The following is a 62,994-nucleotide window of genomic DNA, read 5'->3' as shown; positions in this document are numbered from 1 at the left end:
AATTGTTGCTGTTTTGCACTTAAGTCCAGCCGTTGTTGAGCAATGATTGACATATGATTCTTACTATGTCCTAAAAGAAAGAAAGTAAAAACATAGATAATCATCTTACAATTGTACTCTTACAATTTGTTTTCTTTTTTTAATTTCGAAAAGTAACACTATGGGTATTCATATTCCATACCTGGGTTGCTCAGTATCTGACATAATCACTTGGTACCAAAAGCGCTTGGATGAAACTGGATGTTGGCGTTTACAATGTGCACCTGAAGGCACCATTTGACTGTTGCTGAGGGATGTCGCCGAGAAAAATCTTCACAGTGAGAGCCGTAGCAGGTTCAGCTGTCAGTCAGGCTGGGATTCATGTACTTTCAGTTTGTTCTGCCTATTTATCTCATCCAGTGCCTCAACATTGCCTAAACAATACTTACAGACTAAATACCGTAGGCCTATGTCAGTGGACTATGCAGGACATAGTTCAGGTATCAGTGTAGTTTGCCCCTAACAAACAAACAAAACAAAACAAACAAACAAACAAACACAAATGTGTCAGTATGTAAATGGAAATTCAGTGCTGGCCAATTAAATAACACTTCCTCACAATATTTCATTATTCTTATCAGTCATGAACCAAAGCAAACATTGTTAGTGTTTAAATCATCTATTTAACACATTATTTTGAAACTATAGCGTAATGCCTTTGGATGTTTCCATTATAAAAGACTTTATTATCATTATCTTTGTTATCATTAAAGCGACAAGAATCACTACCCCAAGAGCCAGCTTTCATTCAATATGTCCACCATGAGCTACAATGTTAGAACTAAACATGTGATGGTAACCATATTAGCCATCAGATATATTCAATATTCTATTCAAACCACAATGGCCTGATGATTAATAGATGATCAAGCATGGGATTAACATTTAAATAATGGAACAAGAATATTTCCTTGATAATGCTTGTGTTGAATTGACTCTTGGCATTGACATCTGTTTTGACAATATGCTCTGCGCCAATGCTTTGCTGAATTATGCTCTTAATATTTACAGTCCATGCAAATACGAATCGAGCAGATGATACACAGCACTGTGAAGTCCTCGTATTATACGACACATCAGGCATTTTCTTCACTCGTCTGTTTGCACATTAGGACACATGAACGGAAGGGCATGTGCACAAATGCTTTAAATAGGCACAGGAACATTAATTATACGCTTGCAGGGGAGAGGTGCCTCTCTCTAAGCATAGAAATTATTTCACACATGGCTATTATAACAGAAGCTGCAGTCTGCAGCGTAGATCAGGACTGTCAACTCTAGAATGGAGCCCTTCATCATCACCACCAACAAAGTCAAAGCTTATCAGCATCCTGCGATTAGGGAGTGCTCCTTATCACTGTTTACCTACAATAATCTACATGAGCGGCAATTCTGAAGCATTCATTTTACAATGTGGAACAATTCAAATCAATTACTGAGAGTGAAATGTGTTTATAACGCTGAGGTAACATAAAATCAAATCTGATCTGTCGTGTGAAAATAATGGAACGTTGGATTGTAAATCTCTACTGCAAATGCCAGATTTCTAAAAAAAAAAAAAGTTTAAGAGCAATTTAGGAGCTACTTCACACTCCTGTGAAGGTCAAACCAATACAACATTTGAGTTGTACATGGAGTAAACACATTAAAGAACATAATAGCTGTCATTTAGTATTCAAAATGAATTCAACATCCACATTTTTCAGCTCAAAGTCTTAATACTCCATCCTTAAAATAGTCATGATTGGATAATTGCTCATGTTAAAGGCCTGAGTCGTTTGGTGTTTTCTCACCAAATATGTTTGGAGGAAATGTTTCTGTTTTGACTGACTGTGAGTGCCTCCTGAGTTGTGAATGAAAGCAAAAACACAGAAACACACTGACAAAGAGTTAGCCGTTTTCTCTAATTCACTAATGGTGTCAAACAGAAGAGGGTAGCCCTCCCTCTAAATTTTGATGTGCTTTGACATCATTTGAAAATCTCAGCAAAAACTGAGTGAAAGGCTTTTGCTTTGTTGAGTGATAAGACACATGTGACCCTTTGCCTTGTTTCCATGGACACATCATTAGAGAACTTCCCCAGCTGGCTCCGACTGCTTCAAGTGTCTACGGCGAATAACAAGTGAAGGATTTAGTTATAGCAGAGACCAAAACAAAACTGAATATTAATTTCCATACTCAAACAGATTCAAGTCTTATAGCTGTGACATAAATTAAAGATAGATGTCTTGCAAATTACACTTTTTGAATTAAGTCTTTTTTATTATTTCCTCAATTGATTCATTGCATTTTTTTAAAAATCCAATCCTATGAAGAATGTGAAATGACCAATTAATGTCAAGTCACTACATTTATTTCCTCAAAATCATAATGAAGCCTTCCCCTTAAAAGTCATAGGCGTGCTGTGTTAATACTGCTGCAACTTACGGAGAGTTAATGATTTATTTTATCTTCTTTTCTTCCTGTGATTGATCTCAGTATATTTCCATGAGATAATAAAATATATGGCATATCAACATTTTTCTGTTCACACAACAAAGTTTGTCGAATGGAAAAAGGATTTCAAACGTATGAAATGCATGCACAGCCACCCAGTGGTGAGTGGTGAGTATGTAGCATCAGTGTTTTTGTTTGTGTAACACATCATCACTAAGAGTTTAGTGAGGTGTAGCTCACAAATGTGATTGTAATTAATGCAATATCGTGACAATTTTCAAATCGATGCCTTAAAACAGAAACACACCTGAGCAAACCTTTCCCATCTGAGCTTCTTCATACTATGTGATGTAGGACATTACAGCACTCGTCAACACAAGACAATTGTCACTTAATGTTCTTACCTGCAGGAAATGATCTGTGTAGTTATTGACATGATGAGTCTAACATCACTTCTAAACACACTTCTTTTCACTTGAGTAATTACATGCTGATTCAGGGGCAAACATTATAGGCATATTCATAATATGTTGCATTGATGCCTGTTAGAGGAGGAATTGAGCTCATATGTAGAACTGCATACAGGTGCAGTGGAAAGATAGCATTTCTTCAGGTATTTCAACTATGTCTCGGTATTTGTGAAGCAACAGTTTCATCATGCAACAACTCTGCACAAAATTCATGTTATTAGTCACCTCACGATATTCTAACACTACAGCATCACTATGACGCCCTACCTAAAGTAGCATAAGAAATACTAAATGTCAGTGTTAAAAATACACTTTTTAACACTGGCATCATTAAAGTTCCCATCTTCTCCTCCCACTAACCTGAAAAAAGAAACTTGTGATGTTATCTGTCCACATGGATGATTCATGATTAAAATACTCACAGTGTTACTGCTCTCTCAAACTCAATTTCACTTTATTTAATCATACCTGCCTGGCCACTGAGGTAGAAATATTCTTACCATTTTGTTTCACACTAAGACCTTTGATGGCGTGGATATCCAAAGTGCATCATGACTCTTCATTCAGACACATACAAATACACATAATATCATACATACAAAAACATCATTATAGTATGACTATACCACACCCACACATGTGCAAACATACACACACCACCTGTTAGAATTATCTTATAAAGTACTCAAATAATCATACACACATGGACACATCGTCTCCTTCTCTTTCTCTTTTTCTTTCAATGCTCTTTGTGCCTCCCTCAGGCAGAGGAGGGAACTTACCAAAAGCAGTGATACAATTACTTTAATCTTACTTTTTTCTTATTTTTGTTTGTTAAATGCATTATGTTTATTTATTTATGTATTCTTATCATGGTCATCCTATGTAACACATTTGATCTTTTGTAGATTTCACTTCCTTGTACCTTATCACCTCAATTAAAACATTAATGTCTTTATAATGATATCTATAAGATGTGAATAACCCCCAGTTTCAGGAGGTTCAATCATAAAAAAGCAGAATCAATGATGATATAGATGCTGTGTCACAATGTCAACCCTTCAGATTAATAGCAGAAACAAATCTTTAAAAAGTGGGTATTGAGATGGCACAATTGGTGGTGGTGCATTTCAATAATCATTGTCTTCAATAGGTGTTGGAGTAGGAGAAATACTTATGATTAATGCCTAATGCACTGGTTTGGCATTCAGGGAGTAGCTCACACCAAACAAAGTCCATCTTACAAAAGTATTCAGAGCATAATGAGTCTAATTTTAGAATGATTTAATGGATGAGTAATGCAAATGATTGCAAATGCTTTACAATAAGTCATTAGTGCCGCTCTCAGTATTTGTGATGCCAACCTTGGATCTATATCTGAGTCTATATATGCCTGGTGAATAAATGGAAAAAATGGAAATTTACCTTTTTAAAAATTTTGTGCAGCTGATATGCATTTTTACATATGCAAATGTACAAAAACATTCCAAAACCAGCATTCAAGAATCTCGTTGTATTCACCATATTCTATGAAATGTTCTTCTGGACCATAAAATACTGTCTGTGAAAGTATTTTTTCTACAGGATTAGTCAATCGATCACTGATGGGGAATTTATGAAAGTGAATTGGTACTGTAGAGACTAATTATGTGTCAGAATATGAGCAGTATGTGAGGGTTAAAGTAATGTAGCTGCCAAAAAGAGACAATCTAATTGTTTATAACTATATAGAATTAGATTACTACAAATGTGTGCTGTTTCAATATTGTGAATTACTGAAAAGAAACAGGATCCAACTTTATTTTAAAGCCAGGCTGCTGCTGGCTGCTAACTCCAATCAGGCAGGTGGCGGTAATGCTCCTATAAACAGGCTCAACAGCTGCCAACAAAAACAAGTAGAAGAAGAAGATTAAAAAAAGGGGAGCAGAAGAAGAAGTCGAAGAAGTAGAAGGATTCTGCTTTTTGGTAGCTTAGCCCGAATGTGCCTCCAAAAATGTGAGAAATGTGAGGTTAACCACATTTCTCACACACTCTCCACTTTGAACGCCATTACGTTCATACCATGGCGGACTGTCGCTTTCTGTTGGACTTGGACATCTCAGCTGAACAGGACTGTCGCCGTTTTTGCGGCTGTTGTTGTTATTGTAGCTAGCGTTAGCATTAGCCAAACCAGCCAACACTGCTGTTTTCGTGCTCAGCCCAGCCGATGTTGATTCATTGCTGCGGGGCAGAAAACCGCAAAAACAAGGTAACTCCGGAGCAAGTTACACACATAAACGACTGACATTAGTCATTTTGATTTAGGCAAAGTTGTAACTTGTTAATTAGTGAAATTAACACATCTAAGTTTACGCTATTACCACTAAATGCTGTGAGGAGAGCCACCTCAGTTAAAATGTTGTTATTATTAGTTATTGGGAGGTTAGTTAACGCTCCTATCGCTGCCAGCAGCAGGGGTCTGCTGTCTACATGTTTTGAGATGGAGCAGCAGATTACAAGCCGCTGAGATGATTCCCACTTTACACTACACATCTCTCTGAGTTGGACGCCTGTGGAAAAAAAGGGAAATCATGTCTTGCAAAGCCGCAACCAAGGACAAGAAGTCAAGCTTCAGCAAGAAGCTGTTCAGGCGAGGCTCTGTGCGCTCAGTGGGAAGCTTCATGAGCAGAGTCCTGAGGACACTGACAGCCTTATCTCACTTTGGATCTGAAGTGCAAACCGAGGATGACAAAGATGACGGGGGATTTTCCACGTTTAAATCTGGAAATAAGGATGTGCCCATGGATGATGGGGACCTCCTGTCCGGGGAGAGAGTTCCTGGAGTGTCTGGTCTGAAAAACCACGGGAACACCTGCTTCATGAATGCGATTCTGCAGTGCCTGAGTAACACTGAACTCTTTGCTGAGTACCTCGTTTTGGAGCATTATAAGGACGATGAGCTTAATGAGGACAAACCAAAGACGAATGGTGTGCTTCTGCAGAAGAAAGGTCCCCTGGCTAAAGGAGAGGTTACAGAGCAACTGTCAGGACTTGTGCGGGCTTTATGGACATTTGAGTACACCCCCCAACATAGCAGGGATTTTAAGGTAAGAAGTGGTCTGACACTGTACTTTTATAGTCAGTATTTTTTAGATACTGCAGCACACTTGCACTTTTTGCACACCAAGTAGTTTATTATTATTTATTACACACACATATATATTTGTTTTATTAGTACAACTTTTGGGTATTTTTAGTAATACGTGTTTTAGTTTTTTGTATTGGATAGTTGGAGATGTGTTTCTGTGTGAATGTAGCTGCTGTAAACCAAGGAATTTCCTCTACCTATAGCTAATCTAATCTAAAATGTAGAAATGTATAAATTTTTTCTTATGTTCGCACTTCTCCAGATAAGCCGTTGTTATTAGTAGTAGTAGTAATACTACCATGCAAATGATGTTTAATATCTGCACAGGGCTTCAAATTATCACCAGCTGCCAGCCAAATCCTGGTAACATATGCAAGTGGCTGGTAGATTTGCTTGACTCACCAGCCACTTAGCTGGTGGACCAAAGTGTTAATTTTGAACCCCGGATCTGCAGCTAATGAAACTTACACACATTCAGGGTAATTTAAGGATGAACATTACAGAGACTTTGACCTTGCTCATATTGTAACCTTTGGGTCATGTGTTTTGTTGCAGAACGCTGTGTCAAAAAATGCCACTCAGTTTAAAGGGAATGCTCAACATGACGCTCAAGAGTTTCTTCTGTGGCTGCTGGACAGAGTACACGAGGACCTCAACACAGTCAACCCCAACAGCAGACCTGCTATAAAGGTGAATTTTAGAGGATTTGCTGGTGCCGCTTTTTATTGAAAAATTTTCAGTGTACATGGCTCATTAATAGAGACTTGGATATATGTATAACATTTAAATTGCAATAATACTATCAATATAAAAGTCTAGATGGGATATTTCCCCTATATTCCTCAGCCATACAGTCAGTGGTATCTGGAAAGCTAAATATATTTATTTCAGCTATTGCTATTTTATGTCATTGCATTGTATCCCACAGGTGCTTAAATTATTCTGCTCCCTCTCAGTGTATCTTACCAACAGACTGTATTCAGGGTCTGGCTAAGCAAGACTTGCCTCATCTTGCTTCTGTTTGATCCCCTTGAACTAATCAGTATTAACAGAGTAGAAGAAGGCTGTATGGCTTTCAGAGTGGCTCATGTATCCCGATAGACCGGTATTATGGGTGACTTACAAGTCTGACTAATTAAAACCTGCCTGTGTTTGTTCAGCCACCTATTGAGGAAGATGACCAAAGCATAGAGGGGCCGTCTCCTCCCCTCTCAGCTGGGTCGTTTGTACAAGAACTGTTTCAGGCTCAGTACAGGTAAGTGGCTTTATGTCTAATAGACTTTCTGTGCTCTGTTAGTATTGTCGCATAATTTATCTGGTACACTGAGATGCTTGTTTGTTTCTCAACAGGTCTTCTCTCACCTGCCCACATTGCCAAAAGCAGAGCAATACGTTTGACCCCTTCCTTTGCATCTCCTTACCCATCCCACTACCACACACACGGTGAGTACTAGCCTGAAACTTATACTTTATTTTGCTCTCATGATGCCAGTATAATAAATGTAAATCATAGCTTTAAAGCAGACAAAACACTGGTAGCATGGTAAACTGGGTTAAGACTGGACTTGAATTTTTAATGTGTTACCTTCTTTTTACCAGGCCCCTGTATGTAACCGTGGTCTACCAGGGGAAGTACTCTCACTGTATGAGGATTGGCGTTGCTGTGCCCCTCAACAGCACCGTCTACCGCCTCAGAGATGCTGTGTCACGTGAGACCAAGATCCCAATGGACCAGGTGCTATTTCTGTCTCATAGCAGCTCAGGGTCTGCCACAGTGAGACTATATTACAGTCACACAATGTTAGCTCATCACTCTTTAAGCCAGTTATACCTCTGAGCAGTAGTGTTGTTATGAACACAGTTTGATTGAATGTGAGACACGGTTAGAGAGTCACACATTTATAAACACATTTGTCCTCAGGGCTGCAACAACTGGGTGTTAACATTAATGAACAATGGCAGGATGATAATGCCATGAGAGTGTGTGTAAATGATGGCTAAGGGGGAATTAAGAGCGATATTGTGATGTTTGTGTTGTTATTGGAATAAAATATAAAATGACTTGAACACATTGGACACTATTAGTGATGCACATTATTAAATGTACTCTCTTATTTCCTATTTCAGTTTGTTTTGACTGAAATGTACTATGACGGCTTTCATCGGTCATTTTGCGATGATGATGACGATCTTGACATCATTCAAGAGAGCGATTCCATCTTTGCCTTTGAGACACCAGAGACTTTTAAACTGGAAAACATACGCACAAAAAGAGGTAACTCATATTAAATATGTTTTGTAATATTATACATTCCTTTACGCATTAATGAATACAAGGGAAATATCAAAACCTTTCTGTCTACCTATTCCAGGAAGTCTTCTGGCAAACCTAAATCATAACAACTTGAAGTATGGGACAGAAATCAGCAGGACTCCATCTTTCATGCAGGGAGCCATGACTCCTGTATCTGCATCACCCAATAAAAACCTGGGACCAGAGAAAGTTATCCTTTTGGTGTGTAACAGAGCTTGTTCTGGCCACCAAGGAAAGAGGTACAGCAGCTTTACTTCAATATATTTTATTAATAATAAATTGTCCATCCTGAGATGCTGCCATGTCTTCTGTCCTATGACTTTTTTTTGTGGTCATGTCAATACGAAATATTAGAATGTCATTGTGACACAATATTATTATGTCATTATAATATTATCTGTGTAGTTCAAACCCTACTTGACAAAAGGACAACAGCTAATGGAGGCTATGTTATTTTAGGTTTGGCCTTCCTTTTGTACTGTACATGGAGCGCACTGTGACCTGGGATGCTCTTCAGAAAGAGATCCTGGAGAAAATGCGTCATCTTTTGAGGCCTGGGGTCTACATTCAGGTAGGAAGATTTCAAATGTGAAATCATTTAAATTATTTCTAGTGATATTATACAGCAACAGAAACCCTGCCATTGTTTAGATTATATTTGTTTGTAAAGCAGTCTCATAGAAATATCAATTGTGGTGGGTTTATGTTACAATGTTTCTGGGTGCAGGTGGGACCTTTCAGTCTTCGAGTGGTTGGTGTTGTTGGCATCACCTACCTCCTTCCCCAAGACGAACGACCACTGTGTCACCCAACTGTTGAAAGGTCAGCGCTGTTTTTTATATATGTTAACTGTAATTGTGGCTATGTGTTATGACTCAATATTTCTAATATGTATGGCCCGACCAATCCTGGATAGTTGGGGCCGATACCGATATTAGAAAGTTTTTAAAAAAATCGTATTTCAATGTATTGGCCAATATATTACAGAATATGGTAAATTGGGTGAGGTCAAGATTATATTGTTGTTCACATTAAATTTTATTTCTACACACATGCTGCATTAGTTCTGCTCCTTCTCAGGCCTGGATAGATGACATGCCCCAACATGATTTTGACTATTTGTTTAAATGCCAGTTTATCATGTTTGTTTTACAGCCTACATGAGCTCATAGCAATAAAACATGTCACAACAGTGTCCATAAAGATGCATGACTCTAAGAGTAATCAAACTTGTTTTTCCTCACTGCTGTGATTGATCAGTGAGTCCTTGAATATATACTTGTCTGTTATGCACATATTTCTATAACCTGCAGAAATATTACGTTAACTTATGTCTGCTTTGCAAGAGTAACCAAATATTTTTTGTTATTTTGGATACACATATGCTACACTTTGACTTTGTCTTAAAATTGCACATAATTGCATATGTAGCACACAGCTTTAACCCTACACTAACTTCTCACACTTGCCTACAATTACACGAGTTAAAGGCTATAATCTAATTTAAATTTAACCTGCTTAACTACGTCATGTGTTTACTACCTTCACTACTTCCACTGCAGAGCGTACAAATCCTGTGGACAGGGGGGGCCACCACATGTGAAGATCGTGGTAGAGTGGGACAAAGAGACCAAGGACTAGTGAGTGAAAAAGATGAATATTTGCTGGAGTTCTTTGCTCTGTCCGTTTTGTTTAGTCTTTGCTCTGCACAAACTAAACACAAGCCAGGTTTTGACATTTGTTTGCAGTAATCTTTATTGGGAACAACACTGAATATCAAACAGTGACACTGTTTGTTGCAAAACTGTCTGGGAGACACATATGCGCTAAATGACACTTGATTTAAACAGTGAAACTGGTCCAACCACTGATTTGAATAACTTGTCAGTTGCTTTGTAGACATGGCATTTAATGTGTAAATTACAGGGATTTAATTGGAGGCATTTATTTGCCTTGTAAGTAATTATGTAAAAACTGTGCAAATGACTCATAAAAACTAAAATTTATGATAAATGATGCCTGAACATTGCAGCTGTATGAGTCAGCCATGACAGAGTAAAGAAGTTGCCTAGAGTAAACAATATGATGGACTGAATCAAACTACTGTTGGACCCCATCTGAGAGCCAAAGGTTTGACATTTCATTGCTAAATCTTAGTTTCACAACCTGACATGCCTGCCTGCTTTTTTTGCCAACAACTTGCCAGTCACAAAAATATACGCTCACACATCTACACCTTCATCTCTCAGTTAAGAACACAATTCTACAGAAGAGGGCGTGGTAACATTTCCGTGTAATTGAATGTGACAATCATTGTACTGTGCAGGGCTTCTGAAAAGACTTAACTGTCATGTTCAGTAGCACTTTAGACTTAACTTGGGCTATTATACAGGACTCACCCTCTCTTGAGGCCCTTCAGTGTGGATCCCTCCCAATGTCTTCCCTAACTGCTATTTTCCACACTATTTGCTTTTGAAAAACAAACTTTAATCTACAAACAAATGTTTTTAATCTGAAACAGTTGTGGTTTTAATCAAGTTAAGCCTACAAAATCAATGACATGTCCACTTAGTTTCCTCATTTAATCGAATTACTATGTTGTACGGTTAAGACACATACAGCCTTTGGTATTGAAATGGAAGCCACATCTTGATCAGAAGCCATGTGCTGATGATAAGTTGTATTGTTAATCAATTTTCCAAGTTGGCACCAAAGTGACAGGCTTTGGCAAGCATGCACAGGCAATTCTCTGCAAGGTATCAAATGAATTCATGTTTGTGAAGCTGTTCTCAACCTTTTTTCTGTACAGTGTTTTATTATCAAAAGACAGACTGTGTTAAACAATGACATCAACTTCTGTCACATTTGGGGGAACATTTTAGTTCGATATATAGGAGACAGTTTGACCAAAATCTCAAAGCAGACCCTGTGATCCTCACATGACCGCGCTGGTGAATGAATGGACGATTGTGCTTTATTTTCCCACAGTTTGTTTGGACACACTGAGGAGGAATACATTCCTGACGCTGAGAGTGTGTATCTGCACAGGGAACAACATCATCAGCCACAGGCATGCACCCTGGCTCAGTGCTTTCAGCTCTACACAAAGGAGGAGCAGGTAACATTGTGATCACACACAAAAACACAAAACACAACAATCACGGTTGATTACTGCTCTGTCAGTAGATTTGCCTTGGCACATGTCAGTAGTGTGTATATTTTGAAGAATAGCCTCACATTTGTCTCCTCCCCACGGCTTTATTATTCTTGCTCTGAAGTTCAAAAAGCCTCTCACTCACCAGGGTTTTACTGTGTATTTGACTGCTAATGCTATGTTTGAAATAAACGAGAAATTCTAAGCAAAGACATTGTGGTTTGACTTGCCTGCGACTGCTCTAGAGGAGAATAGGGGGGAGCGAGAGGGAAAAACTCGGGGCCTCATCCTGTATGAGGCCTATTTTATAAGCATTGTGGTCGGAGCTTGTCCTTCACGGCCGCTGCTGCTTGTGCTGTGTGTGTTTCAGCTGGCCCCAGACGATGCCTGGCGCTGTCCCCACTGCAAGCAGCTGCAGCAGGGCCGCATTAAGCTCAGCCTGTGGACGCTGCCGGATGTGCTGATACTGCATCTCAAGAGGTTCAGACAGGTATTTTAGCTCATTTCAACACAGTACAGAATAAATCACTGTTTAAATGCTCTCTGATTTGTTTTTTTCTCTTTATTTGTTTTTAACAAAATAAGCAATTCTGAAGTTTAGGGCTGGGTATCACACCTCAGTGCTTTTTCACTACAGACTGAATAGTTTCCATTATGCTGAATATCTAAAACTGGCAAGCATTAAAAGTTGGCATAAAAAATGTGTGATCGTTTCCTCATTATTTGATCTTATTAGAGCTGCAATGATTAGTTGATGAATCAATTAGGCGATCTAATTCATTGTTTTTTCATAATTTTTATCCTGGACAAATGCTCAGTTAGATTCAAGGATGAACTGGTAAGAATCAGGAAGAGTGGTCGAAGGTCACTGTGACCTCACAAATCATGTTTTTTGTGTCATAACTCAATAATTCATACATCAATTATGACAAATTTTCATGCAAATTTCTAATGGGATAAAATGAGAAAGTGATTCCAGTTTATATCCAATAGGTAAAAGTTCAACTTCGCTGTGCCATCATAACATTCTGCAAATAACACTTTTCTGGCTGTTATTCAACGCCATAACTCACGAACAGAAGGGGAGATTGTGACCATATTTCACATTTGGCTGTGTATGGAATTGATGACACTAATCTGGGGTGCTCACCTTGAAGCTGTGGTGATTGTTTAGATCTTCTGTACTGCCAGGTTAAAGATGTGTGTGAAGTATCCAGATTTTTACCATTTGTAGCTTCTTTACATCTGTATCTGAAACACTGTCTGCTGTCATGACTACAACTTTGTGCTCTGTCAGAATCAGCTTTATTGGCCAAGCATGTGAACACATACAAGAAGAATACACTTAATACCTTTTTATTAAATTCCTTCAAAGTCTTCACTAAAATATTATGAGTCTGGAAGGACAGGGATATAAACTGCAACTTGACTGATTGGCGGATGCCGGTCCGTTTATTTATTCATTTGTTAATATGTTTACTTCTCAATTTCGTAAAGGTATTTAGTAGTAGTTTACATACCACTTGATGTGTTTATTAAGACATATTTTCTGATGCTTACATCATTTCTATATTTTAAATGTCAGGAGAACTTAATGATGTTCCCAATTTCCAATCAAGCAGTTATATGTCCTCAGTTTATGGTTTTAGCTTCTTTGCTCTTTTCATGTAACTCCCAAATGTTTACTGATGCAACTACTAAATTTGCTGCACTTATTCCTTAATTGCTAATTTGCATGTATTTCTCTCTCTCTCTCTCAGGAGGGAGACCGGAGGGTGAAGATGCAGAACATGGTGAAGTTCCCACTGATGGGCATGGACATGGCACCTCATGTGGTTAAGAGAAGCCAGAGCAGCTGGAGTTTACCTTCCCACTGGTCACCATGGAGACGGCCATATGGCCTGGGAAGAAACCCTGACGACTACCTGTATGACCTGTACGCTGTGTGCAACCATCATGGGAATATGCACGGAGGCCACTACACAGGTAAAACACACACACGCACACACACACGGAGCAGTTAAAGGCTGTATGTAAATATGAGCAGGATGTAGGAGAATTAGACTGTGTAGTCATGTGTTCGTCATCCATTTCAACTAATTCTTCCCTTTGCTTTTTGCTTACAGCTTACTGTAAGAACTCCATTGATGGCCAGTGGTACTGCTTTGATGACAGTGAGGTGTCACCAGTACCTGATGATGACGTATGTCAGCAGACGGCCTACATACTGTTTTACCAGCGCAGGACTGCTATTCCCTCCTGGTCAGCCAATAGCTCTGTTGCAGGTCAGTGTAACGTATGTCTACCTGTTGTATTTAGAAATGTAAATTAAATTCAGACCGGCTTGCAACAACACACATGCATATTTGTAAATCCAGCTGCAACATCCAAAATCTTCTTTATTCATAATAAATGAATGTGTTTACACTGTTTATTGGCACGTAGATCTCTGGAGCCAGAACCATTTCAGAATCTCTTTTCCCTGTGGACAGACTCCCACTACAGATATCAGTTACACCAAAATAAGTCCACCGCCTACTCAGAATGTCTTCCTGAGGGTTTATCAGTTTTATCTATATCAGATCACAACCCAAAATAGGTCCAGAAAAAAACCCTCAACCCCCTATGGTGGAGCCTCATTTACTAACCAACCACTGACACCAGCTTTTAATTTAATTTAAATCTATTTCAGACAACACATCGAGTTAAACCATTTTTAGCTCACTTGATTCCTTTTTTTCCCTGCATGTTTAGATATCAGATGTTCAAAACCAATTTGCAGAAAATACACACAGTTTCTTTAAGATCTCATCAAACACAGCCATGGCAATGCAAATGAAATAAATTTGCACCAGAGGTGCCGCAGTGAGGAACTTTTCCCATCAGTGAACAAACTCGTGACAACACCAGTGCTACGAGTTACACCGAACATCTGTGTACATCTGGGCTGCGGCATGAACCAGTGGATGACTGCTGCTTAGAACCAGAACCAGAGCAGCCCACCTGCCATCTGGAGAGAGACACACCAAGAGCAGAGCAGGCTGAGCAGGCAGAGAGTGGGAGAGTTTCTGCCGAAAACGAGCACAGAGACTCGGAGAGAAATGAGAGCAGCTGCTCACTAACAGCTACATGTGTTTACAGCTGAGAGCAGGAGGGAGGACAGACGTCTCCCTCCACCACTCTGTGCTGTGCCTCTGTTACTGCGGCTGGTCACGAAGCAGAGACATTTTGTCGAGGATTATAGCATCCGTCCTTCAAGTATTGATAACATGTTTAGTATTTTACAAATTAGAGTTTTTTTATTTGTTGAACTGGGTATTGATGGTAGGGGCGGTGGGCAGTACTGTGATTGGTGTATGCCAAAACACGGTGTAATGCTGATAACACCAACTACCACAGCAAGCCTATTATGCACTTACCAGTCTGAGTTCTGTTGAAATCCTGTTTTGTGATGTCAGTTTGTTATGGAAAAGTCTTTGAGCAAAAATATCAAGAAAACCGTTGATGTTTCAAAGCAAAGTAGTTTATTGATTCTTGATCGATTTTAAGGAGAGACTTGGGGTACAATCTAAGTGCACAGTCCTGACCGTGTGAATGCTAACTAAAAGTCTGAAAGAGAGCCGTGAGCAACGTCTATCAAACCTCAGATAGGGATTTGTTTAGCAGACAGCCTTGGCTTGAGTCATAACATCATTTACTTTAGTGCAAGATCCCATTAGAATGAACTGATATAGAAGTCGTCCTGACCTGAAGAAAGACAGACAACTGGATATATGGAAAAAGTCCTTCACAGCAACTGGACCAGGCCTTTTTGGGTTTTTTTCTGACCATATTATTTGCATAAAAAAACAACACAATATGCTTTATGATGGCTTTTAAAGTTTATAGAAACTGAATATTTTATTTTCTTTAACATAGGTTCCACCAGCTCATCCCTGTGTGACCACTGGATCAACAGGCTGCCTGGTAGTAGGCCTGCTAGCTTGGCCTCTGGAGCCTCATCAAGACGCACTTCTCTGGCTTCACTGGCTGAATCAGTAGAGTTTCCCGGGGAACGTAGCGAAGATGATGGTGAGACGATGTTCATATTTTTATGCTTTTAATTAATGCAGTTTTCCTCTGTCAGCTTGTAGTTCTTTGTTGTTCTTCCTTTATGTCTTTTTTCCATTATATGCAGCAAATCTTCACACTCATATTTTAAATTTCAGGTCAAAGATATTGCAAAAGCTCAAAATTTAGAATTAGATTATGGTTTTATACTTTCTTTCTGAATATTCACACGCAAGATGAAACTAAACCTTTTGTCAGGTGACCAATAATACAATATACACATATCGGATGATAAAATATGGACTAAACAGCCCCAAAAAGACAGCTCTTAGTGTATTCTACGTAAACTGAGCAACACAAACTTTTATATCAAGAGTATAATACTATAAAACATATAAATGCCAGTTTCAAAGATCCATAATTCCATTTTTAAATAAATGAGAGCAGATCCAGTATTACTTAGAAAAGACAGAAAGTAACACGACATGTGTCACAACTCAACTGAGATTACAAGACAATATGTTGGTAGATGTCTTTACTGTGGGAAACGTCACACACTGGGTGAATATTAAGTGAGACAGATGTTTGCTTGGGTTGCTGTTTTGTGGTTTGTATCAATGTAGGGTCTTTTGTTACTCTCCAGAGTGCAGGGTCAGCAACGCTCCAAACAATGTGGCCAGCAAAACTAGTACTTGAATCTGGTTTCGAAAGATCTGACTATGGATAATGTGATGAAATTATGTGATGAAATGTTTCAGTGTTTCAGTGTTCAGACCATGAAATTGGAGCACCAGGTCTCGTTATAATAGTAAAGCTGTAGGAATGTTGTAGAAGGTTTACACAATATACACAAATTTAAAGGGTCACCTCCTCCAGAAAATTGTTTAGCCGAGGTGGTCAGTTGCTCACATCCAGATGCAATTTCAGTTTGTGATCGATTTAGTTAGATCATAGTCTAAAAACTTGTCTTCCACACAGTAAGCTGAATTTACTGTGTGGAAGTAGCACCTCTCTCTAAAGGTTAATGTTTAATATCATAAAAGTGCTTACATTTTTTATATTAGCAGAGGTGGTCTTTTATTTCAGGTAAAGGTTCACCTCGGTTATAAAAACGCTGATGCTATGTCACTGTGGAGGAGCATCAGCCCAAGAATTAATTAAAGCTATTCATATAGCCCCAGGTACTTCATAAAAATATGTCAACCCATAGGCCAAAATGGTGAATAGAAGGAAATTAAGTAAACTGAAATTATGGCTCAAATAATTTAGAACAGCAGACATTTAGGTGTAAATTGTTGTTGATACTGACACTGATTAAGCAAAGCTGTGTCTAATTCATTCAATACAACATTGAAATATTAATGCCTATATAAAAGCAAAATATGAGTTGTTCATTATGATTGAAATAATATTATATAATCTGCAAAAACTAATTTATTGGGGGGGCAGTTTGTCCTCTTTTGTGCCTTTTTGTTATGATGGATTACATGAGTTTATTTTTTAGCAGCTCAGGGTTTTCCACAGCACTTCCTTAACAAGAATTAAATCTCTTACTAAAATGTTTCCTTTTTTAAGGAGGATTCTCCGTCCGCCCTTTTGTGAGGAGCATTCAGCGTCAGAGCTTGTCCTCCAGGTCGTCCATTGCTAGCCCTTTAGCCGGCAGCGATAGTGGGATGAAACCCTCTTGGTCGCTGTCTGCGAAGCTGCACATGAGATCCAACTCACCCTCACGTTTCTCTCTGGACTCTCGATGTTCACCTCCTCTGGAGAGGATAGGTGAGGCCTGTGATGACAAAGTCTCAACATCCTGTTTTGGCAGCTACAGTAGACATGAACGCTACTTTGGCAGCAGGACTCCCTTGTCCATGATGGAGAGCAACTTGTGTGAACAGGACAACAATAAAAGGTTTCTAGACATGATATACTGTAGGGCTCCCACTCCAGTGGAAAAGAAGACCACCAAGAATGAGCCAACTGAAAACAACAACCAGATTACAGCTATAGACCAAAACATTCTCCCCACCCAAGCTACTCCCTCAAAAGAGCAGAAACGCAAGAGCAGTATCGGAGGATTTGCCTCAAAGGCAGAAAGCACAGGCTCCAGCAAGACATCCAAGGTGGAGCAAGAGAAAACCTCGAAGAAACGTTTGTGCTCAACCCATAAGGCCTCCACTTCTGAGACGTCTTCCAGTACTCCTGTGAAAGGCAAAAAGGCGAGCACTACAAAAGAAAAGAGTGCCAGTTCCAAGAAAAGCACTTTGACACCCAGTGGGACTCCCTCCAAAACAAAGGAGTCGACTCAACTTCTAGAGGCAACACCACAACATAAGCCATGTGTGCGCTCCACACCTCAGTCCTCAGCTTCTCCTTCTCCAACTGCAAAGAAGACCTCCAGTGTCACTGAGAAAAACTCCACGAGTAGTCGGAAAAGACTGGTAGAAAGAAGCTTCAGCAGAGATTCTATGCACACTAGCCCTCTGGTCGACAGTCTCAGAGGAAGCTCTATAGCCCGATCTACCCCATCTAAGACTGGAGACAGCATCCGGCCTGAGAGGAGATCTGTTAGGAGCTCAAGCAGCAGCTCTTCTGTCACAAGCCTGCGCTCACCCAGCATATCCACGAGAGACCTGCAGCGTGGCAGTAAATCTGAGGAAAAAGGGTTGTCTTTCTTTAAGAGCGCCCTACGACAAAGGGAAAGCCGCCGGTCGGCTGATTTAGGAAAAAGCACCTTGCTTGCCAAAAAGGCATCAGAGAGGACATGCAAGCAGAATGGACAAACCAAGGACAACAGTGGTGATAACGGAAAGACAGGAGACGCTGCATCTTCACAGACATCTAAAGAGACTCATGGAGGTGAGACAAAGTCCGAGACAAAGGAGTCTTCCAAGCCACCCAGCTCTCTCAGTCGCACTCTGTTACATGTAGGCAAGTCCAAGTCTTCCACTTCTGAAGTAAGTCTTAAGTCTCCCTCAAATGGGAAGAAGCCTCTTGAAAGGATAGCATCTTCCCGAAAGCTGTCATCAAGCATGCAATCTCCTGCACGTTCAACACAGAGGCCTCAATGATATATCCATAGTAATTATATTAAACTTACATAATGCAGCTATTTTCTTTGTGCCTAAGTTTCAGTGAGCACTACATGTATTTGTACAGGGACTTATTTTTTGATGTTATGGTAGCACATTGGCATCAGATGCATACGGTGCCTTTTGAGATTTGAATATAGGCAGCCAGCTTTGAGTGCTTTTAGCTGTACAGGATAAAAAGCAAAGTACTGTTAGTCATTTGGATATTTTGGGTGCCAAACAATTCCCTTGGTATGCTGCTGATTTCATATTATCCATGTGTTATGTGTTGTTGCCAATTACAGATTTTAGCATAAGCAAGTTTGGTACGAGAAAATTGAGTGCAGGGAAATAAACAGTTTTCTGGCATTAAGTAAACAGGAATGTGGCATGTGCATTGATCTGTACACCACAACCTGTGTGCTCGTCTGTACTGAGGTTGAAGTCTTCCAAGGAATCTTGCAGCCTAATTACATTTCTAACAAACAAGGGGATTCTTTGAGCCTTTTCATATGTTGCAAATATTACGAGTTTGCTAAACATTCAAATGAAATTCAGCAGCTGAAATATTTTAGATGGATATTGCAAAAATTAAGTGGGAAGAAGCATTTTGAGTTTGCACTATAAATGTACAATTTGTTGACCTGGTTATAAAAGCTGGTTGTTGCTGTTTGAACGTCTCTACAATCGTTAAAGCATTTTAAACAGTGGAGCATATGGAGCCTTAACATCAAAAATAGTCCCTGGACAAATACGTAAACTCAGTTGAGATATACTCACACGCACACATACTGTATACACACAAAAGAGTTTCATTCCGAAATAATTGTGGCAAAGAATTCATAGTTCTCATAGATTGATTTGAGCTGATCAAATTGACCACTGATATATAAAAGCCAATCTGTTTCCTCATACATCTTATTCATCGGTTAATTGGGCCCCATATGAGCACTTTTTGTAAAAAGCTACGGAGGAAAAGTCATTTGTAGATTCCATTTTTCATGTTTTCATTGTATCTTGGATTATTAGGGAGATGAAAAGACAGATGAGGTTTATTTTAAACTTCTTAATTATGACCATTAAAAAGAAAATAAATACAAAGGCGATGGCAGGCCCTGGACCAAAACAGAAAAAGATTTGCTATGAGAAAAAAAAATTGAATTGGTACATAAACTGAGACTGAGTTTTTGGATACTTTAAAACTTTATTTTTGTTTTAAATACTAGTAGTTTTACGATAGATATGTATTTTATTAAAAGCTTACTGAAATTAAGTACTTTTTTCTGGAAAGGTTGGTGTGTTTTGGAATGAAACCCTTTAAATAGAAGTATATAAATATGTATACATAAATATAGATGTGTCTGTACCATAGACTGTACAAAGATAGATGACATGACAGCTCCCCCAAAGTGAAGCCAAAACTTCTTGACTGCCCCCTGGTGGTGGGATGCAGTATATGTCATAATTCCCGCCCTGTCCATGTTAGCTGATTGGACATGAGTCAAACTAAACAAATGAGTGCACATAAAAGTAAATATTTCCCAAAGATGTTTTCTGTCTCTTTAGGTTGTTGTTTTTTATTATGCTGATGTTTTTTTCAAGTGCTCATTTTTCCAATAAGTTTGTTTTTAATTATGACATAAGAAGGGGGTGTGATGACTCTGGTTGCAAATGACATCACACAAGCAAAATGGCAGCTCTTGGAAATGAGATATTTTGGCTTCACTTTTGCATAGTGGCAGGAAGTACAGTCTATGGTCTGTACAGAAAGTATAGTATATACTCATATTTTCGTTTCCATAAGCAAGATGAAAATGATCTTAAGCGCCTTTAAATAGAGATGTGAAGTCCCTCTCCTTCCACTGTCCCGCATGGGACCCTTTTTTTTTGCAAAAATAGCTATGGTAGTCAATGACGAGAAACAACATTATGATCCCAACAGTTCCATGAGTTACATGGTTTGTCAACTTATATCACCACAAAAAGTTACGTTTTAAAAATGTAAGCGTAGAAATAGTAAAGGACTATTTAGTTGTGTGTCAACCTGCTCAGTGAACTACATCTATTGTGTTGCATGATATACGTCACCAACATGATTCAGGAACTTTATCGTCATTGTGCAAGCGCAACAAATTTGCACATGCGTCTATCTCTAATGGTGCATTAGTATTTAAGACTCTGTGGAGACTCACAGGCCACACATTTCTTAGTTCTCTTAGTTGCGGCTAACCCCCTTCACTTTTCCAGACTTTTCCTGGTCTTGAGAAGCTGCAGCATTTATTAACTGACATACTGTAGACTGTACTGTACATTTACTGCCAGATGGCAACTTACTGCAAAACTTTTCCTCTGCTCCACTCACATTCACATACCTGGGTCAACCACACACTCGCTACACACACACATTACACACTGCCCTAGTTCTTAAAAGGAACTACACTACCAAGAATTTCCCAGGCAACAACATAGAGATTGTTCCAGGTTTTGATGCACAGAGAGGCCCCCAAACACCTATTGATTTTGGAATTATTGGATATTTCACATTATTTTTGGCATTTAAAAAACAATTATACAGTGTATAATTACAGGGGAAGCACTGCCATACTTTTTTTTCCGAAATATGGTCCCGTGGTGGTCCAGCAGAAGGGGAGGGACTTTTCCGCTCTATGCTGTACATGGAAACAAATAATTGCCTTTGGCAACATAGTAGTCCACTACTGTATGCATCACTGAGTAGGAATGTTGTATTGTTCGCACTTTGTATAGATAAAGTACCAATAAAGTAGGTTTCTTTTCCCAGAATAGTGATATATATATACACACACACTAACTTAACAATGCCATTATCTTATTTTTAATAAGTTGTCTGTACATGATTTCAAGACATATCGTAAAGTAGTATCAACAGGCCTTAGACTTGAATGGTAAAAGGGTACATTCATCTCAATATTTCAGGGGTCATTAGAAGAAATCACCCCTTTACTACACCTGGTGCTGTAACAAGCCACTGCTCCTCTGGCACTGATATTTCTTAAATGAGCATATTTTCACATGATGATGTTCAGAACTGTGACCATACACTTCAGTGAACTAGGAACCTGTTGGCAGCGTTTATCATAACCTGTGGTACCTCATTGGAGAAGACAATACTTTGACATTTTTCTCTTTATCAGACTGAAACAGAATATTGATATTGAGCCATTTAATTCATTATATAACTACATTAGCTTGAGTTTTCTCAGCTATCAAGACACTGCATGGCGTATTTGTTTTGCAGTAAAATGATAAAAACAAAAGGTACATGCACTATATTGTCACTGCAGTTGCCATGATGCTTGCTGGACACATTTTGAACAATCAGCTGTATCGTTGTAGAAATACCTAACTTACAATTGCAATACTTTGCAATATTCATACATTAGATACCAGCATAGTGTATGTTTTTATGAATGAATGTGGTTATGCCATTAAAACCCTACCATTATTAAGTAGTTTTTACTTTAAATATAAACATTGAGCTATACAATATTTCTCTCAACTGTTTCTCTGTGTAGCACCTAGCAAGTTTACATTGGTTCTCAGATGGTTTTAAAGGAGGTACCACTCAATTTAAAGATTTAAGTATGTTATTTGATTGGCCTGTAAAAGCTTAAGCAAGTCATCAAACTTGTTGTTCCTGGATTCAAATAGGCACGTTACTTTAAAGTAACTGGTCAAATAAGATTTTCATGACATACAAATAAGCTGTAAGGCAACACAATCATGTCGCAAAGTTTGAATGCTACAGCTTGTTTTACTAACCAGATGGTATTATTTGTTTCTCAAAGACAGGGGTGTTTTATTTCAATGAACACTCACCTGATAAGAATACTAATTAGGCCACGGAAACAACAAAACACAAACCTAAATTATCTTTAAACTGTTTGGGATCGTAGAACAATAACATCCTTAATTGTTTAAATGAGGTGGTATTCCTGTAGCTGCTCTTTTCTATGTAACATTATAATCTGTCAGGAACTTGTAATTGCAGCCATGTGGCACTTTGGAACAAAGCAGGACAATTTTATGTAATTTTGGCTTTCACCGTCTTGTTTGCCTGTTTTTTAAAGTCTGTAATTAAGTTGTAGTGGTCTGTGTGCACTACATGCCATTACACTTACTTGTTGTCCATTTATTCATTTGCTAGAAAGCAATGTATTGGATTAGTAATCCATTCACATAGATACAAGCCTGTACATTATCATCTGATGCCCCTTCACTTTTTATATTTGGTAGTTATTTTTGTTAATTTTATTTTGGGAATTATATGGTGTGGGTCATTCTGTTTATTACTTGTATGATTTTTTTTTAGTCACCTCCAACAACTGTGTCAGTAGTCACAACATTTCCCACTAAATATGGCCCGTGTTGCTGTATCTTTTTCAATATAAGATGAGATGTGATGGTGCAGCAGTTATCATTTGAGATCCTCGTAGCTCATTCAGTAGCAGACATATGGTCTGTAGGGGTTTTCAGAGCTGCTATAGAGCCTGGATCCTGTATTATAAGACAGGTAACTGCTGCCATTCACAAACATTAAACTTAGCTTAAGTTGGACTTTTTTTTGGTTTTATTTTGCCTTGACCAACATACTAGTGGTAAAGCAATAACTTCATAATCTCGTAGTTAGCTGTTTATCAATCAGGCTAAAGAGTCTGAAGTTTGAATAAGCAAAAAGTGTGACACGGCTGACCTCTGTGAGTTCAAAAGGCCATTGAAAACCAGTCGAGTGCTGTCGTCCATATGTGAGAAATAGATCTAACCATTTAATCCATATGTTGAAACAGGATGTCTAAATCAATGTAAATGTAATAGAAAATGAATCCACATCTTTATATGATTGATTTTCCTCTCTAGCTTTCTTCACTGCAGTTTTTTTTTTACTTTATGTTGTCAGTGTACAGAATTGAGAATGATTAAGGAATGCAGTATTGCATGAAAACGCTAATGCATGTATTTCATTAACTATGCAAGAGTCTGCTGCTGTGTAAAGTAGAAAGCAGAGCATGGCTGGTATATTCCATAGCTTCATTTGCACACCATTCCAATACTTAGAAATTGTAAACTACAGAATATTTCATCTGTACAGAGAAAAGAATTAGACACACAAAGTCTTGCCTATGTTATAATCTATTTTATGCTGTCATTGTTTTTACATGTAATGTTCTTTTTTTTTCTTTTACTTTCATCTGGTTTTTATTTGAATTCTGCTGATCTGTCTGTCTGGGTGCTCCTACCAAATTGGTGGGTTTGTTTTGTTAGTTTATTTTCTTGACGAGATGTTAAAGATTTACTGTGTTACACCAGCAGAGACAACACTATGGATGCGATAATTTTACTAAATAGCATCATGTATGTATGTATGTACGTATTGTGAAAAAGCCTTCTATTGATTCACGTCCGAGTAATAATAGTTTTTGACCAACATGTTAAAATGTTCTCAGCCGCATCAAAGATGTGGCCAATCCCTAATATAAAGGCAACTCATATGAATATATAGATCAAATGCAAAGAAAAGTAATACATTTATAGTTTTATATTACAATATGTAATGAATAATGACATTAAAATGTAAATGTTCAGTTAATACTATTTGTAGTATTTATGCCATCACTCCTGTCAGTCATAATGTGATTTTTTTTTTTCTTAAATTCAAAACAGAGTTTATCAGCAAACAAGCAGCAACTTCCAAACATGCTTTAAAGCAGTGTGACTCTGTTCTGGTGACTGCTGAAGTGCTTATAAAACATTAATCAGTCCAGTTACCAAAATGCATTTAGGTTTCCTAGCAGAAGTTAATTAAGATTAGAGAATCCTGCTTCCAGTTAATGTGATGCAGCTGTTTTGTTTTTGTAGTTGTTAACTGAGTCACAAAAAAGTTTTTGCAAGGTGAAACACATCAATTTATTATATGAACTGCAACAGTTGTGTAGGAGTTTTACCACTGAATCAAAGTTGCAATAACCACTTAAACTGAAATGACTAAATCTTACATTTGAGCCACAGCCTTAAGATTCTGCAGATACTGCACAGCTGCGTTAAACAATATTCAAGACTCAAAATGAAAACAAATGATATTTAAACTTTTCAGAAGCCTTAAACAAAACAAATTGTATTGGATAGTTTGTATCTTTGGATGACAGAAACCAAGGGGCTGCGTAATGAATGAATGTCATTTCCACCCATCTGGAGTAGGAATCTAATGGTAATGTACATTTTTTTTAAAACATTAAACACTACAGTGCTACAGTGTCTGCCATTTGATCTTTTTGTTTTTTACTTGTCTTTATAAAAATGATCAGTCCTGACGTTTGTAAAATATGGTATGTTGCAATTGTTCATTTTTTTCACCTGTTAAGGCTATTTTACTGTATTCCTGATTGTATAAGGGTTCATGAGGTTGCTATTGACATCTGCATTTTTCTGTACTGGCCAACTTTTTTATTTTAATTTTAAAGAAAACACATTACATTAGGGCCTCTGCTTCAGCATTTGCCTGTTTAGTTTTTCTTTGATTTTCTTTAAAAAAATATTTTTTAAGCATTGAGAAAACTGTTTTGACATTTGGTAATTTCAAGCTACATTAGACTGTGTCCAAGTCTTCTATGTTAATTTATTTCTCTTTTTTGTTATCATGTATGCACTTTTTTTTGTATTTCTCCAAAAGGACAAATGTGTATATACTTTGTTGTTTGTTGGTTTACCCATGCAAGTAAAAAATGAAAAATCTGATTAAAAATATTCAAAGAGGTACAGTGCTGTCTTATTGTAATGTGTGTAATACAACGATTCTCTATTCTTCCACTAGAGGGAGCTTTTCTCTAACAAATGGACCCTCAGCATGCCTCCATACAACATGTAGCTCAACTCATTGATTCAGCATAAAACATTAAAAGTTATTGAGATCTGTATGTTTCACAGCTTCACACTGATTAATGTCCAAAAAGCCTGCGATCTGACCATGAGCCAATAATGAGTGCAACCACTCAATGGTGTGATGTGTGCAAGGCTGTTCGCAGTCCGCCTCAACAAAAGTGTTTGTGTTCTTGCAGCTGTCACAAGTTGTATTGTAGCAGCATGAGACACATTTTAAAGCCATTTTTATTTTAATGTTCAAATGCCCCCCTTCCACCACCCTTATCCACTTTAGATCCAGTAGGGGTTGGGCGAGTGAGTGAACACACAAATCTACTGCTCACTGTCTCGTTGCTGCAGAGACTGTGTTTTATCTGAGACCTCAAGGCTGTGCAATACATGAGCGGCTCTAAATTTCTGGACAGGATTATTATTTCAAGCCTTTACTGGCTGCACAATATAGAGGTGCTAGGAGCTGAGATGTGCAGAGGCATGTCTGAGTTCAGTTTTTATTCGGGGAGGGTCTTCCACATGTCGTTATACTTGAACACTGTCCAGTTGAAAACCAAATATTTGATTGGTTTTGTCTTAATAAGCAATAAGAATTTCATTTCATGTTTTTGGCTTAAAACTAGAGATCATTTTATGTCAATATTTTTGTAACATATCAGATTTGAGATTTCTTTCAACCAGGCAGGATGTAAAGTGATGAGCTGCCTTCTGTAAACAGGATGCTTATTCTGTCTCTAACAGCCATTATTGTTTTATCTATTGTCATTGATTGGTTTCATCTTTATGCTCATTATACAAAAAATGCAAATGATCAGTGCCACCAGTAATGTCTTTATGTTTGTCATGTTGTAGCTGCAATCAATTAAGTAAAAATAGCAATACTACAATGTAAAAATAGTTTTTTCAAAATGTTACTTAAGTGACAGTTTGTTAGTATTAGCAGCAACATATATGTAAAGCCTATCAAGTTCAACTACAGTACACTATACATATATATATTCATGTGGTATATAGTATATAAAGTAGCATAACATGGAAATACTCAAGTACAACAAAATGATACAGTACCCGAGTTAATGTACTCAGCTACTTTGCACTAATGATCAATAATTCACTGTTGATTGGTCACTCAACTAATCATTCCAATACTATGTGATGAATTCCATAAAAATGCTTTTAGATGCCAGTATAACTACTTCTTCATCCAGTATCGCAGCCTTCTGGGTTTTTATTTAGTTTTCTTACAGACCCAGATCTCCTGTTGAAGATATTTGGTGTCCATAAGAGGAGAGGGCTGAATATTGTAGCATCTGTCATCATATCACACCACTTTGCTGATTTTGAGTCAATGGATCATTTTAAATCAGCTCTTAAACCACGGTTGTTTCTGTGCAAGTGTGAAGTAATTTGGCCCCCCCAACCACCACCACCATGCCTATTTGGTTGCCATCATATTAGATTGTGCCATAAAACAGTCGACTCTTGGCTGAGATCCAGCGCATGAATCATGTGAAATTTCCTGGTGAGCAGAGGATGCCATTTACTCTTATTCTCCAGTGCTTTTAAATGGAGTCAAAACCAGCATCTGACTCCTCTCTCACAATAATGTCAGTCCCCCACGGTACAGTGGAGCTACTTTAGCAATTCGCCTGTGGTTTTATCTCCTTTGTCCCCTCTTTTGACTCCACCCCAAAGAGTGCAGAAAAATCAATAATAATTGATTTTAGGAGGCAGGAAAAGGAGGTTGGAATTCAAGGGAAGGACCAGGCGGAGACAGAGACAGAGAGGTTCTAGGAAAGAAGTGTAAGACCCTAAGCATAATATGCACATGTTGGCACAGCTAAAGGTCACTAACATGAACCTGTCTGTAACAGCAGATTATAAAGTGTCTTGGCCTCACAATAACTGAGGTCTCACATATAAAAAAGAGAATAATGGCAGCTGTGAAGAGGTAGTGATGATGCCTCTTATCTTTAAGTGCTTATTTTAATCCATAAAGAGGAAAGTGGGTTGTATTCACCTTCACTCATAGTCGAGATAATTTTGCATAATTTTCTTGAAGACCCAAAGCAGCGTAGTTGTTGATGATAAAGCACTTCAAAATGGAAAGATTTTATACTTTTAACCTTTATTTAAAAATTGGAAATAATGCACCAAATACCTTATCTGATGTAAAATCCACTGCCCGACTATTAACATTAATTTGTCATGTTCCTCCTTGTAGCAGTCAATTAGGTGCATGTTTTCTACTATCTGCTGCTGAGCTTCATCTCACATTCACTTTCACGCTGCTTGTTTGTTTCCCTTTTTCCCCAAGACCACTCAATCAACCTTCACAGGCTAATGTTCAAAGCAGGACAAGACAGCAACAGACTTTCACTACAGAGAGGAAGGGCTATTTGATTTCTATTGCAGGATTCGTCAGGGGTCCCGCGGTTCAGTGTGGCTGACAGCTTGGAGATTGATAGTTGAGATCTTTCCCAGGCGGAACAGTGTTGGACAACATGAGCAGTGATCCAAGACACCAGTGGAGTTGGGTGGAGGTGGGATGGCTGCAGATGTGGTGTATCCCTCAGTGGAACTTGTGTGTGTAGATGTATGTGTTTGTGTGGTCTTTTGGCTGGAGGCCAAGGTCCCCCTTGTCATCAGGACTGCTGAATGATACTCAGTACCAGTAGACTTAGGTCTAAGCACCTGGGGACCCATCAGTGGTTCAAGATGAGTGAAATTTCAAAGAAAATGGAAATCTGTTTTTTATTCTTTGTTTTCTTTATTGAATGTTTATTATTCCCTGCTGTCATTTCCTTTCCCTCTTTATCTAGTGCTTTCAGACAAAGCAAATACACCAAGATTAGCACCCAGAGAAATCGTCACTCTTCCTGATTTTGATCAGAGCCATCCGAACGGTGAGTTGATTTTAATATAGATGCGCGCACACATGGACATCCAATCACAATGGTGTTACAGTGTTGTTGTTTTTACTCTTATGAAAATAGCACCCTTAAAAAACTATTTATAATACATATTTCTTTGATAGGGTTAACCTCCAATTTAGGGTGTGTTTTTAGATGAAGATGCTCATGGCTGGATTTAGACAGATGCATCTGTTACCACCTAAAGCCTCATAGAAACTGTGTTTGCCCCCCAACCACTTAAATTAATGAAATCAAAAGTAAACAGAAGAGAAGTTCTACATAAAGATCTAATAAAAATACACCACTGCAATAATACCACAAAATAGGGGAATTAAATGTTAAACATTAGATTTGTCATCTAAAGCTGTGTTAGGAAATGAATGTAATCTCAGATTATCATATTGATTTATTTTGTTTTACTGAAAACTGGCCGTGTCATGAAGAATATGTTAAGCATAAATGAATCCACTCCCCCCCACAGTCATATTAATTCTCACATTCCTCCTGGCCTAGGAGGTGGAGTTGCACTCATTTTCTACTCAAGTCCATTAGCCTATTAATCAACCCTGGACACAAAAGTCTTGTTCTTACTCTATCACACCCAACCGGGAAAACTTCTATTTGTTATAGTGCACCGCCCTCTTGGCCTGTACTCTGATTTTTTTATCAGCATTCTCAAACTTAGTCCTTAGTACTGATAAAGTAATTATAGTATTCATGTGGGTGCCCAATCACTGTCATAACCACACTCTTGATCTTATTCTGACATATGGCATTGAAATTGAACATTTAATAATCTTTCAACAAATTCCTATTTTATTAGACCATTACTTGACTTTGTGATTCCTATTATTGGACTACACACCATTAGACACAAATGTACAGTACGGTCTAGACCTGCTCTATGTGAAAAGTGCCTTGAAATAACTTTTTCTCCAGATAATCACATAAACAAATCACATAAACAACATGTCCTCACAGCAGGTGGACTATGTAATCATTAGCACATATCCATATCCATATCACAATATTCAAGTATGACTATATCACAGTATCTTGTATCTTGTAACTCGTGTTGGCGTTCAATTTTTTAAGATCAGCAGCATGGGCCAATGTGTTAGCATGGCTGGGAATTCCCTTTCCACCACTGCCAACAATTTTTCATTTTAATAACATGCTATATGTAAATATTCCATTCTCTTGTTGTTGTGGTTGTATGACCAGAATCAGACATGTAGTGACCCTTTGCAGAGTGCTGCTCAGCAGATTTCTCCTTTCACTTACTTCAATGACAGGTGCCTGTGTCATCAAGGGATCAAAATGCCTGAACCTATCAGTGAGCAGGTCAGAACTTCATTTGTGTAAGTACATATTTTAGGAATGACATGAGGTTTATGTTTGAGAACACTTCTTGTCATTTTTGTGGTTTACCTTGCCAGTTTTGGTTGTAGCTTTTGTACCCATGGGATTACGTGAAGAGTGGTATCGATACTGAGTGGGATATCCCGGTGAAATAAAGTACCTATAATCTTCAAAAAAGAAATGTGACCACATTTATGAGATCCTGCTACAAAATATACACATTTCTTTTCAGAGATATGGTCATGTCTGAGAGCAACAAGTATCACTGCTGGATTCAGGAGGCAGCAGAAATCTCGAAATGGGCCAAATGGAACACAAACTGGGATAATTGGCCTATGCACTATTCTACAGCTGGTATACTGTCCTAAAGAGATGACCAGACATTACCAGGAAGTCACTGTCTTTCCATTTCCAGCCATAAAAGCCACCACCTACTGCGCAGTTTATGCGGAGGATGGCACAGCCCAAAACTGTCAAGGTAACAAACAAGCATGTACACAAGCCTATATGAAATTTTTCCAAACTGTATATTAGATTAACGTTTTCCAACATGACGATTGTGTTATGTATACGGATATATGTATGTATTTTTATACGTATACACACAGAACTCTTATGTAGGATGTTATCTCATTTTTGCAATAAAAACATGATTGGACATGCAATAGAAATGAAAGCACTGCATCTTTGGGTGTTATGCTTCTCTGTAGAAACAAAAGGCTTGAAAAGGAACCATATTTTAGAGAGGCTCAGCACTCATGAATCCTCTTTATCATGATACATGGTTTCATGAGCACAGCAGCTAATAAGAATATAAAGCCAGATGCCTCCATAAGCTGTTCCAACATTATTTATTTAAGAATGAATATTCTCCAACTGCACTAATATGTCCCTGGGCTTAGGAGGATGGTCTAATGTATTTGTTAAGCTTGGTCTGGGATTCTTTATTATCTGTCAAATCTCTAAAAGTAACACTTTATCATATGGTTTTATTCTCTTCACCTGGCAGTTAGTGACAGTTGAGGACAGACTGAGATCCACATTAATGGTATTGTTATTATTACCTACAGCATTATAAAAACTGAAATGAAAATTTGATGATACTTGTGCTCAAATGTTATTTATTGCATCATAGGTATGGGGTGGTATGTAATATTTTCAGTATCGAGAAACCCGGCGCTCCTTCAATCATATTGTAGCTCTGCATTTTTTAATGATGCTGATGTAAATGCTGCGTCTCCACTCACACATTTACATCATAAACATAACATAGAGCGCTGGAGGGAAGTGAATTGGTACCTTAATAGAGTTTGACAGGCATTAATCATTACTTTGCAGTAGCACTCTTTTTGTACACTTGGAGGCTGATAGAAAGGTACATTTTTACTTTACATAACAATCTCTGGAGAATTGTGTTTGTTGGTTATAAGTGGATCATCACGTATGAATCCAGCAAGGAAGATGTGCTTGTTTATTCTGCTATGAGGTGTCTATGTGTCCTTTAAACTCCTCACTGAAACAAATCCATCAATACACACCAGGACAGTGGACAAGGATTGAAACATTTGAATCATGCACGAGATTCCTCTTCTCTGTCTGCCTTGTTGCCGCTTTCTTTTTGTACCTTTATGTATAATTTCCATGATACACTGGTGAAAGATAGATTTCAAAGATGAGAAGTGAACCTCAGATTGTATTTTGGCGCTATTGCAATAAGTCAAATTTCCCAGTCACCTAATGGCCTTGTGTCATGTTCATGACAAGTAAAAAAAATGGCATCCTCTCTGCTCTGCTAATTAACAGTAAGAAGAGGCACTATCACATTCCCCAGACTCTCCTTTTCACCAGTGAGAATAACAATGAACCGAGCAGAATGAATTATGGATCATCCTACTCTGAAGAATAATATGAGCGCTTTAGTACACAGTAAATTTTTGGGGGACCATTTAAGGCACTTTTAAGCTGTTTCCATTGCCCACACAAACTGACTAATGAGTCTACTCACGGTGCTGTAATGAGTCAGCCAAGCGTTGGCTTTAACCAGAGCAGCACCCTAAACCATAGCCCTTCTGCTGTTACTGCTGCTTTGTGTGTTGTGTATCAAGCTTTCCCCTTCAATTCCCACCAGTCTCTGGCTGGCCTTCCAAACAGCCTTTCTTCAGCGATAAGAAATGCCTTTGCTTTTTAATTTTGGCATTTAAAATGCAAATAACAGCACCAACCTCACCTTTGTTATAACTGGAAAATCTTGAGACATACTAGATCCTAAGATGAAAATGCATAATTGAGCAATACATGGTTCTCCTTAAAACAAACATTTTAAGATTCTCAATGGATGACATGAAACAGAATTTCAAATTGGAGATTTTCTTTTAATTTAAGATGTGGAAGATTTTCATCTCTGGTGATAAGTAATGTATTATCTCTTATTCTCCACATTTCTGACCTCAATATGACAGCTTTTATCTTCTGTACCATGCCAGAGTGTCGTGAAGAGTTCATTTAGTGGTGCGGTTAAAAATGAGATGAAGCCCCCAAGAGCTGGAGAGCATTCACTGCAGTTAGCTCCTCATAAAGCAAGAAATGTCAGCCGTGACTTTGAGGCAAGCTGTCTAAGTCTACCTCTATAATTATGATGTAAGAAAACACATTAATGAATAAAATATCAAATGGGCCTTGAGTATGTAAACTTGAAAACCCCATGGCAACTCATGAGGATCTTAAAAGTCTTATTTTCATGCATTTTTAATTAGTGGTAAAATAAAGGGAAGACGAAGGAAAACAGACCAAAATGAACTCCACAAAAAGTCTTTACATGTAATGCAGAGGCAATTTACAGCAATTTAGTTTGGCTGGAATCCAGCTGCCTCCTCGGGCGCCTCTTTTATTTTCATAGAAGATCCAGTGACAGTAATGAATCATAGTTAAGACCATACTGCAGTGTAAGCTTGCAGTTTATTAAACAGTCAGCAGCTCATTGCTTTTGATCCTTGGGAACGTCATTGTAATAGATTACAGTCCACCGTGTTGATAGTTCTCCGACCGATCTCTCTCTGGCTTTCCTTCCCCTTCACATTTCAGACATCATATTTCTTTACAGCGAGCTCAGAGGAAAAACAACAACAACAAGCAAACAAACCTGAGGAACATCTTTGGAATGTGAATGCAGTGACCTTGGTGGGTGTTATACTGTTGAGTGTTGAGTTTCAGTGGCTGAAGGCAGGAATTTAATCACTGCATTCTTTTGTCACTGAAAGAGGTTCACTCTGACATTCTGGTGAAGGACAAGATATGTTTAGAGAGAGTTATCAGGTCTTACACAGAAGTAGGACCCTTTCAGTTTCCCTCCACTGCGTCGTTTTTTATCAGATGATTGATACTTACATCAGGCGCTGACATGGGCCTATTATTCCTAATTTTACTCAACATCCACCATTAAAACCAGAGTGGTGAGTCAGGATGGGGTTATGTTGTTGTACTGTTAGTATTGGTGATATGTGTGACATTGACAGTGTATGTTGAATGTGGATCAGATATGTTGATGGTGATGGATACTAATATCACTCTTAGGAAGACAGTATATTATTGAATTTATCTCACTTTTGTAAAAGTTAGGTGAGTTATTACCAAAAATCAGAAATTTAGAAGCTAGTGAGCATTAACTGACAAAGTTTGATAGAGTAAGGGTTATGATGAGTATGTTTAATAATGCAACATTATCTATCTGTTGCTATCAAGAGAGCTGGATTTGTGTATGGAGAGGTGGATGATGAAGTTTAGCCATGTTTTCTGTCTTTTCAAATGACAGATGCTACACTAATGCTAATGTGCTATGTATCACAACATCGTGACTTTGTGCTAAGTTGTCAATGTCTCAAAGAACTTCAGTAGAAAGTCAAGAGGTTGTGATACGTAGCACAACAAGCTAGCAAAGCTCTGTAAATAAAATGAACTACTCTCTGGATATTGAAAACATGTTGACTGACATAAATCAAATCATTGTTGGTTTGGCTCTGTACATAAGACATTAATCATAACCTTTCTGACCTCGCCCTTAATTTCATTGCACTATTGGGCCATTTGTTTGTATTATTCACAATCAGCTAGGCATGGTCCTTATGGTGTGACCACAGATCTCACACCATCTGACACTCTGCTAGTAAACATTTATATTTAGGACAAGAATCTTTTACACAATGTCAGTTGAGCAGCACATTGAAATGTCCCGTGGCTTCATTCACAGTAGCAACTTCTATTGTGGTGCAGCTGCTGATTTGACACTTTTCTTTGGTTATTGTGACTTTTTCATTTGACTGTTATCCTTTCATTGTAATTTATGACATGCAAAGTACTTGTAAAATAACCTTTTTTGGCAGTTAGATGAGGTTTTAACTTATGAGTTTCATTTAACTTTTAATTTCAGTTTTCACAACTATAACAACAAAGGAGTGGAAGCTCAAATAATACTGATGATTCTCGGAGCAAAATATTGATTAAAAAATCATTGTTCTGTTATGCAATGTTAGAAGTTAGTTTGCCTCTCCTAATGATAATAATAATACTACACTGTTATAAAAATGAGTGCCTGGTGGGTAAAAACCTACATTATTTATTAGAGGCCCCCGATACCAAAATTATGTTAAACGTTCCTTGGTTGGAAAGATGAAATGTAAAAATTCAATAGTTGAAGTGAGAATACTGAACAAATTCTTCAAAACAACAACCTTACGCTATAATCAAATACTTGATTGCAGTTGCATGACTGCTGATGAAAACACTCATTTGCACTGTGCTTAGTTATGAGTCCCTTCCCTAAGTGTATAAATACAGGGCTGCAATTTATCTCCCATACTGTAGACGCTGTAGACCACTCTTTTTTAACTACAGTGTGCAGATGACACAGCCTTGATGGGGTTAAAGCCTGGCAACTCATCCTTACACTCATTGAAAAAGTTAATACTTCCAAATATTTAGGAATAGAGAATGATGACCAACTGAAGTTCAATAAATGTGTGAAGGTCAAAAAACTGCAACAACCAATTTTCATCTCATGGACTTCCTACAGAGCATCTTGTCCTATAGTCTGATCTGTTTGCACAATTCAAGACAAAGATAAGTTGCAGTGCATGATCAAGATGGAGAGTGGGGTCATAGGGTGTAACCAGATGTCAGTTGCCCAGTTGTGTAAAAATGTCATTTGGAGTAAGGTTGAGCGCATCCTCAGTGAACCTACTCACCCTCTATGTAGCAGGTTCCAACTAAGCAATCAGGACAAAGGAAAGATCCTGCAAAGGAAAATAAGAACAACCAGGTTCATCAAGTCTTGGATTTGATGGTATTTTGCCAAGGGCTATGTGCAATGGTGATCCTTGTGCAACACTTGCATGGTGCAATACATTTTATATTTTATTAGTTGATTTTAATGCTGATGCTGTGTTTGTTTTTTCAGGGATTATGTAGACCACTGTATATGAAGTATTTATTTGCCTCTACATTACTGTGTGTGTCAGCGTATGCTAGAGCGAGGGTGCTTGGAAATGCTCTGTGTGTGTATGTGTTTCTGTGTCTGTGTGTGTGTGTGTGTGTGTGTGAGTGAATGCGTGTGTATCCACTGTTTTAAAGAATTCTCTTTCACAATGTGAGTCTATGGAAAGAAGTTTTTCGGGTCAATGTGCATCACGTGACGTTGTAATTACCTGTTTTGGCTGCTATGTTCAATTTGTTTCAAAGCCTTGTGCTGTTCCTGTGTTCAATTCTCTTTTTACATCCATAGTCATACCTTATTGGTCTTTAGTTATTTTATTAAAGGATGTCACTTTCACAGTCAATCGTCCAAACAGAAAATCAAATAACCACCCATGAACTTTCAACATCCTCAGGGTCAATACAAACATGGGACATGAGACCAAGCTTTCAGTCTCTCTAGACCGTCATCTTTGACATGAAGGAATCCAAACCCTACAATAGTTGTGTAAGGTTCTGGACAGAGAGATTTTGAGACAGAAGGCTTGGTCTAATTTTAAATGGTTGCATTGTGCACAGGTTTCTTCGCTTCAAATCAGAATTCATTAATATCATTTCAGATTCTGGCATGTGTGAAACAGATCATTGGGGAATTGTTAAGAAGCATGTTACAGCCACCAGCTGCCCATCACTGTTTCCATCCTTGGTTCAGTCCAGGACATAATGCCTCACAGATTGCAAAGCACAACACAGGAAGCAGCATGGAACAATGAGGTCCTTACATTACATAACATACCAGGTGCTACTCCTTTCCCCTTGTTCTCCTTTGGCTCTCTCAGCATGAATTCTCCTTTGGTGATGTTCACAGCGTGAGATCATATGGCTGAGCTGGTCCATGCTGGTCAAAACTTTCCCTCTAATACATGGAGGGCCTTTGATGCTGCTACTGTAATGGCTCCAAATAGAAATAGTCAGTCAGTAGTTATGTGTGCAGCTGTGAGGGCACATAAAATACAGAAAAACGTCCTACTCTGGTGCAATTCTAATGCAGTATTACTTTTTTTTGGTAATTAATCAGTAGCATTGGTTCTATTTATTTTTTCTGTTTATTGGGCGTATTGTTGGTGTATTTTTTAGCTGAGTGTATAATCTTATCTTATTTTAAAATATATTTTAAAATATGAATAGCAGTATGGATGCTTCTGGAGATATATTCTTGGTGATGGAGTGATAATGAGCCTTTGTCTTATCATACTGTACCTTATCTTACTTTACCTTATTGTATTATATTGTATCATTGCGTATTGTATTGTATTGTATCTTATCTTATTGCATGGCATCACATCGTATCTAATCGTATCGTATCGTATCGTATCGTATCGTATCGTATCGTATCGTATCGTATCGTATCGTATTGCATCATATCATATTGTATGCTGTGCAATGGGAATATTCTAATAAAGTAACCTAAATAATAGTATAAAAGTATAAAGTGAAATTATGTTGACATGGGCTTTTATTTTTCCTCTTGCAAAACTGCTGTGTAAAAGAAAAACCTTGACAAAACACTTCCATTCACCTGAGCTCATTGTTAGCTGACATGATGGTGCCTCATTCCATATGTGTATTTCTCAGTGTAAATATACACATTCAGGTGATTTATTAGACTCCAACATACAATTTTAAATGCTGTCAGTTATATCTACACATATCGCATTGTAGAAGTCGATATTGTCTCACTGTCTCACATATCACCTGATGTGAAAGATAAGAGGAATTCAACCCCACCTGACATGCAATAAAAGTGGCTTTAATCAGTGTCATCATATCCTCTCTTCTGCCAGGTATTATCAAGCCCACAAAATATAGAGAGACAGTCAATCCCACACCTGCTGTGCTCAGCATAAGGATATGTGAGTGCAATCTAAAAGCTGTTCCACTAACTGAGACAGAGCATCTATAAAGCCCCATTCCTGGGAGCATATAATTTCCCATTTCAGCATATAGGCCTGTTCTGTAATTAATCTTAATTTAGGGGCAGGAAGTGGCAGGGGAGCGTGTTATATGGAGGCTTCAGAGATTGGTCTGCTGTCATGTTGGACCTGTACTCTGGTCTTTTAATAAAGAAGAAAAGAGAGAATTGAACACAATCAGTTGTCATCAAGGAAAACTGAAGAGCCTGTAAGAATAATTTACTGTATCTTTTGTAATCCTGGTGTATTCAAAGTATAGGAATATGGTAATTTAAGATATTATACTCACAGGCTGTTCTGATAGACCATCTAACTCCACAGGCAATGATTATAAAACCTCATTTAGTGTTTTTCAGTGTAGTTTATTGTGTAATAAATCACAGATAGTTTTATTATGTTGTTTATCCAAAGAAAACACAGAGAAATATATTTGAAACAAGGGTGTACACTCATCTTTTTTTATGATTATCACGACAGCAAAGGCACCCATAGCAATATGTTCATTATTGTATAACCACAAAGATCGATGTTGAGATTAAGGAGAAATGTTTCTGCAGTGTTTCTTTCCACAATCAGGTTTTGTATTCTTTATCAGAAAAACAGAGGTTTGTGTCAGTTTTGTCTTCTTATTATATAATTGAATACCTTATTATGCTATTAATATCAGAGCCAACAACCATATATATTTGAAATATAACCCTGTAACTGAGATGAGACAAAGCGCATGGAGGTCAGTGTGTGCTGCTGAGAACAATATGTCTGCACATGGTAATATGGTATCTATTTTCTGCTCACACAAGAGCCAAATAGATGAGTGTAGCATGAAATATGGCTCAGAGCTCAGGACTGAAGTCGAACTGGTGTTTATGTTTAATTGCAGCAATTTATTTATTTAAATGCATTAAAGAACACAATGTGCTCTAGGATTTACCGTCAGGTATTTTAATGACCCACAGCTTAAGGAGTGCAAAGGAATGCTAATGAGGACAGGACACTAAATACACTGAAATCACTGAGCTGTTCTCTCAACACTTTTCATATATTAGGAAAGACTGCAGGGACTCTTTTTTCATTTGACTTGGGAATCAGCTCCTGACTAAGTAAGCCCATTTTAGGCCACATCCTCCTGCTACACTATGCAGAATAATGAATACGTTTAATATTACAAAGATTATTAGGCTGATCCTCTCACAAGATGGCAGCTGGTTATTCTCAGATCACAGTCTCAGGCTAAAGCTGAGAAATCCCTGTGACATGTTTAAAATATCAAATAGTTCAGCACATGCAGTAATTGTGCATATTGGCATTGATTGGCTCACTTTTATTTCATATGGATGACGTGCAGGATACGCAGTATGGGAGATATTAACTTCTCACTTCACTCTATCTCTTTCTGTCTCTGCTCCAGTCCTCCCTCTCTATCTTTCCCTCCTCCTTTCATCTCTCATCTGCAGTTCTCTGCTGATCTGCCACCACCTTTAAAGTCGCTCTGGATCTATGAGAATATTCCTCGCTTAGCAGTTATAGAGGAACTGATCCTCACACTATGCTGCCATATAGGGGACAGGTAAGCATGTAAGATACCTACTCTCTCTCAGTATATGATGGATTCATATACTACAGGTCAATGCCGAAAAGGCTGATCAAATAATAATAAAACCCCCCCAAAAAGCAGCCATTTCCCCTTGTAAGCATGAAAATATAACCCTATATTCAGCAATGCCGAAAAGGCTGATCAAACAAATAATTTTAAAAAAGACAGCGTGGAGTTCTACACAAGCAAACCTTTGTTTTTCTGTAACAGGTAAAGCAGAGATAGTTTATTTCAGCTACTACTAACTGAAGCTCAACATATCTGGTTTTATTTGTCCAAACACTGGTAACACAGAGGCCCAAATACGCTCAAAGATCTGCTGTAAGGCAATCCAAACAAGAACGGCCCTTTCGTCTAATCAGAGTCTTGATTGTTATTGATCTTCTCTCCATTCTGCAAACAGCGGTTCAGGAGTATTTTTATCATTTCACAGTGAAACAGCTTCTGTCCTCTGTCTGACTATTTTGGCTCAGCAGAAATGATTTGATTATTTTCTGTAGGCAGAGATCTGTCCTTTGATTGGTTTGTATGGACAAGAACCAGGAATAGATACAAGTATACAAGGCTGCAGATTTATTAAAGAGATGAATATAATCATACTCAATAATGAATAAGGAAAGCAACCAGTGTTGGTCAGGTTGTGGAGTGAATTATCTTTTTATCTGCTAAACTGGAAGGAATTTGCTGTACAGTACCATAAATAAAGTTTTACAACCCATTGATAATTCATGATTCGGCCTATTGTTTATAATAAAATGTAAAGGATGTGTTAATCTGTCTGTGTGTGGGCTTGTTACTTGCATGAGCACTTTTAGTAAGATCCAGCAGCAGTAAAGTCAGAATGCGCTTCTTAACTATTTTCAGGATTGATGCCTTATATTGAAATATGACAAATTTTTCACACAAAAGTTGACTGATGTTGGCCTGCTGTGCATACTTCATGTCTCCAGCTTTGTAAAAATGCACATCATTAGAGGTAATGGTCATAAAAGTATCAATTGCCAGATACAGTAATTAGCACACTGTATTCAATCATGCACATACTCCACTTATTATTCAGCAATTAGCCAGTCTTGCTGTGTTTTACAAGAACATACGATGTCCCTCTGCAAGCTATTTTGAACATCAAACAAGCCGGTTCATACCTCTAATAAATTATATAAGACATGATCCTGCTCCTCTTGGACACATCAGTTCAAAGGAATCATCCGTACAATACCCTCTACTCATCTATTCAATAATAAGACATGAACTCTTGATGAAAAATCTATGAGAAGGCAACCTAAGTCTACCTAAAATAATTTATATAAGACTGTTGTTGCCTCCGTTTTGTGGTTCATGTTTGTTTTCAGTTTCAATCTGACAGGGGCCAGGGTGAGATATGCTTGGTGTGTCTGAGGGCAGTGGCCCGTCCGCCTTCGCTCCAGTTCCCTGCCACAAACAGCGTGTCACTTGGACATGTTATTTACCAGACTGTTGCTGTTTTTTAACGCAACACTAGAGCGAGACGTCCCATAGAGCAAAGAGGTGTTTTCTCATTGTCTGCGCTTCTAAAAAGAGACGTAACAGTGAGGGGTAAACTGTGGTGCCTGCCAAGTATTTGCAGAATTGTACAGAATACATATCTTCTGCTCATGTCTCTGTTGCAGCCTTTAATTTTAGGTAATGAGGTTTTACTGTGGAACCACTCACACTGCCTGCAGCCACATAGGTTAATCGGTATTAAAATTACTGTAAGTGGATATCAAAGCACAACAATACATGCATAATCAGAACTGTAATAATGATTTTTATGGCATGCAGGCAGTGTCTGTACTACCTCTGAGGGGGAAAGGTCTTTCCACATCTGCCTGAAACAGGAAAAAAAACACTTTTATTAGTTTCAGCAAGGGTTCTGCACCCAGGGATGACTGGGAGGAAAGATCTAAATATATTTTAAATACACTCTGTTTCTGCATGCCCCCATTGATTTTCCCACTTATCCTTTAATTATTTTAATCCTTTGGTGAAATGAGAATATATTCCAGAGTATTTATCATATTATGAATAAAAATATTGCATGAAATGTTTACTCATAAACGCCTATCTTTGTTATTTGACTGTAGCTAGAGTGAAAAATGTATCTACTAATGACAATAAAACAGTTTCAAGGCCCATTTGCTATAAACTAATTTGTAAAAGAATGAATGAGTGGGAGGTTAATTGGGGACTTTAAAATCTCACTTGAATTAGATGCTACTATGGAAGTGGAAATGCTTCAGTGTTGCTCATTTTGCCAGTCGATTAAGCTCAATCATGACCATTAGTCTCTGGAAATCGTAAATTTGTATAACGATGAATGTAGTTTGAAAGCAGGCATAAGGGTTGCAATGAAGAAATATTCATCATCATTACTAGTTCTACAGATTTTGTCTTCACTGGTGTAAAAACAAGCTCAGATTTCACTTAGTTGACTAGAAACTGACCTTAGATCAAAAGAGTAGACGGTAGATGTTTGAGGTTTGACCACCATCACTTGTATGGAGATGAGTATCCAAGATTGTCATTATCAGTGCCACTTTTTTTGCTTAATGACCCAAGTTGGACCACACCGCACATAACAGCCTGTGCACTTGACTCACATTGTCTCAGCACTCTCTGTCGTCCCAGCCACTGGATACCTCCCTGTTGTGGTCAGCAGCACTTCCTCCTCCCTGCAGGAAAGATGTCAGTGATTTTGGTGAGGCTACACTAGCTGAAAAAACCCTAACACATAAATTCATCATGCACACTGCAAGTCACGCCACTTGTGCAATCAGAAGTGTGAAGCAAGTGCAAATGAGAAGCTTGTGTGTGACTGGTGTACAGTCAGGGAGCTGCTATCTGATTCTTACAGCAGAGCTTTATGATTGTTCCTCCAGACCAGTATGTGTGACACCTAAATATTCAATTACCCTCAGATTAACATCATTTTCACTGGATATGCATCTACCAGACATTTTGTTTTTAACCAAAGACCAGTCCATTCTTTATGGACAAATAGACTCATTACTGCTTGTTGTATTTATGAAGTATGGTTGCTTTTGTGTTTGGACAGCTGTCCAAAATCCAGCATAATTTCTCCAATGTTCATATATCATTCAATTCAATAATTGAGCTCCGAGGCGATGTACAGTATTCCTGAGTGGTTTGGTTCAGATGTTCGCCCCCTCATTAGAGATGTTTTAATTTACATCAAACCAGAGCAGAATGTAGATTGGATTTACAAATCCATCGGGCTGTCCTAACATGTTGAACAGCACTGATAAAGCTGTCACAGCTTACCAGAGGCTGTTTGGCCCTGTTTACACCTTGCATTAACATGTGTCTTGGGTGATCTGATCACAGGTGGACAGCTGAGAAACATTGCCTTTCACATCTGTCTCTATCATGCATCTTGAGCTGTCCACGTGTGCTTTCGTTGCCGCCTGTGTCACTTCTGCTAGAAGGTCAAAAGGCTACACTCACTGTTACCACGTCAGACAAGCACCAGATATGTTTTTAGTGCAAGATAAAGAGCTAAGAACTGATATATATGTACAGGCTATTCCAATTGTTCAGATTACTCCAACCACATCTGTACAGTTTTACAATGTCACATAAGTGAAAATTAAGCTACAGTACATCTGACAACATAGTCAATAATAGGTTTTGTCAGGGTTAGGAATATCTATCTGAAACACTTCTTGTCTGACTGGCATTTCCTTTTACACAGTATACTTAACTCACAAACCAAACTAAAATTGCTTTCACACAATTTGGTGTGACAGTGATTTACTGAATTAAGTCTTTCTCTCTTCCTGCCATTAATATACTTAAATTAAAGTGGAGAAGAAGCTCTGAGGAGGCATATCTTACACAGGTAGATGTTGTTGTGCATTCATTCTCTCTGCAGCATGAACAAATTAGGTTGTTTAAATGCAGGTTTTAACAAGAAGAAACACTTTGACGATGTGTAACACCTGCAAGACATTACTTAAATAGAGACAAAGTCCAGGATCACTGTGTATGTATGACAACATTTAAAAAAAGTATTCCACCAATTTAGAGGTGCACTTCTGTGCTATTGTAAGATTCACAGAAAGGACACTTAAATCTTGCACCTATATTATCCAAAATGCAACTTGACCACAGACAGTGCAGTCGCAGATTTGTGTATGTTATGCCAGGAGCGTCTTTGGAAAACCGTGTTACTATCAACCCAACCCAACCCAAACTTAAGCTGACTGATAGAAATCAATTTATATAAAGTATATTGCTAAGTTTCCAAAGAAAGTATTAAATCTGTCCATTGAGGGGTTTATAAAAGCAAATTGTTCCAGAAGCTTGCATCCTCTGAAAATGCATAGATTTCAGTGTCACAGACCTGCAAGATTTTACATACAAATAAAGCTGCCACCTTTACTGTCTTTTAGCACTAACAGTTCCTGCCAGTGATGTCAAGTGTCCATCCTCAAACTGTCTGATTGCATCTGTACAGCAGATGGCTTAGTAATCGTTGGAAAACAGACAAATCCCAGTGGATACAGTACTGTACAATCAGGGAGGGGCTGAGTTATTTGCATCCTTCTTGGCATTGATATTACAATCACACACTTCATGGCAGGTTGTTTGAAATCTTTCTTAGGAAAGCCTGCAGCATAAATATTCTTTGAACACTAAAGATCAATTGTCTCCAATGATCAAAAACTACAGTGCTGCGCTGATTCCCTTTGAAGTTTGAGGCAGTTCTGCTGAAGGCTCCTGATTTCAAACATTGCTGATTCAGTGACATTTCATAACCCCCGCAGTGCATTATCGTGGCCTAATCTATTTTGAATAACACTAAGAACTAATAATACAAAGAAGTATGGCATCTTACAGCCACAGCACTCTTCATTCTTGTATGCAATGGTAAGATTTTAATGCCAGCGATAAGAACATGCTATATGTGGACTGATCCATCTAAAGTGTATGTGTGATGTATTTGTGAATATGCAACACTGTTCTAATGTTGTAAGGTAGACAACTTCTTTCCACCCTGCCTTGTATATGACTTTCACCAGTATGGTGTAGCTATGTCTCATTAAAAGTTTATCCTAAGTAGCTGAAATTTAATGTATGACTTTCAAATTTCCTTCAGCAAGAACCATGCCACAACTAAAATCTGGAGGACAGGTGAATGGATGTTGATGAAAATGTTGTCTATTAAGCCGTGTTCACACCAAGAGCGTTGGACGCGATTTTGTCGCGCGACAAATGAAAATCTGTCGCGCTGTCGCTCAAGTTTTGAAGCGTGACCATTTTGTGTACATTCGCGTCATCGCGCCATCGCTCCATCGCGACTCCGCCCATTCTCACAGCACAACAACATTGCTTTCTTTTCTCTTCAACCATGGTCGAGATCAGCGGCGGATCTCTATCTCGACTCGAGATAACAACATTTGCTACCACCGCTGCCCTGTCCATCTGTCTCCGGTGAGTAGCTGTGTATTGTTGTGTTAAAATCAATAAATATTCACTGACAGGGAGATTTAGCTGCTGCTGCTTTGCTGAGAAATGTTGCTTCACAGCCGGTGTTTCGGTTTAACTGGTTACCGTGTTAATAGGTGACTCTCATAACTCTCTTAAAAAAGCCATTGATTGTAGTTTAATCCTTTAAAAATACACAATAATATGTGTAATAACTAATCATTTATGTAAGTTTGGTTTTGTTCAGATAACTCATTGACTTCTCGTAACGTAATGTAATGTGAGAAAGTCACCAGTTAACACGGTCACCAGTTAAACCGAAACACCGGGCATAACTTCAGCAGTGAGCCTCGTTGTTGCCGTTTTTTGGAAAACAGGACCAGATCGCCTTTCACCAATACTGATCTTTATTTGTATAGCACTTTTCATACATGAAGTGCAGCTCAAAGTGCTTTACAACAAAGACATTACATGCATTTATTGCTTGAGCACTTTCACATATGACATATCATATGTGATCATTTATTTGTGTCTTTGTGGTTGTTTTGTATTTTGAGTCTTGAGTATGGATTTGATGCATGCTGTAGGCCTATGTATTTGTGTATTTTCTGATCTAAATAAAATATAAACTGCCACATAAAGTATCACTGCATGCTACAACTCAGCTTAATTTAATGTTTTCTATGATGCAGATACCTGGCCACTGGTGACTCCTACAGGACCATCGCCAACAGCTTCCGTGTTGGGGTCTCCACTGTGTCCATGGTCGTGGCTGATGTGGTGTCTGCTATCTGGGACTTTAATAAAGCTTTAATTTGGCATGTCTGCAACAATACAATAAACATAAAATGTGCACGACATGATAAATATGCTAACTATCATATCAATGGTGCCATCTGATATTATTCTGGTATTGTTTTGTCCTGTAAATGATTAGTCAGTGTCCCACATAATGCTGTGGCTACCTCCCAACCTCTGACCCGTCCCGTAGATGGAACAGTGTGTTTTAAGAGGTTAAAATAAGTTGTTTAGTTTATGTGAATAACCTCTGCACAGCTTGAATCAAAGTTTACAGTACACAATGTGGGTGTGCAACAAATATCTGAAGTCTGGTGAGAATGTTCACTGTAGGTGAGAGTAGACGAAAGACAGCTGAGATTTTTATATTTTATTTCTGAAAATTGTCATAAAAAAAATATATCTATATATATATATACATACATACAAAAACAACAATAAAAAAATAAATAACATATGGAAGAGCCTCAGGGACACATATGAACAAAATGAATGATTCCTCAAAAGTCTGATACGTTCCCTGCAGTGATTGCTGCCCCATTGCTAAATAGCTACTCGGCAGGTTCCAAATTGAGCACAACAGTGCTAGCTTCATAAATAAGTTTATGAATTTGAAATTTTACAAATGCCTTCCTTTGGGGTGACAACCTCTCCAGGGAAGGAACCAGGCTTTTGAGGAATAGTTCATCCTCTGAGGGGGGAGGCTGGGGAGCAGGTTGAGCTCGCTGCTTCAGGCCGTTCAGGTTGTCCAGGACGAGAGTCTCCAACTCCGCCCGTCTGTTGGTGGAGTCGGCGGAGTTTTCCTCCTCCCTGGCTCTCTTCCTGGCCCTCTTCGTCGCTGTATGAAATAGAAAAAACATTTTATGAAACTACTACCGTCCAAAAAATGCAATAGTTAGAAGTAACTCAATATCCAAATTAATATTTGTTTAAATATCTTAAATTAATTATCTATTAAACTATCTTAAATATGTCTTGTACATACCTCTTGGCACTGAAGCAGCAGGGGAAGCAGCAGAGACAGCAGTGGGAGAGACAACTGGATCATCATCAGGGGGAGCACCAGCAGACTGGCTCAATGTCAGAATCTGCTTGGGCTGTAGTAGTGACAAACATGTCTTAGTTTTTTTGTTCATACAGTATATTAATTGACTAGGTTATTCTAACAATTACAGCACATAAAGCATTTTACAGATGCAGTCATTTAATACATCATACTGTTCTAGCCATAGCAATATCTATCCTCCACAACACTTTAAAGCAAATGATGTTTTAGTGCCCTTCATTCTTCACATTTTAACTTGTAGGTTTGGTATAGGTGAGAGTACAGATTAGTTATTGACATTTTTTTAGTGTGGGCTGTGAAAAAAATGTCTGTACTGACACATCAATACAAGTCAGTTATCATTTTATACAAAAACTAGTTTCCATGTCGTTTCTGTGTGTGTGTTCATTCATCAACAAACCTCCGATGGTAATCCCTGATGGGCCTGCTGTCTCTCCCTCGTCCTCCATGGACCCTACACTGTACTCCATGGCCCCATCTTCCTCGACCCCTGCCCTCATGTTCCCGCTTGTTTCACGGGGGGCTACAAAGGGGTCGAGGAAAGACAGGACCGCGAAGTACTTCCACTTCTTCGCTGTCCCTGCTGCTGCCCCACTCCTTGACTCTGTCCCCTTCCTCCTCTCCCTCATATATCTGTCCCTGAGGCTCTTCCATCTCCTGCGACACACATCAACTGGCAAGAACACACGTAAATTAACTGTTGAATCTAGTAAACCAGTAACTTTATGACGGGAAAGCCAGCTACGCTAACTGGGGCTATGCTAATGCTAACCAATAGCTGCAAACACGCAACAAATACATATTTACAGAACTTACCAGGTAATCCAGCCACCTCGCTTACTTTATTCCACGCCTGCTCCTTTTTATACCGATCCCGGTAAAGGCGACAGGACGTGTCATAAAGCACGGGGTGAGCTGTCACGGCAACGATGAGTTTGTCCTCCATCTTGCAGAAGAGTGATCCAGGACAGCGACGTCAGGAGAATCTCAACGCTGATAGGCTGCTGCGGAATGGCGTCACGCGATGTCGCTGCAAAAGTTCAATATTTTCAACTCGAGCGTTGACGCGATTTTCGCAGCATCGCGTCCATCGCGTCGCTTGTGACGCTGTATCGCGCCGCAAAGCAGTCAATCGCGTGTTTGCATTGACTTTACATGTAATCTCGACGCAAAATCGCGTCCAACGCTCTTGGTGTGAACACGGCTTTAGGCTTGTCTGAGAGGACGTACTGAAGCCCGGGCAGAGGGAGACTAAGTGTGCTGGTTCTGCTCAGGCATGTTTTGCTTAAGCTGCTTACCGGCCCCAAGACGGTACCTGGAATAAGAAGATGAATAGATGAAGGAAAAGGTTAGGGGAGGGTGATTCGAGAATCTGAGACAAACAGGGTAGGATGGGTTGACCAGGTATATGTTGGATTGACAGGTGATTAGAGGTGTGGTTAAGGTGAGGCTCTGCTCCCGAACCCAAGTTAACTAGTCAACTTAATTTATATCATTTACTTTTTCCAGCTATTTTTTGTCGCCTCCTCTGCCCATCTTCCTTGTTACTGCGGTGTCTCTTCTTTCAGATGGTGTGATGTTGGAGAATATGGCGAAATGTCTCTACATCAATGTGCACATGTTAGCACCAGCTGTAGGAAGAAATGTTGATGGATGTGCTTCAGTAGGAGACAGTTCTACATTACATTCTTCATTATCTGGTATGCATATTATAAAAAGTTATTCTGACATTTGAGAAATCTTAACAACAGCAACAAAAATCTCTTCCCAGACATGAAAACATTTTTAGTTATTTGAGGACCACAAAGCAACTGCTGTTTGCTCTTTTGTGTTGAGGTGACAGCAGCAGATCTCTCAACTGGAGAAACTGAGCTATGTGGGTGATTAGACACAGTAGCACTCCAGTTAGCTATGTTAAGTGTGGTTTTTTATATTTTGACTGAGATGATCCTTCAAATGAAGCCTTGTGATGTAGCTTTTTTTCATACTTTGTGTGACTTCAAGCTGAAGAATGACAATGTCAGCATTTCAGTTAGTGACTATACTGAATTTAAATTTGGTGTGTTATCTGTGACTGAGTCGGCAAGCTAGCTGAAGGTCACTAAATTGGGAAATTACACACGTAGCCTTTTTAACAGTACGATAAAAAGGAACATTACCATGTGAAAGATGTCAGATTTTAAGACTGAGAGGTATTTTGTAATAATCTATACCAAGCTGAAGCTCTGTGTGTTAAATTGCTGGCCCTGTAGTCTTAATATGGTCTCTCTCTTTGGATGCTCATCAGGCCCTCTGTGCAGCAATATATGTGACCTTTACATGATGAACCATGCAGGGCCAGAGTTCTGACATATCGTTTTGTCTTGGGAGTCTTTGGCAAAGATGCTCAACTCTCCTCAGTGCAAGAATGCATGACAGAGTCTTTGGGTATTTGAAAGGCCACTATCCATTTTCAGAACATTTAACAAGCAGCTAGGACACACTGTACTTTCTTGGCCCCATGAATCATATCTGTTCACTCATATTATCTCCCTTTATTTGCTTTAATATGTTCTTAGCTTGGGGAAAAGGAAACATCTTTTATATGACCCTCAGCTTGGCTCTATTTTCTTTTGTCAACAGTTATTTTTTCTTTCCAGGGTCTGCCAGGGTACTATGAACTTCACCTTTTCTTTGGCTACTATTAATTGCTTGTAATGTTAGTAAAGTGCTCGGGACTAAGGGGTCAATGTGTTGATGCACGAACTAGTTGGTCTGGGTCAGGGCATCTAAGTAATGTATAGAACTAAAAGGTCTTTTTCTAAGTGAAAGAAAAAAATAACTGCTATTTATTTATTTATTTATTACATGTTTTAGCTTAAAAAAACACCAGCATCATAAAGAAAGTACTGTATTTAAATGACTTTTTTGTTTGTATTAATTATACACATGAATGCAAAATTGTCCAGCTACTGATGTCTAAATTGTAAAAGCTGTAATTTTCAATGAGCACTTGAACCTAGCATCACTGCAGGCTTTGTAAACAATCCAGATTTTAATTTGCATTATCATGATAAAATATGAAATATAACTTTAATAAAAAGGTAAAACAAGATTTATTTAATCTTAACTTAGCATTTGGGAAATTATTGACAGTGATGTTAAGTTGATTGACTTTGTGACTTAATGACTTAAAACAGGCAAAAGAAAAATCACAAAACATAACAAAACAAAACAAAAATCCCTCCAGCGTCGTCCTTAAATCTGGAATGCTATCAGAATAATCCTGATCTCTTTTGATTCTTACTTGCTGGATTCAACTGACAAGTCATTTATTATAAGTGAGAGAAAAACACATTCTGAAACCTTCAGCTTCAGCTCCTTGAAGATGTTTGGAAGCGTTGGCACGTCTCAAAAGACAAAGATATTCTCCCTAAAGTCAAGCGATGATCTTGGTCTATGTCAAAGCACCAGCATGAATTAGAAAAAAGAGAGAGAGAAAAAAAAACAACCTCAGTAGCAAACAGAATTGCACATACTTGTTCTCAACACTCTGTGGTAAGTCATCACTCGGCACTTACTGATAACACAGAGAGTGAAAACTGATTCAAAATCCACACAAGTATGATGGTAACATTATAAAAAATGTGTTTCTCAGACTCAGCAAAATCCAATGCAAAAGCTCTGCAGGATGTTTTCTGTCTCTTTCTGTACAACATTTATTTGAGCATCAGGGTTCAGAAAGGTCTCTGTAATTGCTTGGCTATTCACTGCAACTGCTCATGTCCTCAAATGAATGATTACAGTCTGAACTGTGTTCCCCGGAGTCATTTCATCACCTCGTTTGAAGATAAAAAATGTACCAGTAGCAAAATCTTAAAGCGCTTGATATATGATATTTTCTGTGTATAAAGTAATGTTTTTCACTTGAATTGCTTCAGACTGAATATTGTTGATAGACCAGTTTTAATAATTCAGTAGTCAAACAACTTTGATGCTGTAGGACACAAAGGCTGACAATTCCAGTGGAGCTCACTGTAAGTCCCAGTTATGTCAGCAAACATTAATAATCCTCTTACATTTGAACCCGAGTAGTGCAACTTGTCATGCATTTCAGATTGATTCTTTTGTTGCCTTCATATTGCTTTAGAGTGTCTCTGCCAACCACAAGCCATTAAGCTGTGCCCATTTTATAGGCCGACAGAACAGATGAGCCTTGTTACCCCCCCAGCCCCCCCCCCCCCCCCCGCCCCCCCCAGATTGCGAGGCTACGTGTGAAGTCATTCAGATGTAAATTACTGTACTTCCACAAGAAAAGAACAGTTTAAATCGGAGGTAAATATTCAGTGAGTGATTTTCTCTAATTTAGCAAGAATATGGCAGGCATTAACACACCATTTTCAGCTAGTTGCGAAAGATGCTAAAATGAGGCGTGTGTCGAAGGTGACACATTGCGCATCTTTTTCTGACAGTAAATCACATATGATATGGCAAAGAGTGAAATTTATCCCATCAAATCTGTTGTTGTGTTGTGACCAGGATATGCGACACAGCTAGAGATCTGATGCAGGACATTATTGAAATATGTTGACTGAACACTGAATTTATGTTATTCCTTCTATGGAAGCTGATGCAGTATTATTATTGTTACAGATCAAAATTATACAACATAAAATGTAATATACGTGTTTCATTCTTTAAATTGTCTCTTGTTAAAACAGGTGCTGTATAACCAACTTCCTGATGATCTTAAAAGAGTCTCAACTCCTTCCTCTTTTACATCTAAATGAAAAACTCTCCCTCTATGTTTCATTGATTAATTTTATCCTCTGCTCTACACTCCTTTATTAAAATTGGAACTATTTATTACTGCACTCAGACTTCACTCACTGCCCGTCTTCTGTCTACTTTTATTACATTTCAGTGAAGTTTTTATGTTGTTTTAATACTTATTTGTATCTTACATAAAGCACACTGAAATGCCACAACCTGAAAGTTGCTATACTCATGATTCTTTCTGTCTTATCACATGTTTCAGGCATTAACATGTGTCTCAGGTGATCTGATCACGACTGGACAGCCAAGACACACTGATGATGTATTTTCCTGTTTCGACAACAGATGTTAGGTCTACAATGAGGTATAATTTCAGTTAAATGAGACCTATTGACCATAATTTCCAAAAATATGTGTAAAACCTGTGGTAATAAGTTGGCATGAAGTTGGTCTTGTGCAATTTTGGGTGATAATTTATGCCTTATTGTTCAGAAACAGTCAAACCAGATTGCATCAATTTTAACCACATGCAGGAGGACAAAATTTGCATGGTCGACGGAAAGACATTAGGAGGGTTAACACCTCAAAGAATCAGTCAGAAATTGTGTTTTCTCTTTATACAGATCAGATTTCTCTATATTCATTCTAATTTTGCTCTCAAAATCTGTGGAGAAACAGCAGACATGCAGAGTCTCCTTCACATAAATACACGTAGACTCAAACAGTAAAAGTTATAAGTAAGTTTCTGTAAGGAGGTGTAATCAGAGAACAGAGCCGGCTGGAGTGAGCCGCCAATATCTTAAAATACATTATTTAATATGTGGGTTGGGGGTTGAGAGACGCTGTAAGGGGGGATGTGAAAGACAAGAGCAAGAATTGGACTGATACTGACTGAATGAGCCCATTTTCTCTGAGAGCATGAAAGTAATGACACAATGGAAATGCTTTGATAAGTCACATTACACTAAACCAGAACCAGCGTGATTGCAAAGAGCTTCGCTACAATCTATGATAATTCCCCCTGGAGAATCTATCCCAGGCAGGCAGAAGCAATCTCAGTGGCTTTGCATTTGGTCTGATTATTGTCTCCAAAGTAAGGCCATTAGTTCCACAATTACACAGACTTATATTCCACAGTGATTCCCCATTTTTTCCCTAAATGCCTTCACATTAAAGGTCACATATTATGAAAAACTCACAACTGGGTCTCTGATGTGCCTACTAACACACAAATTGTGAAATTAGACAACCCTGTCAGTTTTTGTGGGCTGCCAGGTTCAGAAAAGATGTCATTCAACAAGCCACTGAGATCTGCCTCGATGTCAGTGAGGCATTATATCAGCAGACCACGTACTCCATCCATGTTTATGACACCGATGGCATTTTATTCACACCCTGAAATCAATCACGACAGCTTTATGGTTCCATTGCATTAGAGATGCCATCATAAATCTCAACCTTACATTATTAATTACATCTGAATAAGCGACACAAATGTGCAGTATTGATCGGGAAGCAGTATGCAACTGTAATATAAATACAAGAATGGTTCATGTGTCCAAGCCTTTTATTGTCTTAGCATGTTGTTCAATTCAACAATATTGTTTTTTTTGATGTTTCATATCTACAGCTCAAATGTGCACAGATTTTAGGCCTTTGAGAATCTGGAAAATCATCAATATAAGAGCTAAAATCCTGATTTAAGACATGTCATTTAAGTAGATTTTTGTCACCTGTATCATATAAAAGGTATGACATAAACAGGAGATGGCTGCACCTATATGTCTTACAGATTTGGCAGTAATAGCATTCACATTACCTTTCTTCTTTTTACCAATAAGAAGTTAAGCTAACTTTCAGTGTTGCTCAGAGCAAAGTGCTATTCATTTTCATCACCTGCTCGGATTTTAAAAGTTTCAGAATATGTAAAGCTTGAGCTGCTTATAGCTGAGGCTGGCAGGCTCTGGGATTTGGCAAGAATGGGTAAGTGGTGGTCATTTGGCAGAGCTCCTTATTGTGTTCCGCTCTCCTGAACTTGCCATCAGGCAGATTCCCTCAGCTGAATAAGGACTTAATTATCTAAGTTACAGGCTCAGGCTGACTGCATTTATCAGGCGTAGTGGAGAGGGTGTCTGTTATCACTGCATACTCCTTCTTTTCCTCTGGGGCTCTCTTTGGCACAGTCCTGTACACTGAATTGACTTCTTCTGTGATTCCACATTTAAATGGAAGGCAGTGGGTAGAGCATATAGTCCTCCGCAAATGCAGAAAAATTCTCTAAACTGCAAAGCTGCTGCTAACAGTTTGTTGATTATTTGTCTTTCAGTTTGATTTTCCCACAAAATAGCATTTGGATATAATGCTGTTTAACAGATGACTTGAAACTTCAGATATTAAAGCACAGAAATGCTCATATGGAAACCTCATGAGACACCAGCTGGCAAAATGACAAGGCATTATGCTGTAAATGCAGTATACTTCCATCAATGACACTACTTGCATACATTAAGTAAAATCAAGACTGACCCTGGTATTAGATTTCTTTCCTGCCTTAATGTAAAGTTCTTTTATATTTTGCATGAGAACGATGTAATTTAAATCCCTACCTTGCTTGCATGTGAAACAATATGTTAGTTACCTCTGAGGATGGCTAGCACTGCGTATCCCAGGAGCTGGTACGCATCTTCCACCACCACTGCTTAATTAGTTGGCTGTGTGTCTGGAGACTCGCTCTGCACTTGACCTTTCTGAATGTAAGGCAACCAGCACATGTTCAACAGACCAGAGGAAATGAGGTGAGGGGAAAGGTTTTAACAGTTAGCGCTGTGTTTGTGGGCACATACATTAGGTGTGCATTTCTGCCTGCATGGAGCTATTATTCCTTCCTTTCAAAGAATGCATGGCTCCTTTAATGGGAAACTTTTTTTTTTCATTAGCGTGACAGAGAACTCGTCAGTTGTATTACATCAAACAGCAGCATTGCAGATGTCGACACACCCTGAGAAAACAACAACAAGCATCTGCAGAGGAAATAAATGAAATAAATCCTTTTTTTTTTTTTTACAGCTTTTAATTTAGAGAAACAGCTTGAAGTACAACAGTGATAGAACATGTTCCTGGGAGAACCTTGGGAAATGATGACATATTCAAAAGGTGCACTGATGCAGGTAGAGGTTAGCTCACATGCCATTTTAGTATTTAATGAGATTTCCTCTGGAGGGGTTTCTTGCTGCCAAGTTTCAAATCATCTAAAAGGAAGTCTGCTCTTCTCATTGTCCAATGGAGAAAAGGAACATCCTCATTATCGTCCATGGCTTTGGCTCATTAGGTTGGACAAGGAGATGTCTCGATATAAATACTTCAACACTGTCCCCCAAATGAAAGAAGAGATATGTGCTTCTACAACTCATTACATGTGTGAATTTCAAATGACACCAGAAAACAAACGGCAGAAAACTTGGTATATTATATTTAAGAGATACAAGCTATTTAATATAAAATGTTCTAAACTTTTGGAGCATCTTTCTTTCATTTCTTTGTCATTGAGCCATTTTATGAAATAGGCTATTTGTCTGTCTGACAACAGTTTTCCTTTAGATGTGGAGATTACATACACAAACTTGTAAATTGTGTTGAGTTTCAGGGTTGGAGCCTTATCAGAATTTCAATAGACTTTCATGGTTATGACAGACGTCTAAAGCTTTTGAGTCCTTATGAGGCCACAGCAAAACACATAGCTTAATGCGGCCTCATTAAATGGACTCCACAATAATTGATTTTATTGTGTACTGTTAGATATCATGCAGCAGAGGTGTATGTTACCTCAGAGTCTTTCAAAGTTCATGACATTTACAACAGCTTCTTTGGTATTTACTTAGAAGGTTAGAATGCTCAGTCAGACAGTTTTTAGTTACCCAGTGAATGATTTGTTCTTGGATAAAGGGGAGTTGGTACATTATATACATCAATGAACAGTGTGTTTTTAACCAGACACAACTGCACATGTGACATTGCAGGTGTATGGTGTCTTTTTTATATTACATATGCATATTGCAAAAAACAAAAAGATGGAGGAGCACAAGCATTTCAAGATGTACAGATGTACAATTTTTCTGTTTGCAACATGTCACGCATGTAAAAGAGGTATGAATATTCCCAAAAAACCTTATGTTGTTCAACATAAGTCACACAGAAAGGGGTCATATGCAGGGCTGATATTACATCAGAGTATTCACTGATTTTATACAGTGGCAGCGGTGTGCAAGTTTTCCTCAGTGCCGTGTCATTAAGCCTTAAGCAGTCTTGGAAAAAAAAAGTTATAATTAACTGAACTGAGATAAAGTCAAGCTTATTGCTAAACTGACGTGTTTGCTGATGGCTCACTAAGTAGCAGGCAGCGGCTGCAGACAGCATTGGCAGGTTAATCAAAAATTAATGTGGAAAATCACAAATGACAATTTAAATACTGCTGTTGGCCAACGGACATGTGCAAGAGCACAAGTGCACAGTTGGAATGAAGGTGAATATCTAATTTCCTTAATATGGAAGGTCACATTGTCACATTTGCACATTAGCCCAAGTGTGGCTAGAGAGGACTGCTCAATTCAAAGCCCTGCAGCAGGGGGTTTAAACAATGAAAATGAAACACCTACGGAGGAAGTCGAAGACATTCTTCATACCCAACATATGCAACAACTTTACTCTTTCATGATTACCACATTATCTTTGCTTTTTTGGCCAGGATGCTTTTTTGGGATTATCATTTTGCCTTAGCAGATATTTTCATTTAAGCACCTTTTAACAGTTTGTAATGTGTTCATAAAATATCTTAAAAGACTTCAGAAACTGCCTTGACATTTTCAATATTAAGCATTACATTTTACTGAATTGTCCAATTTGAAACACTTTCTGTTAAAATGATGATAATTATGTGTATTCCTTCCTTGGCAGAATTGTATTTGCAATGCTTTTGTGAGTATGATGTGAAAAAATACTCTAGTTCAGATTTTCCCATTAAAAATGCATTTGTTTTTTTATTTTATTATTTTATTATCATGTCTAGTTGATTTCACGTGGCCTGGTTTTATTTTTTGTTTTACAATGTTTTACAATGTTTTTGTCCATAAAATGTTGTTGTTTGTTATTGCAAACAAATGGATTTGCTGTAAACCAAATACACAAACAAATAACAGTTCAGAAAGCAAGGAGGCAAGGAGAAGACTATCATATCAGACCATTGAGGCTTGTTTATTTAACTTCAAACAGGCCTATGCTAGCAGTTTTAGCAGTGTTAGAAGGTCATATAGTTAGCTGACAAGGAAAGTTAAATCTAAAGCTGTATTCACACGGGATAGATTATTAACTAGGGACTTCATGTTGTTTGAAATAATTGCAGACGTCATTTGTTTTCTTAATCCTGTGCTTATCTCCCATAGCCTACCAGTAATCTGCACAGTAAAAACACAACTGTAATTTTGCTGCAAGTTTTCACAGAACACAGAAGTTATCCTAAAATATTAGTGCAGCCAAATTTGCATATAAGTAATTTGGGCTTTTGTTATTGTGTCAATTCTTAGGATTCTTTGGTTTCTGAACTTTTCCTCCTCTTTTGTTTCGGAGAATTGAAGGCTTCAGTAGAAATGATTACTCTGACTGGCTTTAGGGTGCACATTCAGGAGGTTAATCAAGCTGCTTAGCATGAAGACCCATTCAGAGAAGGAGCACAATCAGATCCATTGAAAGAGGAATATTGCAAGATAATAAGATCAATGACATGCATGACAGCATTTGGTAAGCGTCACTTTTCCTCTCAAAGGAAACAATACAGCTGTGAGATGTGGTCAGTGAGTGAATGTCACGCTCACATATGGAGGTAAGTTCTGTTGGTAAGAAAAGATTTATAAATACAGTGTTATAGCTGGAGTAAGTTATGAGTTCTAATTTTGACATAGTTGTCTGTTTTCTTCCTTTGTTACACATAGACTAGAACCAGGTTGGATTAGAATGTTATATTATGTCAAAAATACACCACACATGTAGGGAATACACATTATGCAGAAACCATAAAAAGAAAACTGCAATTTTTTCCCCTTATTTTGGTGACAAGAAAAACAGAAAGTATCTCAAATACTTGAATGTGAGATTTTAGCCTTTTATTTATGTAATCACAACAGAAATACTAACACAGATAGAGCTGAGATCAACAAACTGCAAACCTTTACCAGTTTTTTTTTTTTTTTTTTTACATTTGCAGTTCATTTATTTAGTTAATTTGCCACTGTTGCCCATGATCTTTTGTCAACAATAAGGAGATACATTTCATTGCAGGATAACTGACAGGCTGATTTTAATATTCATTTGCCATTATGCTGTGACTTTATGTTGAGAGCTCATTTTAGCAGTAAAGCCAGTAGTTCAATTTGAGTGGAAATGATGAAAAAAATAAACAATCTAGCCAATGAATATTTAAGCAGTGTCATTAATGAAGGTCTGGTGTGGTTAAATGACAGGGAGGTATTGTGTGGGCTGATGAATTGGTTAATGGATTAATGCTGGTTGCCTGATGATAATAATTCATCTGGCATATCATGGATGTACTGTATGTGGTTGAGAAACTGTGTTTTTGTATAGTGTATATTTTCATATATTTTTCATATATTTTAAATACATGGAACTTATCATGACCTGAATGGCCTAACCCAAGACCCAGCAACATGATGTGAAACCATTTATATTACTATATATTTTCTGAGTTGTATAATATTTTATATTTATTTTCTCATTGTATAGATAGCTTAATAAACTTGTCCTTTAAACATTTTGGTAAACCCTCAGAGGAAGCCATTTTTAAAACAGCCTGTTTCTGTATGATGCTCTCATTCCCACTTGAAGTCCTGCCCCACTGTTTCAAAGAATTTGATATTAAATGGCTTATAAAACTCCTGAAGCTGCTCTATGACCTCCTCTTCGATTTGTACGTGAGTCCTGCCCTTGGACTTGCCGAGGCAGCGTGGCTGGCTGCTGCTTTCCGGCTTCTTCAGACAGGGGAAGCCTTTGGTTCTATTAAAGTAGAAGTGCTTGTCCGTGATTATTCGTTTCAGTCCCAAAAAGTCCTGGACACGGCCCATTTCCCCTGCTGGATCTGTGATCAGCCGCTCCCCACTCACAAAGTGCATCTGCGACAGACGAAAGTACTGCAGCCAGTTCTCCAGATGCAGAATATACATCCCGATCCGTATGGCATTCCAGGAAGTGTCGACTAGTCCTAAACTTCTGTTCTTAAAGGCCAGCTCTTCAAACGTAGGGATGTCAGGCTTCTTGGAAAGTGTCTGAGTGTAGTCGGAGATGGCTCTTGTGACTGGGTTGCGCACCACAACAATCAGCTTGGTCTCATGGGACATACTGGAGATGCGTCTGGGTGCATCTCTGGTGACAAAGTAGCTCGGAGTCTTCTCTAACGTGATCTGGCTGTCTAGTGTTCGTGGCATCAGTCCCCTTGAGAGAGAAACAAAGAATAAAACAAACATAGATGAGTCAGCAAGAGTTATTATTTTCCCATCCCGGGGCATTTCTACATTTCTTTGCTTTTCTGTTTCACATGTGACAGATATAAATATATAACTCAAAGGTACATTTCATATTCAGAATGTAAACAATAATACCCACAACTGTCTAAATACTGTGTCATTATTATTGGAGAGTTGGGATAAATGCATAGTTAGGTGTTAAAGAAAAGGAAAAAATGCAGGAAGCAGAAAAAGGAAGCTGCAGGTATGTCTTATACTGCCAGTCTTTTACATTAGCATGTCCAGTTAAGACAAACAAACAAATAAACTCAGTATAAATGTATTTGGTAGATATTCATTGGTGACAGGACAGCTTGCACAACCAGAACATGCATCATCATTATCATCATCATGCTGTCAAGATAATGGCTCTGCAAACTACAGGCAAATGTTTTCTATTTGTCACATTTGTCATCTGAGTTTTCCTTCAGAGTGTAATACGTCATTCTGCTTTGGCACTTCGGTTCAATAAAAGTTGATTAATAAGCATCTGGTGTTGGCTGGTGAGAATGCCTTGCCCACAATTCAGAGACAATCCATACTTTTCCTCCTGTTTCCTCTAAAAAGAAAAGTGACTTTGCCATAGTGTCAGCACAATCACTTGGCAGTTTGAGAAGAATACCTACAAAATAGTAATATTAAATCAGTCTTTTACTTTTAGGATTGCAGAAAATATAGTGTCTGAATTTCTCGTTTTCACAGAAATGTGACTCAATCTGGATTTCAGGTGTGCTACCACACAGTTCTGATGATTTAATGCCACATTATTGTCTTTATTATTACTGGGGGAAAGCTTCGATTAAAATCTAACCTTTCTCAGAGCTTACTCTCTCAAGGTAGGGGTAGCCATAGGTTACTTTTAAAGTCTTGAAAATATCGATCCATTTAGCCTTATTTATGAATCCTGAGTTGTTGGCTTTAGTGCCTCAGGGCCACTAGGCAACTATTAATTTTTCATGAGAACAGCACCTTTTCAAGCAAACACCTTCGCTACACACTAAAAAAACAAATAAACAAAAAAACATTAAACAAAAAAACATAAAACAAAAAAAGGTGCAGCCATTTTCCATGAGATGCAGAATCTACACAGATCTGTGGTTGTGTTCTGAGGGGACTGCCTTGTCCGTTTCAAAAGATTTTCACCATCTTAAGATATGAAGATTGTGTAGTTGAAAGGACCCTGCGCTGTGTGTGCTTGTTCAGAGTTGCAACTTGTCGTACTGCAAAATTGGGCTGACAATGTGAACATACAGAGTGAAAGGTCACAGATGGTTCTGCTTAAAATAGCAAATAAGCAGCTGCCTGGTGTCGACTACAGCTGTAAGACTACACAGCACTGTACTGCACTATAAACCATCAACCAATTAAGTCTGTGTTGATAACATTATTTTGCTAATATTAGGAGAGGATTTAGCAATGGTTGATTATTTTTGTTTGGACTCAAAAACCCATGTGAGCCTGTCCACCAGAGAAAGTTACAGCATGCACTAACTTACCTTGAGTTATTGATTTTTACAGCTGTTACGTCTGTTTACTCCCACTGAGTCTCAGCACTGGGTAAATTACATGACAGTCATACAACACTGAAGGGACTACTATAGAGAGGACGGAAATAGAGATGTAAAATAAATACTGATGCATTTGAAGGTGGGAACCAAGTGGCACCATTGGGATCAATTACCATGAAAGTGTTACGAAGGATTGATATAATATTGAGGTATGTTGTGAAATACTATACACTTTGATTTGACATGAGTCTGTCCAATGTCCCTTCATTCCACAGTTTTTTGTTTGAAATCAAATCTACATTTAAATGTCTAAAAATGACTAGACCGTTGCTATATAATTTGTTCAGGACTGACTGGCAGCAATTTGAAATGTAACGAAGCCCACCCTTGTCAGATAACCCCAAACAGGAGTTGAACATGCCACAACACCATTTCCTTAGCCCTAACCTGCCTTTGCACTTAACTGCATCAAATATTGTCCCATGGTTGATGAATCAATTGATGAAAAGGATTCTGTTCACACAAGATTACATGAAAACCGAAATATTAACACATTCCTCTGCTGTGCATTATCTAACCATGACTCTAATCTGGCACTGTTGCTCATTAAACTGATACCTGCAGCACCCGTCCTCTGAGCTTTGGGTGTCTGATCTTTTACCTGCAGTTGTCAGTTGTCTATTCAAAGGATCGTTTAACTAGCGATAAATGCAGCCAGGGAGAACAAGGTGCAATCCAATGATCAAAGGATTTTAGTCTTTATTTTTTATCAAAATCAGGGTTATTTATAATGGATGCTTTCATGTCAGTGGGAGCAGCCTGGACCAATAAAATCCAAGTCGCTTGTCTTGGAGTGACGTTAATGAGCAACACTGTGGGGTGTCTGTGATATCTACAAACATTTTTTGATCTAACATTTTGTAGTTGGGGCTTATGTTCATTCTCATTTGTGTGGTTATCACAAAATTAGCATCCACATGTGAGTCAGCTCTAGCACAACACATTTTAATGGTCACAAATTAACCTTTAATGGCCACGTGTGCTTTTAAAGTGATGTAAGAAACAGACTGCGAAGACTGTGAAGGGCAGAGATGTATTATTACTAATAAATCATTTTCTTTTCTTATTTATTTATTTTCTTAACACATGACAGCAGTGGCCTCATTTATGTATTTCTTTGTTATTAAGATAGTGGGAATCAGGCCAGAAGGAGAACATGCGATACCTGAGGCAGGTCTCTGAACCAACTACTAGAAATTTGTTTTCAAGGATATATGTTTTTCTCGCTATGACCCCAAGAAAGTTTCAGCACTGCACACAATATCAGAAATTAAAACATAAAATCAAAAGTTTTTACTGCATCAACATGCTTTTTTATGTTGTCATAGGTCACTTTTGTGGACATTATGTAGACTTCCACTCATTTCCTGGAGACTTACCCTAACCATGACCATACAGTAACCACTTGATCTAACCCTAACCTTAACCTGTACCTTAACATTAACCACTGACCTGAAAATCAGCTTTTTCCAATTTGAGGACACAGCTTTTGTCTCTAATTGGACAAGCTGTCCCCGAATTAACTGGTCAAAAGTCTGAACGTTGTCCCAGAAATTAGCCTATGGCAGCCCACACATCAGATCACTTTTGGGGATAAGAGTCACATTAATTTCCTGGAGATAACCACTACTTGCCTAACATTAACTTTCACGACAAAACCAAACATTGGTCTTTTCCAAATTGGGGACATGGCTTTTGTTCTCAGTTTGAAAGCTATCCCTTTGGCTTTGGTCCCCAATTGGATTCTGCCATCCCTTTAAAATAGCCTATAACAGACCACACACACACACACACACACACACACACACACACACACACACACACACACACACACACACACACCTTGATGAACTGACATTTGAGTGAAGTGCTCTGATTGATTACTGCCTTCTCCCTCGGAGTCAACATTAAATTCGTTGGGGTAATTTACAGTGCAATGTGGAGTCTTTACCATTCTTGGTGAAACTTTAAGTCAGGATGCATTACAGGCTTTGCTGTGACATTTTAATCACTGTGGGAAAATGAACTCAGGTGTGGAAGATCTGCTCAGTACTGTAAATGAGACCCGTTCCCAGTCAAATAAGAGAACATAGTTGGAAGCTAGTTTGTTCTGAATGCAAAAATAGCAAATTTTATTTTATTCATTGGTTAAATTTAATTATGAATGGTTTGTGATATTCTAAATTCACAGTTCCAAGAAAGAAAGTTATAATGTAGTCCTCTAGTCTCTGTTTTGCTTTTGTAGTGATGAGCATAATGGCATGATATAACCCTAAAGGGGATGGCTTGTTATAGAAAGACAGTAAACAGAGTTGTTTTTTTAACTGAGCCATCTAACAGTGAAAATCAGCTCAATCTGTTTAAACACATCACTGGGTGTCACTGAAAATGGGTGTCATGCAGGTGCTAATGGGAATTCACATGGAGTTCATTTTTCTTGTGAAGTTTTGGATTTGGCTCCCTTCACAACAGGGAGATTTAACAGTATATTAAGGGTGTAGCACTGGTTCACTTTAATGTACTGCAAAATAAATGAAAACAGTTGAAGCAATCACTAAAGGCAAACAGACTTATTTATACGTTTCTTTATAGATTCTTCACATCTATTCATTATAAAATATGGCATTTTTAACTAGAATTTGGGCTATGAAGTGAAACATTAAATCAATTTTAAATAGACTTTATACTATTCTAACATCTCTGGTCTATAATGATTTGATAACATGTTTTCTGTTAGCTTTAATTCTCAGAAAAGAGAGCAAGAAAAAAAAGAACATCCTTCTGCATCTCTTATCTACAGGTAGTTAGGGTCAACAGTGGAACGCAAGGCAGTCATTGCCACTCATTAATGAGCTGCAGTGCAGTGAAAGCTTGTCTGGATGTTGTAGTGACCCTGAAAGAGCCT

The 62,994-nt window shown here is 38.2% G+C and overlaps 2 protein-coding genes across 2 annotated transcripts in view; one reads left to right on the top strand and one right to left on the bottom strand.

Annotated features, from left to right (window-relative positions):
* Positions 1-5,515: 5,515 nt before the first annotated feature.
* Positions 5,516-18,911, top strand: usp31 (ubiquitin specific peptidase 31). Its single transcript, XM_053338341.1, has 16 exons — positions 5,516-6,031; positions 6,628-6,762; positions 7,233-7,327; positions 7,423-7,515; positions 7,672-7,807; positions 8,200-8,347; positions 8,445-8,625; positions 8,846-8,957; positions 9,114-9,208; positions 9,949-10,026; positions 11,375-11,504; positions 11,911-12,030; positions 13,301-13,526; positions 13,667-13,825; positions 15,459-15,611; positions 17,166-18,911. Exons 1-16 carry the CDS (start codon positions 5,516-5,518, stop codon positions 18,653-18,655), a joined length of 3,867 nt encoding a protein of 1,288 aa, XP_053194316.1. The 3' UTR covers positions 18,656-18,911.
* Positions 18,912-57,831: 38,920 nt separating this feature from the next.
* hs3st2 (heparan sulfate (glucosamine) 3-O-sulfotransferase 2) overlaps positions 57,832-62,994 on the bottom strand; it is a 17,721-nt gene continuing 12,558 nt past the window's right edge. The window contains exon 2 of the mRNA XM_053338407.1: positions 57,832-58,450. Within this exon, the coding sequence (XP_053194382.1) occupies positions 57,832-58,450 (619 nt within the window). The remainder of the gene's footprint in view (positions 58,451-62,994) is intronic.

The sequence above is a fragment of the Scomber japonicus genome, chromosome 18 (genome assembly GCF_027409825.1).
Source record: "Scomber japonicus isolate fScoJap1 chromosome 18, fScoJap1.pri, whole genome shotgun sequence".
In the NCBI taxonomy this organism is placed as follows: Eukaryota; Metazoa; Chordata; class Actinopteri; order Scombriformes; family Scombridae; genus Scomber; species Scomber japonicus.
Note: the sequence above shows the minus strand (reverse complement) of the source record. Positions and strands in the feature narration are given on the sequence as shown.

Bases quoted from the DNA above. Each gene is read 5' to 3' on its own strand.
- usp31 (XM_053338341.1), top strand. From the start codon at position 5,516: ATGTCTTGCAAAGCCGCAACCAAGGACAAGAAGTCAAGCTTCAGCAAG. The intron at 6,032-6,627 runs GTAAGAAGTGGT...GTTTTGTTGCAG, and splicing joins AACATAGCAGGGATTTTAAG to AACGCTGTGTCAAAAAATGC. The intron at 15,612-17,165 runs GTGAGACGATGT...TCCTTTTTTAAG, and splicing joins GGAACGTAGCGAAGATGATG to GAGGATTCTCCGTCCGCCCT.